The 70247-nt window shown below is 28.4% G+C and overlaps 3 protein-coding genes and 1 pseudogene across 3 annotated transcripts; 3 read left to right on the forward strand and 1 right to left on the reverse strand.

The window, feature by feature from the left end:
* The window catches only part of LOC112533707, a 3830-nt pseudogene extending 3098 nt beyond the window's left edge, over nt 1–732 (forward strand).
* Nucleotides 733–4059: 3327 nt separating this feature from the next.
* On the forward strand, nt 4060–11786 carry LOC8278139 (glucan 1,3-beta-glucosidase). The gene is made up of 8 exons (XM_025159936.2): nt 4060–4243; nt 4368–4487; nt 7899–8096; nt 9727–9900; nt 9981–10150; nt 10616–10765; nt 10902–11257; nt 11367–11786. The coding sequence occupies exons 1-8, from the start codon at nt 4082–4084 to the stop codon at nt 11558–11560; spliced, it is 1524 nt and encodes a 507-aa protein (XP_025015704.2). The 5' UTR covers nt 4060–4081; the 3' UTR covers nt 11561–11786.
* A 16622-nt stretch (nt 11787–28408) lies between these two features.
* On the forward strand, nt 28409–29669 carry LOC8278141 (FCS-Like Zinc finger 5). The gene is made up of 2 exons (XM_002534042.4): nt 28409–28866; nt 29174–29669. Exons 1-2 carry the CDS (start codon nt 28526–28528, stop codon nt 29364–29366), a joined length of 534 nt encoding a protein of 177 aa, XP_002534088.3. The 5' UTR covers nt 28409–28525; the 3' UTR covers nt 29367–29669.
* An 18313-nt stretch (nt 29670–47982) lies between these two features.
* LOC8273270 (inositol-3-phosphate synthase) lies at nt 47983–50879 on the reverse strand. The gene is given in 10 exon segments (NM_001323738.1): nt 47983–48111; nt 48397–48459; nt 48550–48738; nt 48831–49007; nt 49133–49248; nt 49339–49565; nt 49682–49929; nt 50040–50175; nt 50361–50429; nt 50585–50879. Coding segments are annotated over 10 exon segments (1533 nt in total). The 5' UTR covers nt 50773–50879; the 3' UTR covers nt 47983–47991.
* Nucleotides 50880–70247: the final 19368 nt, after the last annotated feature.

Raw genomic sequence — 70247 nt, forward strand, 5'->3', positions numbered from 1 at the left:
TTCTTGATTTTATTCAATATATAAAAAAGTTATACTCTGAATTCTAATATAGACACTATTACGAAGCAGACATGCAAGTAATTCAAGTTTTACAGCAATTGAATTATTGAATGAGCCTTTAGCCCCTATAGTCAGCCTAGAGACCTTTTGAAGTATTATCAAGCAAGTTATAATGCTATAAGGAAGTATACCCAAAATGCTTACGTGATCCTCTCAAACAGATTGGGACCTGCTGATTCAAAAGAATTGCTCTCTTTCACAAGTAACCTCAATCGTGTAGTTATCGATGTCCATTTCTATAATATGTTCTATGATCAATTGTTTAAGGGTAATAATGCAGAATGGAACATCAATAACATTTGGAATGACCGAGCTTATCAACTCAGTGGACTAAATACTGCAAATGGCCTTCTCACTTTTGTTGGTATATTAAAAATATTTTATGCATTTATTAATACACATATGCATACATATATACACACACACATATTTTTTGAAATACCTTATGAAAGTTATGTAAATTAATTTAATTTATAGGGGAATGGATTGGAGAATGGAAAGTATAGGGTGTATCAGTCTAAGACTATCAGAATTTTGTTAATGCACAACAAGAAGTCTATCAAAAAGCTACATTTGGATAGGCATATTGGTCATACAAGCTTAAAAATCTTACAAAAATTTCACTGGAGCCTTAAATGGATGATTCAGAAAAACTATCTTAAAGTTTTATAAGCCCTTAATGGACATAACAGACATCACCCAAACAAGCATGCAATACAAGAACGTAATGCAATATGTCAATAAATAACTCTTCACTAGTTATAATAAAGGCCAAACATAGAAGCAATGTGTAGCATATGATGTTCCTATGCAGTAGTTATATCTTGCATTTACTTCTTAACAAATAAACGTGTACATGTAGTACCTTTACTTGGGCTGCTCCATAATATAAAAACATTTGGCAACTTATTTAGATTGTCTGGTTTCTTATTATGCATCAATTAATTCAATTGTTGGACAGAGTACCCTGTAATATATGATTGCGCTTCCTCCTTCCTCTCTTTAAGCAAGCCTCTCTCTTCTTTCTACAGCTCATCACAGAGAAACAACTAGTGCAATTTTAATAAGTCAAACTGGGAAAGGATTTCTCCTCAGGTTTTCAAAACTACATCCATTTGTTCATAAATCCATAGTCATTAAAATAAAATAGATATAGGTAATTAAAATCTAATATATATACTTATATATCTTATTAATATATAGTAATTTGGGAAATAAAGGCATTTTACATAGTACTTAAAATATTAATCTTTATTATATGCTTGTAGACAAATATTTTCGAAAGATGATGATCCAATAAACATCCTCAAAATCTAATAAATAAGGATAGTTATCTCAAAAATAATACAATATCTTTTAACAGCCAACAACCGTAGGTGATATCGCATAGGCTGCAAAATTAATGTGTACTTGTATAACTAAATTATCCTTGTAAGTGAAAGGACGTTGTTAAAATAAAGCAAATCTAATAAGAGAATTGACTATATACAGCTTCTCCAGCAATCGGTGCTTTTATGGCTTTTGAGGATATTGATGCTTTCTTCGTTCCAAATCTATAATTGTTGATGATTATATATTTTAACTTTTGAAAATATTAATTGATCCACTTAAGCTTAGGCTTTCTTTAATGTTATAATTATGATCCATTTAAGCTTATTAGTAGCGAAAAATGGCATGTAGGCTAATGGAAATGTTAGCTCAGTGCCACATCGTCATTCATAACAATATGCTTAAAAATGCTTAGTGAAATGACTACTAGAACTATTATAAAAAGAATTGAGATAATAATATAAATGATTATTAATTTTGCATTTAGTTTTATTTTGATTATAAAATTTTAATTTATTTTATTTCAGTCATTCAATTTTAAATTTTAATTGCAATTTAGTCATTTTATTCATAAAAAATTGACATGTTATATTTTTCTTTCTTAATTATTTTTTTTTTGTTGGTTGTTTTTATCCTATGTCGATATTTTATTTACTAAATAACTAAATTGAAATAAGATTAAAGTCGAATGACGGAAACAAAATAAATTTAATTTTTTTGGCTAAAATGAAACTATATGCAAAATTCAATATCCATTTATATCATTATTTCAAAAGAATTAAAAAAAATTATCAAACTGAAAAGCTATAATATATTTTTTTTTGTACTTTTTCATAAAATATAGCGTGTTTTTAAGTTGGAAAAATAATTTATTTTTATTCCTTAAGATAATATTTATTATTATAATTTCATTTAAAATATTTACACATTTAGTTAATTTCAGGAGAGATGCGTTGATTGAAAATTTAGAATTTAAGAATTTAATCCTCACAAAAATTCATTTTTAACTTTCTTTAGTCTTATAACATAATTAAATTTGGAGTTAAAAGGAACCTTTGTTCATTTTCTTTTTTCAACTAAGGATGAGCTAGTGTCCATAGTCTCTATATCAACTTTAAAAGGAAGTGCTCTCATCTAATGCACATGTCCATGTTTGCATGACATATATAATTTGTGACATAAGCCTGCATTACCACCAAATGCCTTCTGGCTTCTCTAGACTCCCATTGCCAAAATCCTTAGGGTGTGTTTGTTAGTGGAGTAAAATAAAAGTGCAAAACTACATGCGTCTTCTACCCCTCGATCTTTCCTTAACTAGACTCAGTCTCTCATATATCAAGACACATAATGGTAGGTTCTAGGTTCAATTTATATATGGAGTTCACCTCACTTCTCTTGGTCCATGAGATAGACTTGGTTCAGGTAAGAATCACCCTCTTTTCAAAATGTTACTTATGTAACTTTTAACTTCCATTTTCTTTTTTTCTCTTTTAATGTACCAAATGCATCCTTACTAATAGTGAAAGCACTACTACCATAGTGGTAAGCATTTAATTGTTTGAAGTTGTTCATTGGTAGCACTATCATAGTGATCAAGTGTTGTATTATTTTCAAGAACATATTATTAATATTGTTTCCATTCTACACTTCTATATATACTAATATTTTCAGTCAAAATATCACTAGATAAGTTGGGTTATTCAAACCATTTGTAATTCTATTATTGAAAAAGAGACTTACATTAGGTGAACTAAAAATCACTATGCCTAATTTTTAAAATATTTTTACATTTACCACTAAACCAACAAATTAATATTTAGAAATTAAATTTAACCCTCAATTTTTAGTAGCCTGAATGCCAAATAATTGTTTGAAATTGCCAAGCAGTTGAACCGATTGAATTGAACAACGATTGTGGTACCTGATGACTATACTTAACTTTCAAATTCAAGAAGATAGTAAAAGTTTAAGATATTGATGAAATAGGAAACCACTGATCTTGAAGAAAAGGAAGCTGCCAAAGAAATGAGTAATCTAATTAAACAATTCTTATAATTTGATCGGAAAACTGCAAAATATTAAATTTATTAGAGCATATATATGATCAATAGAAAGGTTGAAGTATATCTTTTCTGAAAATAATAGTTGGACGATTACAATCAAGGATCTATTTTTGGGGTGTAACCTCGACTGGAGGTTAGAAAATTGGACTGGAATATAGTGAGCTTTACAAATACATTTCAAACCCCCAAAAAGAAATTAATTAGAAGGGCTTTCCTCAAAGTAGATAAAAACAATAATTAAATTTAGTTAATTTAACTTAGAATAACTATATAAAAGAATTCATAAAGACATTGAATAGTATTAAATAGAGATTTGTTTGCAATAATAAATAAATATAGGAACTGAGGGTTGTTAAGGAAAAAGAAATACTTACGCAAGACCAGATTTTTCAGTGTTTACTATTAAGATGATAAATATAGGTGGTGGTGATAGCATTTGAAGTTGTTGAAATAGAAGTAGCCATTGCCCTATCAGATGAAAGTTTAATTAATGATCAGACTTGCACAAAATTCTTATAGTTAATGGAGGGCGCATTCAGATAATGCTTCCTTTTGACGAAGCTCACGTCATTAATTTGCCTCTTTATATTCTTAAATATTTCCATTTTCTCATCGAGCAAGTGTCCTAAATGGCTTACCATTTCTTTCTCTTCGCTTTTTACTTGTGTTTTTATGTTCTCTCTTTGTCCCTGGCACAACCATTTAGAGCTGTGAATTTAGGTAACTGGCTGGTCACAGAAGGATGGATGAAACCTTCTCTGTTTGATGGTATCCCTAACAAAGATCTTTTGGTACGTAATCCGCACTACTTTCATGCGTAAACTTTTCACCTTAACTATGACGCATATTAATTGGATATTTCTTTCATATATGAACTTAAGAAGTCTTTCCTGTGTGATTTTGGGCAATTGGTAGGATGGGACTCGAGTGCAATTCTTCTCTATAAAGCTGCAGAGGTATCTCTGCGCCGAAAATGCAGGCGGAACGAATCTTGTAGCCAACCGCATCAACGCAGACACCTGGGAAACTTTTGCAGTAATTGAAACTCATTTGTAGACTTAATTATGTCCACTATATAGTTTCTTAATCAAGTTACATAATGGGTCTTACTGTGGGATATCTGAATTTAAGAGGCTTAAAAATTATATTTTTAAAGGAAAAATTATCTAATATAACGTTAACTTTGCCATTTTTTACCCTCACCTTCACATTTTAACATTTTGATTTATTATTTTTATAACTTTTAGCAAATCTATTCAAGCTCATTTAGAGTTATGTCTTTAATGATGTGACATGTAAAAATATTTTATTTTATGCTAATATGGAATCCAGCCTTAACTATAATTATTCCATCTACCATAACCTTTGACCATTTTTTTAATATATCCTCATCCATCTAAAACATACAGTTTTCTAATCATATATATATTTATATATATAGAAATAACAATATTTCTATCTTTTCTTCTTTATCAAAATTTTTTAGGTCAAGTGGTATGTTTATAGAAAAATAGATTTTAGAGAGAGAAAGCAAAGAGAGATTTGTATTTATAAAAACTACAAAATAAAATACAAATTCAATCAAGACATCTATATAATCCAATACTATATCAATAAGAAACAAATATATAAAATTAATCTATATCACAAAAAAGAAAAAACAACAATAAACCTAACATTATTCTAAAATATATCAATCAAACAATTAAAGAAAATTAAAAAAAAATTACTATAAGATTAGTAGAATTCAAAAAACATAATTAAAGAAAAATAAATACTCACAAAGAAACAAACAAAATTAAAGAAACCAACAAAAAGCTAAAATATCAAGATATTAAAAGACATGTATCTTTATTATACCTCTAAGTTGTTGATGAGGAAAAATAACTTTTAATACCATTTGATATTCTTGTGTTTCTTGTTCTTGTTGTTATACTTTATCAAATAGTAATGAGAAAAACTCTTGGAAAAGACTGCTTTATGTCTTTTTGTCTTCTGTATTTATAATAGTCGCCACCCTCTTTCTTTTCATTTCTCTCTCTATAATCACAAACATTCTTTTGCATTCTTTTTCTAAAATCTTATAAAAAAACATCGATATCATTTCTACCTTTCTTTTCTTTCATGAGGGTATATTTATTAAAATGATTACAAATCAGGATAGATTGGACAACTTTTGGTATGGATTTCATGTTGGCAAAAAATAGAACACATATATATGCCACATCATCAAAAGCATATGTCTAAGGAGGGTGTATTCAATTAAGACTTTTAAAGACTTTAATGGAGTTTAAAAGTCAGGATGTATTCAATAATAACTTTAAAAAACTTTCTATAAGTCATGAGATATTCAATATAGACTTTTAAAAACTTCAAAAAGTATAGAAATTAGTGATTATTCAATTATAACTTTTATTAAGTCTTTAAAAGTAAGCTAGTATTCAAAAAGTCATTGACTTTTATATATTTTTAATGACTTTTTATGCATAGTTATGAATAAAAATTCTCAAGATTTCTCTTTCACTTTTTTTCAAAATTTCAATAGACTTTCTTTTTCGAAAACTCATCTTTTTTCTTTTCAAATTGTCCTGCATTATCATCTTCATTTCTCTTTACCATATTCTCCATCTTAAAAAATATAAGAAATTGGATGAAACTGAGAAGTTAAGAATTATTTACTAATAATATTTTCTTGTACTCATACATACAAAAAATTTAATTAAAGTTTTTAATTTAATTTTAAAATGGCCCTCATAAAAAATATGAATTTTAAATAAAGCATTTAGTGACTTTTTTTGAGCAAACAACCCCATCATATGTAGACTTTAGGTTTTATTAGAAAGATTATTTGGATAATTTTATCTGTTGGTAAACGTGATTGTCATTATAGTATTTATCAATTAATTAGTAATTGTGATTATTATTAGTTTAAGTATTTATCAAATAAGTAATAAATAAAATGTAATGAGCATAATATAAATTTAGTAGTTTAATTGGAAATAAATTGTAATATAATAATTTCTTTTGAAAGAATTATTTTCTTGGCAAAAAAATAGTGTTCATGTTATAAGGTAGAAATTTTAATAATAATATGAATTTAATATAATAATAAAATTAAGTCCATTACTTATATATAAAGTTGCATATAACATTATGTGGAATCATTTTTAAAGTAAACGCAGAAAAAAAAGAAAAATATGAAGAAAATAATAAAAAATGATTAAATTTATTTTTAAATAATTAAATAATAGATAAATAATAGTTTATGAAAAGCAATAAAGTCTATTAATATCTATAAAAGTATTTTTAAGTAAAATCTATGAAAGTCATTCATAAAATTATGAATTCCGTAAAAGTAATATTCCATATTTTTAAGTAATATGGGTTATAGTAATTATAATCGAATGTAGGCATCATAGTAATTTTTTCTATAAAATTTGATAATATTTCAATGATAAAATATTTTTTTATATTATATTAATGGATTATTTTAAAGAATGGGTGAAATAATACATTAACTCAAACATTAAAAAAGTCACTGAAAAATAAAGGATTAACTTGTTTATTTCGCATAACTTCAAGAAGGTTATTGTAATTTACCTAAATATTCAGATACTGAGACTCTATTATAATTAATATATTTGATGGACAAAAAACTATTCAATATTAAAATATTAGTTTATTAAGTTCAGAAAAGATGAAACTATAAAATACTATAAGATATATTTAAATAAATTACATACATAAATTTAAAAATCAACAAAGTATTGTCTAAAATAATAATTTATTATTAAACTACAAACTAAATATTTAGTTTTCAATCCAAGAAGTAATTACCATAAAAAAGCTCATACTCTTAAATAACTTCATTTCACTTCTTGCTTTTGGTGGCAAATGTGTAAAAGAAACTTATTTTATTTAGTAGTTTCTAAATTTCTTTCCATTTGGTAACTACTAAAATTTTAATTTTTTTTGAGAATAATAAGCATCAACATAATAAATACTAATACTATATTTGGTTAAAAATCATTAAAAAATTGAATTTATTTATACATGAATTCATATATCTTATTTATTAAAGAATAACTAAGAATTCACTTCAAATAAAATTAAGATTATACCTGAAATGATTTATAATAAGATAAAAATTCGTGGAGATAGAAGATATAAGAGAAAATTAAATGAAATTGGTTTTATGAAATAACTTAGTTTATTAATATAAAATTTATTTAAAATTTTTACTTATTTTACTAGAATTTAATTTACTTATTCTAAATTTCATTGGAAAAGTTATCTAAATAAATAATTATACTCTTTTTCTTTCAAAATGATCTTTTTGATTATTTTTCTGGAGATAGTAATAAAAATATCTTGAAACTAGTGATGAAATTAAATTATCTTTTAAAATAATTCTAATTGTACTATTTTTTTTTTTTAAATATGCAGTTGTGGAGAATCAATGAGAACTTTTTCTATTTGAGATTAGTGATCAATGACAAGCAATTTGTAGGATTGGAAAGTCAAGGAAACAAAATAGTGGCAATTTCACATTCTGCTGGAGATCCCGAAAGATTTCAGATTATAAGAAATAGATGTGATCCTAATCGAGTTCGCCTTCAAGCATCTAATGGAAAATTCATTCAAGTAATTCATTCATCCTTTTTCTTTTTTGCCAAATGTAAATTTAAGCACTTGAATTTGATTCATCTAGTTATTTTAGCACATTAACTTTTTGATAAAATTTAATAAACACTTTAATTTATTTTTTTGTGATATTTAAACACTTTTAAAATATAACTTCGTTTAATACGTCTATGTATACTACTCATGAGTATTACTTATCATTGTTTACTTTTCATTCTCTTGGTTGTTCATTTATTTTTTTTAATGCTTTTCGGGGATTAAGTAAATATAGCTTTGAATACAAAATTGAAACATTATTGCATTTTAATTATTTACTAATCGTTTATCTGTGTGTTGCACGACCGTTATTATTATTTCGATTATAAAATCAAGTCTATAAGTACAATTTAATAAAAATAATTTATATTTAATACTAATTTATAATATTTTAAACAATAATAGCAAACTAACTATTTAATAACGTCCTTAATTTCTTTTTAAAAATTTATTAGTGCAATAATATAAAAATTATTTTTAAAATATTTATTTATTAATGTTAATATTATATAAATTAATACTATAATTTATATCATTGTCTTTTAAATTAGAAATTATTATAATAATTAAAAAATAATTTATTAGTTAACATAATATTTAAAAATATATTTTTTCTATAATTAGAATTATTATTAATTAGAAAACTAATTTATTAGTTAATATGATATTAAAATATAATTAATATGTTATTTTTTATAATAATCATTATCTAATTAGAAAATTAATCATTGTTTAATTAGAAAACTAAATTATTATTAAAATGTTATTTCTAATGAATGATTAATTAGGAATGTAACTTATTAATCAATAAATTAATAGAAAAATTATAAAATTACACATAAGTTTGAGTCCATGTGTCAAAAATAAGTACAAATCTCAAGACAACAATCTTATATGTCAAAACTAAATATACATGTCAAAAAATTTTAGGTCTCAAAATTTATATATATATATATATATATATATATATATATATGTATGTATAGATTTCAGAAATATAGAGCTATTATCATTTTAAAATTTTAGTTATTATTCAGTTGAAATTTTTTGATTTTTCAATTGATTAAAAACTTAGTTACATTTTCATCATAAATAAAATTTTTTAAAGTAGTTTTCTGACAGAATAGGTCTCAAAACATAATATTATTATAATTTGTTAGATTTTTTCTATAATTTGTTCAAATATATGCATATCATCCATTGTTTTGCATAAATTTATTTTCACAATTAATTTCTGATCTCAATATTTTATGATAGAGCATATATGATACTAGAATCATAATAATTTACATTGGCAATTTTTTTTAGTTTGAATTAGCGTATTAAGATTAGATGATAACTCTTATATTGATGGGTATTTATGCTCATTCATCTTGAGTATTTAATTCTATGTGGCCTTAACAATATTTTTAATTTGTTTATTGTTTATTTTGTTAGTTTCCTATTTTGAATTTATATACATGGGATTGAATAGCTCTTCATGTAAATTGTCGTTTTTGATACTCATAGGCGCTTGTAAAGACAATTTTAGTACAGCTAAGCAAAACTCTTTTGGTTAAATTTTTCTTTGTTGGTTAATTATATACTTATATAGGTACAGTCAGAGACGCTAGTAATTGCAAACTATGATAGATATGGCTGGGAAGATGATAATCCATCTGTGTTCAGAATGAATAATTTGAACGGCCAAGATAATATGCAACAACTGCAAGGCGAATACCAAATAACAAATGGTTATGGTCCAATTAAAGCCCCTATAGTCATGCAAGTAAGGCTTGAATAGAAACATACCAATTCATTTGACCATAAATAGATTCATGTGTACTGATTATGATTTATGCTTTATAGAGTCACTGGAAAGCTTGGATTACAGAAGAGGATTTCAGATTCATATCAAAGAGTGGTATAAATGCTGTGAGAATCCCAGTTGGATGGTGGATAGCATTTGATCCAACACCACCAAAACCTTTTGTTGGTGGCTCCTTGCAAGTCTTAGACAAAGCTTTCTACTGGGCAGGGTAAATTCACATTGAAGCTATGTTTTTTGATAAATTTGCATAGCAATTAATTGTTAATTGGTTTGCCATCACTCTCATCCAATTCTCTTGTTATCATTCCTATTGAAGGTAATATCATTGCTAAAAGGTAAGATTTATCTACACCATACTGAAAAACCTACACATAGATAGAGTGTTTCGTTTAGCTTGGATAATTGATGTATCTCAATTATTAAACATCAATAAATATATTTATCTATCGGCCCAGTGTATATATTGCAATATATGCTTGTACATAGGTGAGTATTTTACTTACTAAAGATTTGTCTTTCTCTACTAGTAATGAGATTCGACCTATATGGAACTAATTCGATTAATAGCTTAAGTGTATGATATCTCATATATTGGCATTTCATATGATTATGTGCGTTAAAAAAGAATTTTTATGTAAACTTAATTATGAACAGACTCTTATTATTTGTGCAGAAAATACGGAATGAAGGTGATTGTGGATTTGCATGCAGCTCGAGGCTCACAAAATGGAAATGATCATAGCAGCACAATAGATGGCTCTCTAGAATGGGGAGATTCAAAAATACAAGAAACAGTAAATGTCATAGACTTCCTGGCAAAAAGGTCGAACAAAATATTAAACTTTTAAGTAATCTTATTCATCAGATTTATTAAGTCATTTTATTGATTTAAATAGTTTATGGCATGTAAGAAGGTTATAATCTGAATTCTAATATAAACATTGTTTTATATGAAGCAGATATGCAAGCGATCCAAGTCTTGTAGCAATTGAATTGTTGAATGAGCCGTTGGCGCCTATGGTCAGCCTGGAAACCCTATTAAAGTATTACCAAGCAGGTTACAATGCTGTAAGGAAGTACACCCAAAATGCTTACGTGATCTTCTCAAACAGACTAGGACCTGCTGATTCAAAGGAACTGCTATCTTTTGCAACCAACCTTAATCGTGTTGTCATTGATGTCCATTTCTATAACCTATTTAATGATCAATTGTTCAAAGGTAAAAGTGCAGAATGGAACATCAATAACATTCGGAATGATCGAGCTTCTCAACTTAGTAGTTTGACTATTGCGAATGGCCCTCTCACTTTTGTTGGTATGCTTTAAATATTTATGCATTCGCTAATATATATAAACACTTACTAATTGAAATTTTTTTATAAAAATTATAAAAATTAGCTAATAATAAAAAAATATAATTGTAGGAGAATGGACTGGAGAATGGGAAGTAGTGGGTGCACTAATGCAGGATTACCAGAAGTTTGTTAATGTACAGCAAGAAGTATATCGAAGCGCCACATTTGGATGGGCATATTGGTCATATAAGCTTGAAAATCCTAAAAGGACCCATTGGAGCTTTAAATGTATGATTGAGTACAACTATCTCAAAGTTATATAGGCCTTAAATTAGCTTATTAGGCAAAATAACTCTTTATAATACAAAGGATAATTATAGTGCAAGTATGCAACTTGTCAATGAATAACTATTTATTATTTATAATAAATTTCGAAGAAAGAAGCAAACAATATTTAGGATATGATATTTTTAATATACAGTTGCTATATGTTACATTTGCTTCGAGTTACAATGGCAAATAAATGTGTATGTCTAGCAACTTTATTTATTTTGCCTTAGGATATCAAAAGATCTCGCTACTTGCTTGGAATATTTAATTTCTTATATGCATCAACTGGCAATATTATTAGACAGAGCACCCTCCTAATATGAGTCACAAAAGAATAATAATGACCAATTAAATAACTCATAATCTAAGTTGAGTTGTACTCATATAACTAAATTAATACAACAGGAAATAACTTATAAACGACCAAATTGTAAAGAAGGAGCATATTTGTTTATGTTAATCTATCATAAGAAATCAGCAAAATAATTATGTCTTTTAGCGACGAACTGCTTCCATCGTTATTTAGCAACAAACTTACATAGCAAGAGAAGTTAATAATCATCCCTAAAATTATTATGCTATAGCGATGAATTCGAAGTGGAGAACTTGCGATATATAAATTTCAGCATTATTTTGTTGTAAATGTGGCGCCAATTTTTTACACTAATTTTAGTTAAGAAATAGCGAGGGAAGTTAACAATCATTGCTAAAATTTGCCTCATAATAGGCATCAAAATTAGCGACGGATGTCAATTAGCAAGGATTAATGTTCTATTGGTAAATTCAATATAATTTGTGGTATATGTTGAATTTTAGTAATAAAAAATATATATCACTAAATTGTGATAGATTTCATTACCCATCACTAAATCCAACATTTTTTATTTTTTATTTGTTGGAATTAGTGACGGCTATCTAATTTCATCCCTAAATTTAACACCAAGTTTTTAGTATATATAGAATTTAATGACAAATAACAAAATCCATTTGTAATTAGTGAGAAATGTATAATCAATTGCTAAATTCAATATCTTCTTTTCTAGATTTTTTTCTCTTGTTATGTCTAATTTTCCCCCTTCCTTATTTTTCTCCTTGGCCAATAATTTTAAATTTTTTTCCATTTTTTTTCTCTTTCTCCATTTAAATACTAACTTATGAAAATAAATCTATTAAAAAAATTATTTGGATATTAAAAAAGATATAAAATATTAGATAATTAATTTAAAGAAAAATAATGTGAAATGAAAAATTTAGCATTAACAATAGACTTTATTCTAAAAAATATAATAATTTAATGATGAATTTTCTATTGCCGCTAAATTTAGCGATAAACCATTTGTTGCTAATTCATCGTGAAAGAGGAAAGTTCATCGCTAATAAAGGGGCTGTTGCACCTAATTTAGCAATAGACATGCTTGTCACTAAAGACAAAAGATCGATACTAAATTCATGACAAACAAAAGAAATACATTGCTAAAGAATTGGAGAGGATCATTTGAGCAAGAGATGTGTCCATTAAATTAGTGCTATATTACCCTTCTTCCTTTAAAATCCATCTTAATCATAATTGTTCTCAGGAAAGCCACTCCACTCTCTCATATACTTTACTCATGTCCAATTTTAGTGTTATATAACCCCTTCTTCCTTTAACTTTTTTCTTCATAGAGTGAAAAATTTCAAAGGCAAGCATTGCATTATCCATAATTATTTCACCTTGTAAAAAAGTACTTTGATAAGGAAAAATAACCCTAGTTAAGATTAATTTTAGACGATTAGCAATTGCCTTATTAATTATCCTAAAAATGACATTACAAAGACTGATTGGTTGGAGATCTTTTGTAGACTTTAGACTCTTGATTTTTGTAATAAAAACAATGAAAGTATATTTAAATAAGCAAGATCATGACCGTGATTCAGAATTTCAAAAGTAGTAATAACGACATCGGTATGAATAATATGTCAATATTTTTGAAAGAAAAGTGGAGACATATACCATCAGGACCAGGAGATTTTGAGAGGTGCATTTGCTTCAAGGCTTTGTGAATATCCTCAGCGGTGTATGACCTTGTTAAAATGCTATTTATATCATCATTTATCCTAATATCTGTTGTGTTTAGGACTCTATGCATATTAACAGGAGCACTAACTTAAAAAATATTAAGAAAGTATTGTCATCAACATTTTCTATTTCTTTCTCCTTACCATACCACACTCCACCCTCCCCTCTAATCCCCTCAATTATGTTCCTTTTCCTCCTTTGGTTTGCTTTACTAAGAAAGAAAAAAGTATCTTTATCGGCATCCTTTAACCAAAGAGCCCGAGATCTCTGGAACCACGTCGTCTCTTCCAACTTCTGCAATCTCTGGAGCTTGATCTCCGAAATTTTCCCTTCCCTAACATTTTGTTCATGCTGGGTACCACTATGAATTTTTTTCAGCTCGTTTCTGATGTCTTTAATCTGCCTTAAAATGTTTCTGAATTTTTTCCTATCCTATTTCACCAAGTCTCGTCCAAAATTTTCTATTTTACTCGCAAAATCAGCTGCTACACCTTCCTAGAACCAACCACTTTCCACCACCTTTTCACAATCATCATCTTCGGTCCACATCTTTTCAAATATGAATAATTTATTTTTCCTTCTATCTCCTAATTGCCCATTCTGTAATATAACGATTGAAAAAGAAAGATAATAGAGAGCGATTTGACCTTACTCTTGGAAGATGTTTGACCTCTACCCACCGGAATAAGCTAGACCAATTATCATTTGCCATTGCTCTATCCAAGCGCTCTTGCACATTCACTTACCCAACCTGTCTATTTGTCCAAGTAAAGCAATTTTTTTTATACCCTAGATCATTTAAATCCACCTCATCAACTACATCCCTAAAGCTTTCCATTGCATTCATTGACCTAATAGATGGACCAGCTTCTTCATGCACTCATTGACTTAATAGATCCACCAGCTTTTATAAAGCTCCACATCACTCAAACCTACCAAGATCACAAGTTTCAGTATATTCATGTGTCTTTCTAAGCTACAGTCCATCCCATAAAGGGTATAAATGCCTCAAATCTACAGGTAGAATGTATATCTCCAGACATGTCATCTTCAACAAAGAAGAATTTCCTTTCAAGTTTGGCTTCCTAAACATAAAAGCTCCTAAGTCACAAACTGTCATAACTACTCTAAAATGGTTGTTGATCTCTCCTAACTCATCCAAACCTCTCACGTCTCATACTCAATCTCCTCATATAGGAAGAATCATACCAGCTTCTCCTGCAGCATCATCAGCTCATGCTCCTCACACACACTAGTCATATTACTCATATATGTATCAGAATTTTTCATTTGAAGGGGGAATCAATATCACTATTGATGCTATTGATAATCATCAAGTCGCAAAAGCAAATGACAGAATTCATGATGAACAAGTTGCTCAAGAAGTCGTTGATTTCTAAAGTGCTGAAACTCCAGCAGTTAAAGATGCCATTACCACTACTACTATTTGCCATCAAATGATAATAAGGGTCAAGGCAGGATTGCACAAACCCAAGAAATTTCCTATTGACTACAAACTCTACTTGTCCAAAGGTCCTTCAACCATCTGTGAACTAGCCAGCATAAGTGAAGCACTGAACTCAAAGGAATGGAGGGTTGTTATGCTGGATGAAATAAATGCTGCCAAGAGGCACAGCACTTAGAACCTGGTCCTTCATGTTCCTACACAAAACCTAGTGGGAAAAAAATGGATTTTCAAGGTCAAGTACAACATAGATGGCTTATTCTAGAGATGCAAGGTCAAGCTAGTTGCTAAAGGGTTCATTAGACCCCTGGAATTAAATTCAGTGAAACCTTTAGCCTAACTGTCAGAGTTATATTGACTTTAGTTGTATCAAAGAATGGATTGTAAGGTAGTTAGATCTAAATAGAAATATTGAAAAAGCAATTTATTTGTATCAACCTGAAGGATTTAAAGACAATGAGAAGCCCAACTATGTCTGTAAACTCAACAAAGCCCTTTATAGGTTAAGCAGGCCCCTAGGGCCTGATTTGAGAAGTTAAGAACAATATTGCTTACTTGGAAGTTCAATAATTTTAAATCAAATTCCTCAATGTTCTTGTATGATGACAATAACAGACTCCTCTTGTACTAATCTATGTTGATGATATGATAGTTATAGGCAAAAGGTTGAAACTACAAATAAAAATGACAAACATAAATGGACATTGCAGAAGTTCATTGACAGACTCAACATGCTCTTTGCCTTGAAGGACTTGGGTGATCTACATCTGTTTTTAGGAATTGAGGTTGTGAGGGATAACATGGGAATGTATCTTACTCACACTAAGTATATTGAAGACCGAAGGAGAATCAATATGGAAAATGCCAAGCCCTTAACTACTCCTGCAATCGTAAGCAAGCAATTGAGAGCTAATGGTGGAGAACCCATGGAAAACCCTTCTCTATACAGAAGCATCAGGAGCTTTACAATATACAACTTACACTTTACCTAATCTTGCATACATCATAAACAAATTGAGCCAATTTCTTCAATATCCCATTGATAAGCATTGGCAGGCAACAAAAAGAGCATTAAGGTAATCAAATGCAATAAAAGATATAGGGTTGCACATCAAGCCTTGTGACAGACTCACCATCTTTTGATATTCAGATCCTGACTGGGCATGTTCTGCAAATGACAAAAGGTTTACTGCCAGCATTTGTGTTTATTTTGGTGACACTTTTCTATGTTAAAGTATGATGAATTGAATTCAGTTTAGTATGTAACCCATTATATTTTATATCCTTTATGCCATTTTGTAATTGCATGGGAAAATATTTATGCTTTGACTCAACCCTTATGTCCTTTATCAGCTTGTGAAGTTGTAGAATGACTAGCCTAAATAAGTAATCATAGTGTATCAATGTGTTTCCAATCCTGGTCTTTCTTTTAAACTTAATGCATATGGCTCCTAAAAAATTCTTAACGAGTTATTTGCAGCAGATATATATATATATATAGCGTTCTTATGTCTCTTTTGCAGTATTGTTATCAAAGATAAATAGTTTATAAATATTCTTCTAAAAAAGCTATTTGTTTATATTTTAAAATGCTCCTTTTCCAATTTATAGTACTTTTCCTTAAAAGTTTTTCAGTTTTATTCTATGTAACAACTACTTCCCCAACGCTAAGGGCAAAGTTGAGAAGTTTTGATAGATGAGACAATTTGGTTTAGTATCTATATTTAGACTTGCTTCCATGTGCATCTCCTATGTCCTAACATTTGATCCAGTCTGAAGCTTGGATTGTGATAAAAATGCGTAATTTAATTTTTATGGTTGCATATTGATTGTTGTTGTAATCTTGTGTTTGCCTCATGTCTTTATACTGATGCAAGCAAACATTAGAAAGACGTGAATAATACCCAATGAAACTGATCAGGTGGCAAGAGAGGAGACCCTCTCAATGTCCTAAGAGACTTGATTCTTGATGGATTTCTAGAGAGCATGCAAATCAGACTGTTAAAGAATTATGAAACTTGTTTATGATTAATAATTAGCAATATATATAATCGTGAATCAATCTATTTAAATTTAATTTTCTTATTATATCTTAGATGTATCGTTTCTTTTTAATTTATATATATTTATGTAAAAAGTCCTGTATTTTTTCATATTACCTCGGCTGACCGCACAGGTATTTTTGGGCCCTCCTGGATCCTTGACTCAGTGCCTCTATTCATGCCTCATGCTCACCCTTGCAGAAGCCACTTCAGATATTTACTGCATACAGATCTCCACTCTTTGTGTCTCACCACGGAGACATTGGCCGGTTTTTTGTTCTCTCTGTTTTACATATTCCTAAGTTGTCTATGAATTTCTTTTTCTGTTAGCCAGCTTACCGATCACCGATCATGACTGCACTGTCTCATTTTATGCTTCTTGCTCCGTGCAGGATCGTCATCCCAGCGCCCTAATTAGTCATGGTCATAAGCATTATATTAGTTACCTTTAATATTTAAAAATTATATTTTTTTCATCTTTTTTATTTTATGATTTTATACTAAAAACTCTTTTCTGCAGAATTTTCATTAAAAAATTATTAATTAGGTTTAGTTTTATATTATTCGTCTCTTGATTTTTTATGTAATATACAAATTGCCTTCTATATTTTTATTTATTGTATTAAAATTCCATTGTATTTTAAAAGTCAATACAATTAAAGAACTAAATTGATAATTAAACTTCTTATCAAAGTTACAATTCAAGTATAACAAAATTAATAATAAGAATAATATCGATTTTTTTTTTAATAATTTAAAGTTAAACTATATAAATTTTTAATATTATCATAAATATAAATATTTTTAAAAAATTTAAATTTTATTAAAATTTTAATTATAGTAGAAATTAAAGTGATTAAAGAACATTAGTTAATTATTTTTTCACAGACACTAAAATTGATTTTTGCATGAGAATTAGATGAGAATTTTAGTATAATAAATAAATTATAAAAAAATTATATATTACACTAAATATTACGGGACAAATAGTACAAAACCAAACTTAGTTAACGGTTATTTAATGAAACTTTTGATAGAAGAGATTTTTAGTATAAAATTATAAAATAAAAATAAAAAATATAATTTTTAAATATTAAAAAATAACTAATATAATTTAAAAATATAAAAAGTAAATAGTAATTATCTTTTTATGTAAAATATTAAATTTGTGTGGCATTAAAATTACCAGCCTAACTTTAAAATATGATTTCGCTTTCAAAGGTGTAGAATATAGACAGTGAAGGAGGTAGTGATATTTTTTCTTTTTCTTTTTCTTTTTGGGGCTTCCAATGATGTGAATGATGAGTGCATACATATACTCTATTTCACAAAAGAAGAAGAAAGAAAAGCACATAGTGGGTGGGACTAAATGGTCCTTTATGCAGCCATTATAGCACCTTTTATCTATATGGGTTGCTTTTAAAGTTGGTATGGTAGGAAACATCAATTATTACCTGTAAATTTATGTGGAGTTTCTTGGTCTTCAACCTCACACTTGTATGCCTCTGATTGTTTTTCTCCATTTCACTATTTTCAGCTATTAAGATACCAAAGGATAACTGTAAAGAAAAAGAAATAAATAATATGTAGCAATACCTGAGCGCATCCGCAGGTGATGATTTGTCTTCTGTTTCCCTTTCCCAGTACATCTTTATTAGTCCTAACAAAATGTATGTATAAATAAACAAAATCCTCAAATTTTTTTTTTGTTTTAATAATATGTTTTGGTAATAATAAATAAATGAACAAATTAGAGTTTAAGAATGAGAAGGGCAGCTGAGGAGTTACCACCTGGAAATATGAAGTTTGGGTATGGAGTCGGTTGCCCCATTACATGGCAACACTCACATGGCTTGTTTAGGTTTGCCAAAATGTTTTCCTTATTTGATTTTACTTTATTATGATTTGTGTATTTTGTATGTTTGGTCTTAGATACCATGGGTTACTGACTCACCCGGAAGCAATAATTGACAGAAAAGTGCTAATAGCTAATCCACGGGACATGACAAGAAATGAAAATGAAAGATCCAATAAATATCTTATATTTGAAACTTTAAGGGATAGGAAATGATTATGAATATTCAATATATGAAAATTTTATATTTAGAAAATATTTTATCACTGTAGATGTATTAAAATTTTTAAAGTAATATTTTATTATCTGTAAAATTTATAGATTAACTTTTAATACTAGATAAATGAAAAATAAAAAGAAAAATCTTATGAAACAGATATTATATACCCTCAATTTAGAAACATGGAGTTAATTCATTGAAGGTAGGAAAGAAAAAAAAAAAAACAAAGAAAAGAAAGGAAAAAGCTCACATCCTTTAATAAAAAATCTGAGAAATTAAAGTTGATCTACAATTTTCAATCCCTATCATGGACCCTGTGTGTGGCTCAGGGACTGACAGAGAATTCGTCCAGCAAAAAACTATCAGTATGCCATTACCTGGCCACAAACATAATTTTTGTCTAATTCTTATCCATTCTTGTCCTCTTAACTCATTTTAAAGAAAGAAAAAAATATATTATGAAATTATAGTCCTAGATGAAGGGTGTAAACCATCAATTGATTAAATTAACACTTGGATTGTTAAATTTGATTATTTGAACCATTTAAATGAAAATTTCAGTTGTTTATAGGATTTTAGGATTTCTTTTAGGAAAAATGAAAAGGAAAAAGTTGATTAGTGAATTTTTCTTTCTTATTTATTTATATATATTGAATAAAGAAAAGTAAGACATCATTGAATGACTAATAAAAACTCTATAAAATTTAAAAATCGCATATACAAAATCATGGCAACTTACAAGTCCGCAGTAACAAAATTATATCCGAAAAAAATTCAATAAAACTAAATATGAGTATAATTTAAGAAAAAAAAACATATTTATGATTAATAAGCTGTCCACCACAACTAAGATCGTTTTATTTTAAGAAAAAAAGAAAAAGAAAAATAGAGAGACTCAATTAATTAATGCAATTAAAAATTAAATAACGCTTTTTATGAGAAAATGCCTAATTAATCCCATAGAAAACTAACCCTAAAAAGAATGAAAGAAACGAAAAGAGAAAACTACAAAGAATATTCGTAGTTTAGTATGCGATATTGTCATTTATATTCAAAGAAACTATAAATAAAAGGTAAATATGTACTTACCGAATGATTAGACATTGTTATATTTTAATTTATGGGTTCCATCAATTTGCTAAATAATCAAAATATTTATCTTAAGAAAATAATGGTAAAGTTTATAATTCTGACAGCACCCAAGACATGGACAATTTTAATAAGTTTCTACCTAGTAATTGAGTTGATTACCAAAACTGAAACAAATGTCAAAATCTGAAATGTAAATTGATAAAATAAATAAGAATTAACTAAATTTGATGAGTCATGAAGAAATTTGGATTGCCTTGTAGAATATTCAGCATTTTGGAGTGGAAGGCACATGAAAAGATTCATAAAAAGTGAAAAGATGTTTCCACCCAAACCTCTCCCTGCTATATTATGCATGTGTGGTGTAGGTTAGGTTCACTTCACCCATTATTATATATGGATTCACTCTTCATGCTTCCTTGTCCTTTTTTCTCTTTTTTACCACACTTTTTCTCTCTATCACCACTGTTCAAATCCTTTTTCATGGGGAAACACACTTTTTCTTGTACATGTCATCCGTTTTCTTTTGCATATGAACACTGTTTTTACCCCCACCATTATCTATTCATTTCTTCAACTTTGCTGTTGCTTACACTTTGTTACTTTCAAACTGTTCAAAATCTCTAAGACTACCTACTTATTTCATCAATGCTATTTACAAATGTAATTAGAACACATCAAAGATTCAAAAAAAAAAAAAAAAGAAGAAAAGAAAGATAAGTAATGTATTAAAATTCAAGTTAGGCAAAAACATTTTTATCTACTTATAATAATGTTCTTCAATCTTTCATGGAAAATATACTGAAGGGAAACAACATTCTCCCATTAGTGTTTCAAAATAAGTCTAAGAAATAATGTGTAATTTTGTAATATTCAGTCTATGGTTACTAGTGAGCAAAAACCAACTGAATTAAATCTATAACCTATATATAAGAAAAGCCGTTTCTCTAATGAAACTTCACTTAAACAAAATTTCATAAAATATGTCATATATAACTCTAATAAAAAAAAAACATGTGGCTTTAGTGTGGCATGCTTATTATATCAAGTATTTACATAATATAGATATTAGCTTAGAAAAGTTATTGTAAGCATACAATTTATTTTAGTTACTACATGATAATAAATTATCTTATTTATTAAGAAAATGTATGTTTGTTTTATATATATATAATAAGAGAAAAATAAAAATTATGAATTCTAGATCATGAATACAATACGTGATAGTTCAATGAAATAAGTAATAAAAAAATATTAGGTTAATATATGTGTGTGAAAGCTAAAGTTCTTAAAAAAAGAAATAAAAATAATAAAATTTTGGATCAAAAAATTATTACTTGAAAAACTTACGGGATATGAAACATTTATTGATCTAATAGAATAAATAGAGAAATATCAACAAGTTCTTCAGATAAAAGATACACCTCTTTTTTTTCTTTTTTTTTTTTATGAAAGAATATACTAAAAAAGTAAATAATTTTAAATGTTTGAACCTAATAAGACAAAAGCAATAATTGTTTTAAATGTAAGAACTACTTAGTCCAGATATCAAAGAAGAGGTATATATTAATTCCAATTGCTTGCACATCGAACAAGATTGATGATGTTATTACAGTCTTATGTAGGGATGACAATGGATAAACTAGTGCTGTACGTACCTTTATTTATACTTAAAAAATATGTATGTTTCTCTATCCTAGTATGTTTATTTATTCGGAGTTTAAATATTAAACTGTTCTTTTATTTTTATAGACTTTGGATAATCTTGGATTATAATTATTTAAATAATTATTAAAATATAATAGAATTTCTATAAAATAATACTAATAGAACTAAAAATATTATTTGCATAAAAATAAAATTTATTAATTTATCAATATAAAAAAAGAGTTTTATAAGTATTTTTTATTTTGTATAGATTTTTATTATAATTTATGTTTATAAATAAAATAAATATAGCAAGACATATAGGATTCAAAAGTTATCATATAAATAATAAAAATATAATAAATGTTATATATATATATATATATAGTGACTAGAATTTTAAAAATGATAATGAATGTAGTGTAAACTACATAGACATAATAATGAACATAATTTGTAAATTTAATATCCTAGAAGATAAAGTATTATAAAATGCTTTAAGTAAATATAACATAAGGTTGATAAATATTAATTTCATTTTTAGATTCAAGTATTTTCAAAAATTTTCTCCTATAAGGATAGTCATTTGAAAGGTGAAAAAAATCCACATTGATTGATGGGATAAATCAATCAAAATAATAAAAAGCATCCCTCTTGAAGTCAAAATAATTTGTAATAATAGGTCTAGATAAACTCCTTTTTACCATTTGTTCTCTTATTAAATCAACAAATAAATTCTTAAATATTAGAATGAATAAATTGAGAAACTAGAAGTTGTCTATAAATGGATACCTTATTGTCATGATTTTACTATAGTATAAGAAACCTAAATATATTACAAAATTAGTTACATAATTCTTAGCTTATAATCTCATTTAATTAAAGTAATATATATTATATTCTATTAGGCTGTATTAAAATAACAAAAATAAAAAATTTAGAATATTAAAAGAAAAGTTAAGCAATTAAATTTTTTATCTAATTCTTCAAATATAACATATTAGGAAATTAAAATTATAAGATCTCTAATATTGTACATCTAATTTTAATAAGGTATGGATATGGATATAAGTGAAGTATTAAACTATCCATACTCTACCTATATCTAATGCAATTCTTTCGAATATGGAAGATGAATGATAGTAAGACTACATATTTTTCATGTCTAGTAGCATATTTAGGTTTATGCCAAACATTCTAAAGAATTTAGATTTCATTCTTTATTTCTGAAATTATAATATGTGTAACCATTGTTTTTTTATTATACTTTATATAGAACTTGAAACAAATTTTTTTTAACAAAGAGAGTATATTAGTAATATTAAAATAAAGAAATTACATATTGTGCCACTATATAAGTAGGAAGGTTGCAAGACCTAGGAGTAAAAGATCAGGAAATGCTAGAGAAAAGTGGCAACAATTCAAAAATGTCTCCAAAGATAGCAGAAGCCAGAGTTGGAATTCCCTTGATACTCAAAGCCACTTGAATAACTGAAAGAGCATCTCCTTCAAACATCACCGAAGGCCACCCTTTGCTAAGAGTCCAAATCATACTCTCTCTCGAAGCTGAGCTCTCCAATAAAAAGGAGTCACAAATACCAACATAAAGCTTGGAAAAAGAAGTAAGGTGATTGCCATTTGAATCAGAGGCAACAACACTAATAATACCTCTCTTAAATTGTTTCCTGTAAGCCGCCTTAAAGTTGCTTTTTATCCATCCAGGTCGAGTTGGCATTGCAAAAGGCATAAAGCAAAGTTAACTGAAATTCTTTAAAGAATCTATATAAGTTGTCATAGCTTAAAGATAATCATTAGAAGCACATTATGAACAGTAGAAATGACATCATCTTCAATGGATGGCTTGTGTTGAAAGATGAATAGGTTTCTAGTCTTCCAAATATGCTAAAGGACGAAACCAAATATCCAGATGGCCACATCATATGAGGAGTGCTAGACAAATCACTCTCGAGATTATCCCAAATTGAAAATTCATTTGACCCTATAAGAGAACTCGAGAGAAGACCTAAGCGAGAGAGCTAAGACTAGTACAACGTGACAAATTCGAGCCAACAGGAAGGGCATTCATAAGAAACTTCCATAAGGAGATATACAATTAATGAGGTATCCTTAGTGTCCATAGATGCTTCCAATGAGGATGGGATTCTATGGAGTTCAAGAAATAAACAAATCGCAGTGTAGCAAAGGAATTTTGCCATATATAATAGCCTGACCCTACTATAAATTTTCCAGAAGAGTGAAAATGCCAAATAAAGGAATCAGATTTTCCTTTGAAACTAATGGGAATGCTCAAGATTTCCTTAACAGTTTCAAGATAAAACACTTAATAAAGCTTTGAACCCTTCCAACATTTAAAATTAGATCAATAAACATAGTTGTTTTTTATGACAGTAGATATTGAGTTCAATAGTCTGGCCTAGAAAGGATAAGAGAAAGGAATTCAGGAATCTGATCCTGCTTGTACTAATTCGCCATTACATATTTGCCATTGCATACTATGAATAAGTAATTCTTTACCAACACAGAGACTACGCCAAGCCTAAGATGGGTTCAATCCAATGTGACTATGCATAATGTCAGATCGAGCATAATACTTTCCCATTAAAGCACGAGCTAAAAGAGATTTAGAGTTGGAGAAGATACGCCACACTTGCTTGGCTAATAAAGCCAAGTTGAACCTATGTAAGCCCTTAAAATCCATACTCTCTTTGGACTTACTTGTACATAAGGATTTCCAAGAAACCCAATGAATCCTTCTTTCATTTTTGGTCTGTCCCTACCAAAAACTAGCTAGAATATGATTAAACTCTTGACATAAACCTACTGGCAACTAAAAACAACTCATAATGAGCATTGGGATCGCACAAGCCACTACCTTAATAAGCACTTCTTTTCCAATAGGAGACAATAATAATCCTTTCCAACCGAGTACTTTCTTTCTAATCTTTGTAATGATTTCTACAAAGTTTTCTTTTTTGATTTCTTAATTAGATCTGGTAGCCCTAAATAATGATCTAAAAAATCCACTTTGCTGATTTGAAAACTTCGAGCAATATTTGCTCAAAGATTCAAAGGAACATTTGTACTAAAATACAATGTTGATCTTGAAGGATTGATTTCCTACCTGCTTGCTCTACCATAAGATCTTAGTATAGATTTGAGTAATGAGGCAGAAGATGATAAAGCTTCAAAGGAAAACATAAAATCATCGACAAATAGAAGATGATTGATAAATAGACTTGGCCTAGCCACTCTAATGCCTTTAAGTTTACCTTGACGTTGTGCTTGTTGAACATATGTGATAAACCCTCAGCACACAGAAAAAAGATCAACAAGGAGATGGGATCCCCCTATTGAATGCTCCGAGCTAACTGAAAGTAACCTTCCAACGTTCTGTTAATATTAACGGAGTAGAAGTTTGAAGTTATGAACTCCATGGTCCACAATATCCATATTAGAGAAAAACCTAAGACATGTAATATGTGTTTGATATATTCCCACTCTAATTTATCGTAGGCATTTGTCAGATCCATTTTAAGTGTCGTCCCTCTAACTTTCCCTCTTTTAATGCCTTTGAGATGATGAAAAGTTTCATGACAAATAAGAATATTGTATAAGATAAACCTAATAATACTTCCCATAATACTTCGACAATTTTTTATATGTTAAGTGTTTTTCAGTTGTTTATACTCTGATGATAATTATTTTATATATTCTTAAGAAAAATCTCTTAAACAAATTGGAAAAGATATACAAAAGGAGATTGATATTAAGATTTCTCTCTTGAAATTTTCTAAATGCCATTTCCCAAATTGATGCATTCTTTAGTATAGTAACTAGAGACAACACTTGTTTTCCTCTAAACGGAAATACTGTGACGATTCTTCTTCATTTTATCTAATTAAAAAGTCTTTCATCCATAGTTGATAAGTAAAACTTGTGAGAGACAAGTAAACTTAACTACAGTGAAAAAATACATATTATTCTTGTTATAAGGATGAGTTTTTTCTCTGAGCTTCATTGACCGTATTGATTGAATAATTGTACGCAGCATCTTGGTTGTGTTTGACATTGATAAAAAAACATATTCCAATTGATTGCTATACTAAATGACAAATCAACTTTATTATCATTTGGCAAGTTTTTAAACAAGTCCAATTTTTGAATATCATACTCAAATCAATATTAACTCCCATAAAGGAAAACAAACAAACTTCATTAAGAAAGGCAAACAGTAACTCCCATGCAGGAAAACTAACAAACTTCATTAAGAAAGACAAACAGACTCTCATAAGGGTATGTTCTTTTCGTAAAAAATTAAATCTTAAGAATTTAAAGTCCCGAGACTCATAATTTTCAAGCTTTACAATTTATTGTTCTTAATAGGTGAATTTTAAAATTCTATTTTTCATATTTAAAATTTCATTATTCCTTTTATATTAGAAATTACATAGAAGTTTCATAATAAATTCAAATGTTTTACGTATTTTAATATTATAAAATATGCTAATATGATCTTAACTTCTGCTTATTAATTTTTGAATATTAGATATTTATATTAAAATTACAATTGAAATAAAATTTAATATAGAAAAATAACAAAATTAATTTTTTAAATAACAATATTTTAATATTATTAAAGATTATAACTAAAAATTTGAATTTAAATATATAGCTTTAAATCTTTATCTTTTGGATTTAGAGTATTTAAAAAGTCTAAGGCTAAAAATACTTTAGAAATTATCTTTCTTATATATCTAAATTTATTTTTTACAAATTTAAATTCTTACGAATTTAAATTTTAATCTTCAATTATATAAAAAACAGTTGAATTTTGTAAATTTCTTACAACTCTAATTTCTATCATTATTTTCTTATTAAAGAACAAACCCTAAAGGAAAAAAGAAACAAACTCCTATAAAGGGAGAAAAAACGAAAGACTTATGATATTTCATCAACAAAACTAACAAATAACTAAAAAAGAAAAAGTAAGTCTAACATAAAATTCTAAATAAATTCTCAACCAAATAAATTTATCTTTATTGAGAGGTCTTGATCATTTTCAAAAGTTGAAATCTCAATAATTATTAAATGTTTTCATATGTTTTTAATTTGCCACCTATTTTTCAAATTCTCTACTAAAAAAATATAGGAGTTTCTATCAAAATCGATACATTCTAACCAATTATACAAATAAAATAAAAATATAATTTGTTTGTTTATTATAATTAAAAAAATTATTAGAAGAAAAAGAAAAAAAAAACTAATGAAGAATTAAAATTAGCTATTATTAACAGTAAAGAAAAGCCGCTGACAACAGTAAAAGAAAAGTGTAGAATTGGAGTTAGACGATTTTTCTTGTTACTTATACTATTATCTAATTAATTAAGTTATTACTCAATTTAATTGAATAGAATTCAGATAAATACCGACAAATTGAATGTAAATTGCCACCCCAACCATTTTAATTTCCAAATATTCTATTAAGTCTTTATATTTCGGCTATTTTATATTTAATTTCCAAATACATATATTTTAGCTTCTATAAAAAATTTTATAAAATAATATCTTCTATACTTCAAATAATTGAAAAATTAAACATATATTTATTTTAAACTGCTATAATACTCATTACCGGCAATCACCACCGTCGTTATCATTCCTTTCATCACCCAAATCGCTGTCATTAAGCTCCAAGTTTTGATAGACTTTATTTCTTTTATTAATGTAATTTTAAAAGTATATTAGGAATGACTCAATTGGATTTATTTTTAGATATCGTCTCCAAAAGTTTATTTCTAGAGCTAGAAAATATTTCTATTTAAATTTAAATACAGTGAGTACTATTTCACTTAAATAGAAAATTAAACTGGATCATTTTAATTTAGAAATTTAATATTTTTTTAGTTTGATTTTATTTTAAATGGTTTCAAAATAAATATCTTTTATATTATTAAATTATAAATTTTTCATAAATACTATAATTAAAAAATTTTAAGGATTGAATATTTTGCTATATTATAATTTTATTTTTAAATGAAGTCAAATTTATAACACTTATGAGAACTCACAAGATTATTTATCAGGTTAAATATATATCCACTTGCTGATTGACTGAAAATGTATGCATGCAGGCCATTTATATCTGATAAAAATAAGGCCATTTACGTGTTTAAATGGTAACAAGAATACGGTTTCAAGTGCTTAAATGCTAAAATAATAAGTTGAAGGGTCTAAAAGAATTAAACTGTTAACTCTGAATGTCTATATATGCATTAATCCAAAAAAAATAAATGAGTAAGCAAATAAAAAATAATTTAAAGAGCATTAAAGCAAAGGAGAGAGAGAGATGGAATGACGTGGAGTTCATAGGACCCAGTGCCCGCAAGCAACGGCCAAGATTCTATCCGAGTCTCCTTCTTCCATTCCTCCATTTTATCTTCTCTGCTTACCCTTCTCATTCTCTCCAACTCTACAACTCTCAAACCACACTCTCTCTCTCTCTCTCTCTCTATCTTTGCTGTACTTTCTTTCTTTATAGAAAGAAAAAGAAAAAAGAAAAGATGTTGCTGGGGAAGCGTCCACGGCCACCTATCAGAAGAACAACAAGCATGTCAGGCATTAACGTTGATCTTCCTAACATCGATGCTCTAGAGGCCTCTGATTATCAAAATCATCATCCGAATAACAATAATAATCATAGTAATAGCAGTAACAATCATAACAGCCAGCAATATGGTTCATACGAATACGATCAACGTTTTTTGGCTGCCACCATGTTATCACCAAGAAACGTCCCAACAAGAAGAAATTCTGCTGATTACTTGGAAACTGCTAATTTCTTGAGGACTTGTGGCCTCTGTCAACGCCGTTTGGCTCCTGGGAAAGATATTTACATGTACAGGTATATTTGGTTTCTTTTACTTCAACTTCTTTGATGGGTTTCCTCTTTTCCTTTTCCTTTTCCTTTTGGCTTTTCTTTTTCTTCTTTTCTTGAATGATTTTAGTTTTGAAGATTGGCCAATATATATTTAAAAGGTCAATATATTATTAGCTAGAGTTTGTTTTACTTGTGGTTTATGAATATATGCAAACTTGAATCGTAATCAAAGTTCGTTGCAGTATTTATTTTTTGTTTATACAAATAATTTGATTTATATATGTTAATTTGTTGTTGATAATTTTGTTAAAAATTATTTGTTATATGGCAGGGGGGATACAGCCTTTTGTAGTCTAGAGTGCAGAGAAAAACAGATGAAGCATGATGAGAGAAAAGAAAAGTGTATTAATGCTATTATGGGATCAAAGAAGGAAGATCGCCATGCATCACCATCCACAACTAATTCAGCTTCCAAATCTTCTTCTTCTTCTTCTAGGAAAACTGAGACTGTGGCTGCTGCTTGACTTGGAAGACTGTAGACAGATATAATAGGCATGGAGGGAGGGAGAGAGAGAGAGAGAGAGAGTGTCCATTGGCCCATCAAGCTCCATTAATTCACTGAACCCATCAACAAAAATCATTTTACATGATGAGTTATAATGATGAAAGATATTATGATTAATTAATAATTACTTTTAATTGGGTTAAATTATGTAAGAAAAAAGAAAAGAAAATGGCAGGGGGTGCTGTTATGTATGGATGCTTCTTAATGGAGATGGTATGCTAGGCTCTTTGAATCTGAAAGTTTCTTGTTTTTATTTTGCCTATACTCTTCTTATGCCTTCTCTTTCTAATTAGGACCGGCTTAAAATTTAAACTCCACAATGTTGAAATAATCTCTCTCTCTCTCTCAGTACATTAACAAAAAAGAAAAATCAACATGAATATTCATGATTCTTAAACAAAATCACAATGAATATTCATGATTCTTAATTATTTACAAGTATCTATATCAATTAATTACTTTTAATTTTTTGAAGTAATCATTTCAATTATTAAATATAATAAATGATATATACTTTTGATCTTGAGTAACAAAATGATGGGTGTAGTTGTCGTGTATTATTATTATTATTATTATTATTATTATTATTATTATTATTATTATTATTACTCCAACATAATATGCCCAGAGTGAGATATGAATAATAAAATGAAGTCCGGGATTGCGATGGGTTTACTTCATTAATGCCATCATTTTATTGTGTAATAGCCTGCTTAATTAAGAATGATTTAAATAAATTAATTAAGTGTGATGTGTGGAACCTTCGCAAATGCCATAAAAGTAAATTATGGGAATAGTAACTAATCCTCGGATTAAATAAGCAAGAGATTGCCAATAAAAAGAATAAAAAAAAGAAAAACAAGATTTGATAGAGTCAGCTCAACTTTTCTTTCTTTTCTTTTTCTTTTACATACCTACGCACTTAGATTTTATCTCCAACCTTCCATGTCTAATAATGGAGATTTTTCCTTCCTTTATATTTTCTTGGAATTTTGTCTTTTAAATTATTAAAGATAACATCAACATTTTCATCTCTATTTTATATTGGTGTTTTCCAAATATTTGGCCTTAGGGATCTTTCTTTTCGAGCATAATAGAAACTGACTACTTTAATAAATTAAAATAAGCATAGAATTGTCTGATTTTGAATAAAATATTATATAAATTATTTAGAGACTTATGTAATTTTAAAATTTTAATTCTATTAATATAGTTTCATTAAGTCTAACCGGAAGGGTAAAATTGATTGCATGATGATATTATTAGTCAATAAAGAACAAAGAAAATCTTAAAAATTCTTTTTAATAAATGTGAAAAGAATATTAAATAAATTACTACAGTAACAATTTTAATCTAGCTGTATATTTAAAATTTAAAATTCAATTATAAATTTTACATTCTTTTAATCTAGAAATTTATCACATAATTCAATTGGGCGAAAACCTATTTTGAGCGTAGCCGTAGCTTATTATTTTCTCCTTAGCGATTTCCACTGAACGAAGCATGCAATGGGTACATATATCTATGATAACTAGTCAAATGTAATAAGAATCCATTAACAAACACCCCAGCAATACAAATCTAAACAAAATGTCTATGAAGCCATCCATAGAAAAAAAAATAAAAAATAATTTGCATGTAATTTCATTTTGATCATAAAATTTTAATTTATTTTATTTCAAACAATATCATTAATTATATTTTAATTTAATAATTTCGTAAATAAAAATTAAAAAAATACTAAAAATAGCCGATGAAAAAAATATAATATATCAATAGTTTATTAAATGGAGACTAAATTATAACAAAAATTAAAATTAAATAATTAAAGTAAAATATATTAAAATTCTATGACTAAGATGAATTAAAATAGAAAATTGAACGATCATCTATATTATTAATTTTAAGGAAAGAAAGAAACAAATTAAGGAAAAGAAAATAAATGGTGCAGGTAAAAAAGAAATATATGAAGGCCTTAAAATCATGGCATAAGCCAAAAGAGATCCACTTTATATTTAGTGATGTATGGCAAGTGGAGAAGCACCACTCTTCGTTTCAACCATGAAAGTGCCGTTTACGTTTGCAGTGGTCCCTAAACAACAAAAGTTTTTATTTCTTTCCTTATACCTTTCACATTTTTTTGTCAATTTTTGGTGATGTAATCGCCACTTGGGGTATTTTAATTACTAGATTCTGCTTTAATTTTTTCCCTTTTCAAACTTTGAGGATGCCAATTCTTTTTGACGGTCCATGAATTTTGAAACTTTTAGACAAATAATGATGCAAACTAGAAAAGGGTAAATCAAATTGGTTCCCTTGTTGAATTATGCTCCCCATTTGTAATTCTTCCTTTTCTTTACTTTCCCTCATCTCTAGCTAATTCGATGCCCTAACAATCTTTAACTATTCCTCTTTTCTAAATATTTATTTGTCATTACAATTAATATGTATTGTGAAAGATGCCTGTAATTAAGGGTGTATAGCCATGATTGATGAGTCATATTCATGTTGTTTATTCCCTTAATTTAAAAGAGTTGTTTTAAACGAAACAAGAAGTAACCCAAGAATTTAATTAGAAAGAAGAAAAAGGAAAACGAAAGAAAATGAAAAGGAAAAGAAGCCAAAGAAGCAGAGGCACCGTCAGCTGGGTATAATCTTTCCCATTAAAATTGAAAGAGATTCATTTGGTGTTTTATGTTGATTGATTGAAACTAGTTGTTATGTAATTTGTAAATCGTTTAAATCAAAGTTAACTAAATTAAATGTATTTTATATTATGATATTTATTAGTCGCGATTTAATTTGATATATATATATATATATATATATATATATATATATATATATATATATATATATATAGTTTATAATTTTAGCTTTAAAATTATTAAATTTTGAATTGAATTATTTTTTATAATAGTTAATTCAATTTAAATGTATTTTTCAAATCGAATCAAATTAACCAATGTACACTCCGATGAGTTGGTATGTTGCTTTGGGGCCCTAGACAATTCTTCATAAAGTCCCATACTCTTTTGTCCCCTTAAGGGACCACCCACTTGTGTTTTCATCATCTAGCTATTTTCTAATAATAATAATAATAATAATAATAATAATAATAATAATAATATAAGATTATTATTATTATTATTATATGACAAACTAGTTATCCTATTTTCTAAATTTTCATTTTAGAATTAGAATAAAGAAAAATAATATGTGCTGCCATCAAGAACTTATGATAAAGAGATTAAGAGAAATGCATTAACATTTAATAACATATTTTAGCTGGTTAAAACTATTTTTTGTTCGTCCGCTATAGCAAATTACACCTATAGATATCCAAGAGTGCGTAGATAAGATAGTAAAGATCTCCTCTAACTTAACTAAGGTATTAAATTCAAATATTAGATATGTAATTGTCTTAAGATTTTTAAAATATTATTTTATCAACTATAAAAATTCTACTCGGCGTTCTCTAATTTAACTCTAAAAGAATAAAAAACAACCCTCAAAGTTTGAGTTACTAAAAGTTGTGAATTCAACCAATCCCAAATAAGAGATGATGGCATTAAGATGCAGACACTGCAAAAATAATTTAAATTAATAATTCAGTGGGTGGTTGGTCATTGTTCATGCGATTATCTAAGACAGAATTGTGAGACAAAAATAAATGACACTGTTTTTATGTGGATCCTGAATTCTGTATCAATGTAAAAATATGTAAAACACATAGTTAAATAGTCGGCAGTGGTTGCCTTTGCTCTCCAATTTATTATTTTGAATAAAATCAACTCACACTGATAGTACATATATATTTTAATTTAAATAAATATTTACAAAAAGTTTTTTTTTTCTTCTTTGTATAGAAAATTAAATAAATAAATTTCACAGGAAAGAAAAAGAAACTCCTTATTAATTATTAGAAGTGTGGACAACGGAGAGACTTATTGTTTGGTCCCCTCCGGTTGAAAATGGGTGAACGGAGACTTATTGGTTTTGGGAGGAGGTTTTAGACGTACTAATCTTGGTTTTTGCAATCACAACGTTATGATGGCTGAGCTGTGAAGAGTTTATGACGGTCTGCGTACGACATGGCACAAGAATTTCAAGCAAAAGTTATTGTTGAGTCAGTCAGGATATTACAACTCTGTTTGTGGAGTTGCTCATGGGAAAAGTTCAAAGTGATCTTAGGAATAGGAATATACAACTTGTGAATAAGAATATGGCCATGGCCCAATAGAATTTCAGTAAATTCTCTCTACAAATTATACTCTGTATAGAAATAAGGAGTAAAAACTTTCAGCTTCAAACTTTTTATTGTAATAAGTCATATATTTTTTAAAAAAATTAAATAGTATATCTATTTTTTTATATTTTTTACTTTTGTACCTCATGTTTGAAATTTTATATTTTTGTTAATCTAATTTCTTCATTTTTTTTTTACATTTTTAAACATCTGTTTTACTTATATATATTTTTAGATAATATTTTTCTATACTTTTATATGCTAAGCTATACTATATATTGTTAAATATATAATATACTTAAAATATATTAATAATATACTTTGATGATACTCTCTATATACTCGAAATAACTTGAAATAAATTTTATACTTATGATATATTCAAAATATATTATATACTGTTTAACTATGAAATTTGAAAAATTATAATCCCTCGGTATGAGAATGCATGTTTAATCAAAGTTTATATACCTTTATGGTTTTTTTCCAATGTCTAATATGGTGAAGAAAATAGGTATTGTATTCATCTTTATGTGGAAAAAATTAAACAAAAATAATTTAAAAATTTGAATAAAAATTAAACTTGAACCATAATATCATATACTTGAAATAAACTCATTATATATTTATTATTTTTTTTAAAAGTTTTTAATTTTTTCAGATTAATAGTTTGTTTCCAAAATTTGAAAAAGTCGGAATATGTGTTAACTTTTTCTTGGTAATATCATCCACTTTAGGACAATAGTAAGTAACTACTTAAAATGACATGTTGGGAATGAAAGTAAGTAATTAAATCTTGATAGCAACCAAATTCAACAATTTTATAGCATTCCCCATTTTTAGTTCAGTTTCAAAAATAAGTTCATTCAAAGCTAGTTCAATCTTTGTATCATTGGAAGCACGACTCGGATATGGTCTCACTGGTATGTATAATCTTGACTTGGCCACCCTAGCAATATCTATGAAGTTAAAAAGAGATTGTAAGTTTTCATACTACTTTATTAATACTTATAACTATTAAGAAAATATACAAAGCAAATAGGCTCTTAATCCATCAATTTTCAATTGTTTCTACGACATAATAGCATATCTACTGCTCAAATTGCTATACAAATCCAACTTTAAATAGATAGCCTTTTTCGATGATTAAAAAAAAAAACAGCGTCTTCACTCCAATAGATACCATAATCTATATTGGATTAATGCTGTTAAAAGAAAATTACTTTTCTTTCCCTCTACAGAAAATAAACAGTTGTAATGATGCCCAATCTTCTGATACAACATATTGATTTTGTACTCACCAAAGTGACATCATCGGCTCTTTTGATTCTTAACAAACACCACTTTTCTACCTCAACCACCTCCATAAATTTATATATTCAGACATCTTCATCTTTCCGAAAGATCTTAGACGTTGTCCACTATGGTGGCAGCTCCCGCTATTGCCACCATCGCAACGACTTGGCATCCACCACCACAAGACAAGAAGAATGAAAAATCAAAAAATCAAAAAAATTATCGGATCTGTTGAATATAGTAAAAGTAGAGAATGAGATAGAAATGAAAATTAAAGTAGAAAAATAGAGAAGTTAGAAAGTAGAAGAAAGTAGAAGAATTTCGTGAAACGTATAATAGTTGACGTAAATTTATGAGTTTTTAGAACTTGATGTACAAATATTAGTTGGTTTAATTTTTTAGGCATTTGTGTAGAAATTTCATTTTAAAGCCTCATCTTAAGAAAATAATTTTATACATAGTAATATTTGTATATCTAATTTAAAAAAAAATATATAATATGTTATATTTTATCTTATTGTAATATTGTTTTCTCTTATCAATCTTATTTGTATAATATAATAAGATATTAGCGCATTTTATCTTTAGTTTCTATCATCTCACTAAGAAATGAAATATTAAATTTAAAGAAAAAAATTTAATACTCAAACCTCCATTAAATTATAACCTCCTCATAGTTATAAATTTTATTTGGTCCCAAGTGTATGACTATAAATAGGTTTTACTATATTCTCTAAATTTCTTTTTAGGTTATTAGAAATGTTCCATATATACCTTTTTTTATGAAATTATAAATAAATAATTTTTATTTAATTTATCTTGAAATACATGTACTCTAGTAACATTCTCTATTTTACTTTTTAAATAATTTTTATTAATAAAAAAATGAATTAATATGAAATAAAATATGACTCTTAAAAAAAAAAAGAGAAAGTAAAAAAGAGAGACAATAACATATTCTTAAGAGCATCCCAACAAGCTCTTACATTATACTCCTTCTCTATTTTAAGAATATATCCAAAAATGACTTAAGAGCTTTCAAAATACTTCTTAATTTATTCTTTTTTTTTTTAAAAATAACTTAAGAACTATATTCTTTCTTAAATTTAAAGAGAAATTATGCAATTTAAATTATTTTAAGAAAGAATGATAAATTAGAGAATCTCTTAGAATCAAATTTTTGACTATCCTCTCTGTAATAGAGAATGAGCATGCTTTAAGAGCTTGTTGAGATACCGGTAGAACATTCTATTAGTACTTTTTATATGGCTCCTTATTAAATTAACTTTTTATTTTAGTTAATCTTGAAATATGTGTATATTTCAATAACTTTTTATTTTACACCTTAATTAACTTTTTTTAATAAAAAAAGAAAAGAGGAAATATAACTCTTAAAGAAAAATGAGAGAAAAAAAGTAAAGGAAATAGATAATGAAATATTTTTAAGAGTAGTATTTTTTTTCTTAGTAATTTTAAAGAGAGAAAATATGGCTCTTAAAATTTTTTAGAAAAAGAGAATGAATTAGAAATACCTTAGAATCCTAAATTTTAAATATAAAAGGAATATAATTTAAGATATTATTGAGATGCTATTACACTTTGTCTCATTAAAAAAGTAAATAAAATAAGAAAATCAAACGTAAAAGGGCTTAAGTTCACAATCAAAACATCTAGAAGAAAAGAAAGAATATATCAATGTTCTTCAATGTTTTAGAAAGAGACATTTATGTATACGAAATCTGCCCATTTTCTTTTAGCAGTTTAGTGTCCTTTTAAAATCTTTTTTAAAATACTCTTAAAATACTCTTTAATCTTTGAATAATCTGATTATATAAACTATCATTAATAATTCTTATATTATTTCTAAAATCTAAAGACTGAAAAAGCCCCAAACATAAATATGAAGAAAATAATATAACTTTATAAAGAAAAACTCATAGATTCCACATAGAATGATATATTTTCTTTTAAAAAAATTGAACATAAGAAATTATAAAAATAATAGATCTATATTCCTATTTGACTAAAATAATAAACTAAAACTATAAAATATAAAATATAAAAAATGTAAAAAGATGATTAAAGAAAAATATAGAATACAATATATATATAAAATAATTCTTTTTATATAATAGCAAGTAAACATATTTTACAAATTTTATAAATCAAATATGAAAATGAAAAAAAATTTCTAAAATAAAAAAATTCTCTATAAATAAACAGATCCCTAAAAATGCACTAGTCCTACTATCTTTTTACCTTAATTACCCTTTAGCTCCAACATAAATAAAATGTTTCTAACAAAAATAATTTTTTTTATTATTTATTAAAAGATAAAAATTATTTTACCTAAGAGGTTTTGTCAGTTGGTAAGAGAAGTGTTCTCTTTTCTTGTCAGCCAGTTTCGATTCTTTTAAAAAATCCTTAAAAAATTATTTTTGAATTCCAAATATAGGAGAAATATGACTTTAAAATTGCAGATATGGGCAAAATGTAGCTTTAAAATCGCACAGAAAAAACATTAAATTCTGAATATTATAATAAAAAAAGGAATAATAATCGTTTCAATTTGAATATTTGATCATATATATGTATATATAAATATTGAAAAAGATGGCTCCTATTTTCATTACTTTGACAAACAATGTGAAAACTAGTTCAATATCATGAAGCTTGTGTACCGTGCGATTTCAGGTGTCTTCTTCATTAATTAGTTTATATATGTCACTTCAGCCTCAATAATGTGTGGCCCCTAACATTCGACCTGTAATTAATCCTTAAATTATAATATTGATTGTAGATAAGTATACATCACAGACATAAGCTAATAACATAAAACAATGATCAAAGAACAACTATACCCTAGCTTATAATAATAATTAACCAATTAAATTATCATTATTCTAAAGCCCGATCAATGTACCCATTCAATTTCTATTTCAACTTTCAATTGTCTCATAATTAATCAACCAGGCAATTATTATTATTATTTTTTAATTATTTTATTATTTAACATCCCCATCTCAATTCTCATGATTGGTCATTCATATTCCAAAATTCATAAATTATTTATTAATTTCCCTTTCGGCTATTATAATAATTGCAACCAAATCCTTAACAGGAGCTGGAAAGATTTGTTATGATTCTTTTTTTCTTTTACTAAAGAGTCAATGCCTCTCTCTAATTGGGCCACTAGCTACCCAATTATGCAAACTATGAAAATAAGTTTCCTCTTTGTCAAATAATTATGCTGCCTTGCCTAGCTTAGTTCCACTATTTCTTTATTTATTATTTTATATCCAGAAAAAAATGAAGCAAACTAGAAAATTAGAAATTTTCAAGTTTTTGAATCTCTTTTCTTAAAAAACTTTCCAAGATTGAATTTTTTATATGTTGGGGATTAGGGTGGCAACCCATTTGCATGCTTCCTGCCTAGAAATGGGAGATCGTACCACTAACAATAATTGATGATTAATTAATTAGCTACGTAGTAATTGAGTAGCTATCTTCAGACAAACTTTTAGTGTTTTAGTTACTTTGTTCCTCAATTGCCCCCATTTTTTATCTGAGTATTGGTGTTGTTCCACCGCGAGAAGTGGATTTCACTGGCCGGATGGTGGTGTTGCAGATAAGTGTTTGGATATTTATTTATTCATTTTTAAAGAGATAGTGAAACAAACGGTATCAATCTAACTGGGAATAGTTAATAATAATAAAGTGAAAAAACAAGAGTAAAAAAAAATTTATCTCTTTAATTTTGTAATTTTGTTTTTCAAATAATTATGTCTATTTTTCTTTTTGTTCGTTGTTGTTTTGCAGGTAAATGTAAAAAGTGTATAAATCAAATAATACACTGATAAAAAGAAAGCAATGCTTGGGTCTATTATTCTCTTATTGCCTCATTATTCATTCTGTATTATGATTTTGTTTGATTACATGAATATTAAAACTCTTTAAACAAGAAGTTGAATAATTCTTTATTGTCTGGCTACGAATAATTAGATTTAGTATTGTTACTATTATACTTTTACTTAGGTGATATCTAAAAAGTAAACTTGGCAAAAGCTTTTTATTGAACTGTTTTTTTGCTATTATTCCAGTATTTACTTTTTAACTTTAATAGAAATAAAAAAGGATGTTAATATATTAGGCTCAAGAAAGGTCCTATTCTCCTAAACAACTCAAGAGCATGTAAAAAGACCCCAAATCTTCAAGAGTACATAGTAAAAAACTAAATGCCAAACTCCATTTAAACTTTTCAATTTTGTTTTATTGAGCTCTTCTATTTTTTTATATTGGTCTGTTTGATTCAATTTGTAGTATAATTGATAGCTAACATTGGTAATGTTTAATTCGACTTATAGTGAATAATTAATAGCTAATGGCAGATAGCTAATATATATATATATATATATATATATTTTAAAATATATTTTATTTTATAGTGCTATTTTCAACTGTGCATATTAATAAATATAGCTTATAATAGCTAAAAATATTATAATTAATTTTGTTTAATTTAATTATATTTATTATTAAATATATTTATAAAAAATTTACAAGTAGGGTTAATATTTAAATTCTACTAACAAAAATATTTATAATTTTAAATATAAAATTAAAAATATCATAATTATTTAACTACTGAGTATAATTTCACAATAATAATTATTTATTATAAATTAAAAAAACTAATTATATAAAATCAAATTAAAATAAATTATTATTAATAATTCTTAATAATGATAGTGAGAAAGCTCTAAAATAGATCTAATAGAACTAACAACTAACTGAAATTAAATCATAACTAACAGCTAATTGAGATTAAATTATCTATCTTATGCTGATTTTTATAATCTCATCAAATGAGTTTAATACAACTAATACCAACTAATATTTTCATCAACATGAAAAGTATAGAGCATCCTGCCAAGGTTTTGCAAGACAAAAGCCCAAGCCACAAGGAGCTAATTGATGGAGCTTATTTCTCAGAGGAAAATTACATTACATATCTTTTTATTTTTATATTGTTTATTTTTGTATGCCGTGCTTTAAAATTTTAATTTTTGCTAAACTAATTAATATTTAAGCTTTCTGGATTTTTTTTTTGTTTTTTTTTACTTTTATATGTGGTTTGATGATTTTTTCTAAAATTTTTATACACTTTTTAGATTTTTTTTTATAACTTTTATATGCTTTTTAGGCTTCTTATTTTTATTTTTATGCGCCTTTTGAACTCTTTTCTTCTTTCTGTATGTTTTTTGTGCTATTTTATAAATATTATTGAGTACAAAATAATTTAAAATATACTCATTTTATACCCATAATATATATATAGCCTTTGTATACTTGAAATAAGCTTAGTGTATACTATATACTCGGAGTATATTATATACTGTTAACCATAAAGTTTGAAAAGTTGTTATTCTTCGATATGGAAATACTTGTTACATCAAATTTTACATACCTCGTGTTTTCTTTTTAATATCTATTGTGATTAAAAAGAATAGGTATATAAAATGTTCTCAAAATTTGAATGAAAAAAATTCAGTAAGAATCAGAGTATCATAAATGATGTCTTTAAAGTAAGTACTCGCAAGTGCACGAACCATATTAAAGTAAAAGCAGTAAATATCCCGAGATTGATCTCTCAAGAAACGTGTTGCAAGCTTATTATAAAAACTAACTATCAAACAAATAATACCAAAAAGTAAATCTAAACACTCTAAAACAAGATTTTGAGAAAATAGAGTTCATAAAGAAGATAATAAAACAATAAAAGTAAATATGTAAATGTTTATGTTTTAAGAAAACTATGTAATGGAGAATAATATTTAGTCTTGTCAACTACTTAGTATTACCTGTTTTAATAATAACCACAAATCTAATAAATGAGAGGTGATATTTCTTCAAGTTAATGATATAACTGAAGTCTCTTAATTCAATATAGGATGAAGCACAAATGATGTTTCTCATACAACAAACTAAAGATATTTACAACCATCATAAATACTAATATGATATATTTATAACTGAAACTAATAAATATACTGAATATGAAATCATTAGTTAAATATAAAGTAACAAAGTTCATACATAAGTAGAAAAGTTTAACTAAATACTAACAAAATTTAGCCTAACATATTCAATTCCATGATCATAGTAATTAAATAGTTAAATATAAAATAAAACAAGAAAATAAAAACTCCTAGATCTAGAATATCTTCAAGGAAAAAAGATGATTGATCTTTACTCTTTACTATCCAAAAGCTTTTTTGATATTCAAAGCAGAAATAATAATGAAACTAAAGTATTTATGACAAAGAACTATAAAGAGAAAACTGCAGAGACAATGATGGTGGAACAGACCAATGGAATAAGTGTTGTTGATATCTGGTACTGATCCTAATTTATAGAGATTCATTTTTACAAGGTCATCCTCTAAGAATAAGTCTTCCAAAGAAACTTCTTATCACAACTTTTAATTCTTATCTATAAATAAATAACTAATAAAAATTCTTAAATAAAAAAGGCTAATTTGCCCCGAGGTCATGTAACTTTTTGCTAGCCCTTTAAATAATAGCTTCACGTGTCTGAATTTTGAGTCTTGACACCAATAAGTTCTATTAAGTTTAAGTATTTTGCTTCATGATTCCCTTTTGGCTAATATTACCTGTAAATAGAAAATTAAACTTAAGTGAGGAACAAACACATATTTCCTCCATATATATATATATATATATATATATATATATATATATATAATTTGGACCTATCAAATACTTAAATCTTTATTTGTCCTCAAGTAAATAACAACTTAAAAATTAACATTTGCAAAAATTATGAAGAACAATCATACTCAGCTTCAAGATTTTACTTAAAAGAATCTCATTAATGCGGACATTATGCTAACCTAAGAACAACTTGAATCATATAGTTAAAATATAACGTGGAACTATTGGCATGCTACTTGGACAACCGGTTGCCACATAAGCTGAAATTGACTGGATTCATATTTGGCATCGTCAGATGAGATAAAAATAACAAGTGTGGTACCAAAAAAGAAATAAATTGAAAGTTTGGTACCAATTGGAAGCAATTGACAAAGAATTGGTACTAACGGGGCAATTTTTTTCAAAATTTCTTTAAAATATAAACTCAATCATTATTAATAAAAGATTCGAGTATACCACCCTACATATATGTTTTACAATAAATAGATTAACTTATCTTTAAAGGATACAACTATGATGCATAATCTATATCATCATAACCCTATTCAAAATGCAAGCTTTCATTAATAATAAGAGACCAATAAATATTTTTCACATAACTTGCTTTAAAGCTCTTTTTTATTTTTTTCTATCTCTTTTCTTTATACCCCTTAAATTTAATCTTGATACTTAGAGGATTTCTATCTTTCTTGAGATTTTATGACTTTTTACGCAAATATAAATATGGATAATGAATGCGCATGGTTACTCAACATAATATTCAATCAAGGTACTTTGCATACTCATAATTCTCATTGCTATTTTATGCGAAAATCAACATTGGCCATGAAGATTTTCGATTATTAAGCAACTAAAATTAACAGAGTAAACTTATTAAACTTAGAGCTTCTTGTTTACTCATATCATATCTCACTAAATTTAGGCAAGCCAATTTAACAATAATGAAATAATAATCTAAACCATACAATTCTAATTATACCCAACTCAAACTTGTCAAACTACTCATTATTTTCATATCAAAGGATACTTTATCAATTAGGCACAACTATAGCTCATGAGTCCACGCATATATGTTAAATACTAACTCAAGAATTGAAAAATATTGGCATAATAGCATTCTTTCATTGATTCTTATGTAGGATAATAAATAAAAAGGTGAGCATAAAAATAAAAAAATTGTAAAAATCAATCAAAGTTGCTAATTCACATGGCATATTAAATTAATTAAAGGAATATCTTATTTTTGTTAAAAATTCCACATCATTAAGAAATAAGAGATATCAACAATTTATAAGGGTGAAAGCCCAATCAACCAAGTAGCTAGTCTAGTCATTTTTTGGTATTGGTTAGACCTAAGCCCAGAATCTATTTGTTGGATTCTAACATTCTCTCATTCATTTAATTCTCATGTAATCAAATTAATCAAAACCATAATATGGTATCAAAGCAAGTCTGACTCAGTTTTTTAATTTTTCGGCTTTCTTTCTAGATGTCTAGTCCCAGCGGCCCGTTCCGATGTTGCCTAGTCAAATTAAATTCCAGTTGCACTTGAGGGGGAGTGTTAGAGATCCCACATCATTAAAAAAAGAGAGATACTAACAACTTATAAGGGTGAATGTCCAACAAACCAAATGGCTAGTTCTAGTCATTTTGGTATTGGTTGGATCCAAGCTCAAAATCTATTTATTGTGCTCTAACATTTTATCAGTTATTTTACTCCCATTTAATTTCTTTTCCACACTTAAATTTGACATTGTCCTCAATGTCATTAGCATATATGGAAATAAATAATAAGAAAGGAGGCAAAAAAATAGAATATTCCTCTGAATTTCTTGTAATGCACAGTAAGCCATGAACTTAAATTCCAACCTTCATCATCCAAGTCTTAGAAACACACTTAAACATACATTATTGATAATTATAAAAGAAAAAAATAAATAAATAATTGAAAATAATAAACAATCCTAAAAAAACTAGAAAAATTAAGTCCTAAGATAATTAAAAGCTAGGTCCTATTAATAAATAAACATAAATCCTAGAATAAAATCTAAAATAAAATTCTAAATCAATGACATTAGTGATGTATGTGTAGGAGATGGACATATATTTAGGATAAAGATAGTGTTTCAACTTAAAAATAACTATTTTACTTCAAATTACTTCCCCTAATTTTTATTTAATTATTTTATTAATTTAATTTTTGCCAAATATTAACCAGAACCCTAAAATTTTCTCCCTTACTGCAACTACGCGGCCGTCTCGTGAGCTAGCGGGCTACTGTTAGGCAACAACATTTGCCCACCTCACTGCACGCTCTGCACCTCCTAGAGTCGCTTAGCCTAAGCCCACGCGGATAGCATTGTTTGCTACTATGTCAAGTGAGTCACGCCCTCATCTCGAGTGCTCCCGGCCTGAATGATGCTCCTGGACTTATGCTACGCACGGATAGTCTCCATGGTCTGTGGAGCTATATATGAGCCCATGTGATTTTTGCAGTGTCACTGCTACGAGTCCCTACGATTTTGATGCTGCCACAACTTGGCTCACGCGAAACTTTATGTTATTTTTTTTTTCAAGAAATTTTGTTAGCACTTGTGATTAAATTTAAGATACACTAAATAATAAATGAAAAAATGAACTTTAAAGGAGAATTAAAAATTAAAAATACTAAAATAACTAAGAATCAAAGAAATTGATAATTTTAACTAAAAATAACTAATATTTGCTAAACAAAATTTAACTATTTCCTAATTAATGACAAGCATATTATATAAGAACTAAGTCCTAATCCTACAAGGAAATGAGACATACCTAGAGTCAAATAATCCCTAATTTAATATTTTTCCAATAATGAATCAAACATTTAGTGCATATTAAACATACAATATCCACATAATAACATAAGATCAATGAAACATGAAAGTATAAGATTAAAAAATAAATTGACTTGTTACCGCATATGAAAAGATTATGTGTTTTGGAAATCTCAAAGCAGGTAGGAATGCTGATATTTTCTTCATAGGCTTACAAAATAAATATAAGACACTTAAATTAAAGATTATAAATTAAAATTAAATAACTAAAATGTAATGGCAACTGCAGCTACATCAACACCTATACAGAAATAAAAACCTAGATTTTTGAAATGCAACACATTGTCCTTTAATATCCTTCAGCTGATTTTTCACATTCTTCATTTCCATCGTGAATAAACCTTGTTCTTACCAAGAAACTGAATGTCCCCTTTCATTTCCTTATGTGCTGCCCTCAACAACTAGTTCTCATTAGGCATTAAACTCAGCGCTTCCCTCATTGCCTTAATTTGTGCCTGTGCTTCACCTGCTTCAACCAAAGCTTGGTTTCGCTTACTCGTCAGGTCAATTAACTCCCTCCTCAACGCATTGATGTACATCAATTAGTAATCGCTATACTCTCGGTCATACCACCTAAAAGAATCAAATTTTTGTTCATCTTTGCAAGGACAGGTATAAAACGTCCTCTCTTGGTTATGATTGCTATTTGAGATCTCAACAACAGCTCCATACCCACAACCACATATAGGTACTTCTCTTTCTCCATCCATATTTTGCAGCTATGAACTAACCTTAATGCTTTACTTTTATAGAGAAGAGAAGACATGAAACAAACCCTAATGCTTTACTTATATAGCTTTTATATACATTCTTTTATAATTAAAATGACGTGGACATGATGTTGCACATCAACAAGGAGCATGGCAAATCACTTCACGAAAATTAATTCTATTTTACTCACTGTAATAGAAGGACTAACATTTTAAGGTTTCAATTTCACTAAGTAAAAGTGCAAGTTCCGAAAGCCCAAAAAAAAATAAAAATACAAAAATTAAACAATGCATTTTTCCTTCTATTTAGGCATTCTTTAGTCCGGTGACCTTGTCTTAAATGAAGCAATCATCTTTTGGGTTTCTTTTTGTAAGAATACATTTTTTTTTATATAAAAAATATTGTGTAAATTAGTGAAAATATTAAGAATATTATTTTTTATTTTTTCTAAAAATACGTTTTTGATTTTTTAATTGGTTGTTTTTTAACATATATTTTTAAAAGAAAAGTTAAAAATAATATTTAAATTGAAATAAAAAATTTGCACAATATTTTTTATTGATTTTAGAATATTTCTGAAAAGTTATATTTCTTTTTGACAAAGTAAACACTTCAAACACAATTTTTTCAGCAAGAGCAGAGAATATAGAGCCAAATCGCCCAACAAAATATTACAAACAGAGTCGGAAGTTCAAGTAACCCAAATAGATCAACTATACACACCCAATTGGATTCATAAAATCATCGAATCAAAAAGAGATTTAACAGAAATGAACCTAAAATTCATCCAAAAGTTACAAGACATCCGTCAAGCCATTTCCACCGCTAAGCATATTAACACATAATTTGGAGGTTCATAGCCTCCCAAACCTGTAATATAAAGAATAAAATAGGATCATGCCCAAAGCTTAACTATTAATCTATAGGAAAGTTTCTAAAAATATCTTAAAATCAACAAAGAAAATAAATATCGTTTCTACTGTGTAAATTTTTTTTTTAAATTACTGTTTTTCTAATATTATTTTTTTCATATTTACGGTGTGTTTGTTTTTAATTATTTTTATTATTCTTTAATTATTTTTCTGATTGTTTGACCCAAAAACGACCAAAGAAAAACAGAAAACAACCGAACCCGTAACTTTAATAAAAAAGTTAAAATACTATGTTGTTGATATTTTAACACGGTTATAGAAAAAAATATATTTTTATTATTTTTCCTATTTTATACATCAAAGTGAGCCCAATGTACAAGCAAAGAGAAATTAGCCCAAAAGCCCAACTAAAATCTTGAAACCTAGAAACTGACTAGGCTTATATATATCAACTTTCAAGAGTAGTAACACAAATTATTATTACTATTATCTTCTCTTTTCTTTCTTTTTCTTTTTCTGTGTTGTATTGGTTTTGTTAGCTGCTTTGAGCAGTTACTTTCGGACCAAACTAGCAGTAAACTTCGCAATTAAACCACGAGAAAAGAACGTTGAAAACATGTAAGATTGACTAACATGATGGCACCTTCTCGATTAAATAAGTGACAGAACGAGTCTAAATTGGTTGCTGTGTTAGAAACATATTGGCCGTTAAGCAAGTCAATATTCGAGCCTATCCATTTACTATCACAGTAAGAACACCAAAGAAAATGACAGACTTTTCCTAAGCTAATTGCTTGGGATTTAATCAATCATACGGGAGTCACGTCTCGCTTGTACTCGATGCAAAAGGCACATACAACTGAAGCCACTAACACCGAAAAATTTAATGTTGCTGCTAATATAACAGCTTAGTGGCTACATCCCCTATGTGACTGGCTTCTAAGTGGTGACCCAAGAGAGCTTATCAACTTGAAACCTGCCCAACGGTGCCCGTTAGCTTTTTGTATGATTGCAGGGACTCTACACAACAGTTAAGTTTAGGACATAAACATGGGCTCCCAAAAAAAGGAACTTGATGCACATGTGAGAGGACCACCAACACCACCATCGTCCTTCATCATATATCAATCAGGAATTAAATGTCCTCGGATTGTTGTATCAATTGTGTTTCTGGACCTTTGCGTGTGGACCTTTCCTAGCTACGTCAAGCCCCAGCAGTAACAAGAGTTCCACATGTATGGTACTGAAGGAAGGCAGACCAGGGACCATTTAGTATGCTTTACCCTTTCTGTGATACTGGACATTAACGCTTTCAATGACGAAATAAATTATTACATTGATCAATAATAGAATCTCAATCACATGGAACTACAAGCCCACATCGTACAGTAATGTCTTAAAATTCTTTGTCAAGTTCATTACTTCCACAAGGAGGCCAAGCATTAGTTCACTTTCAAGGGCCTGGTTTTGCATTCATCCAGAGAGAAATGAGGAGTTGCTTTCATGCAAATTAGATGAGAAGCAAACACACAGCTCAGTTAAACCAGAAAAGAAAACAAGTTGCACATTTCCATCTATTTCAAGATAAAAGAGTTGATAAAGGACCAGTCAAAGCAAACGGAGCTATACATGGAGCACCATTCAATAACGATAAATTAATAGAAAATCCATACTATAGTAAAGGGTAATGGCATATGATACGAATATTACATTTAGGAAGCACATTGACCACATACTCGGTGAAAGAAAGAGACAAAAGAAAGATAAACATTCTTTTGGCAACCCCTGGATGGGTCTACCAATCTTCTTCTTCTTCCACTTTTTTTTTTTTACTTCTTCATTGTATGTTTCACTTGTATTCCAAAATCATGTTGTTCTCAGGAGCCAAACCAACACAAGCTCTCAATATGTTCTCCAGCATTGCACGCTGCTTTGACAGTGCATTCACCACTGGGGTGCCTGGTGGAACCTGCATACCATTTTACATCCCATTTAGTAATAATGAACACAACCCAGCATTAAAACAAGTATACAAGCAAAAGGGTTCCTTATAAGATAGTCATGATTCCCATAATTTTCATATACTTTCTTGCAAGTAGCTACTTGAGTTACCTGTCTGAACCGATTGGCAGCAAGATATAAATGCAACAGCAGAATAAAGGTGGCATTAAACAATTAAACTTTCCTGCCGTTTCACTTTTTATTTAAAAGCACAGCTATCAAATCCAAAGCTGTAGAAGGTGTGGGAACTTACAAGAGGAGCCTTGGTGAGGTAGCTGAGAATGGTAGCCACAGGATGGAAGGAATGGAACTTTCCCTGCACAAAAAGTAAATTCAAGTTGCAAGTCGGGCTCTAAATTATACAAAAGCTAGAACAGTAAACATAAAATATGAATGAAAAACACACCTCTCCTTCAGCTTTAAGCTGGATCCTGGTGCTGAGTTCAGCAAGTAGGACCAAATCCAAAATAATGGGTGCAGCCAAGAGGGAATCCTCGCAAGTGTTGTGCAGGACTATGGTGCTTTTGCCACCCATGAAAATCTCTGAAGTGTACTCATCCATAGCTCTCTTGCTATCCCCCACATATGGCACGTACTACAAGGAACCACCAATAAAGTCATCAAGAGTGTTATTGAGACTTAAATCAACGAAAGAGACAACGATGGAACAGGAAAGGGTAAAATTACCTTGATGACCACAACATGGTCAGGATGTTCACCAGGTTCATAGAGGATACCATTGCTAGAGACCATGTCATCAACAACATTGCTTTTGGATATTTCTTTGGAACGGAAAGTTTGCGGTGCTGAAAGGTTCATGCCATCATTGTTTCCTAAATGGTTGTAACTCACTATTGATGTTGGCTGTAACATCCACCATTTCAAGCACCCATCAATATCATCTCAATGTTTGACAATAGAGTATAATTAAATGATCATTCTAAATTTTGTTTGACGATTAAAAGAGTAAGCACAGGCTTTGTATATACCTTAATACCAGCCCCAACAAGGAAATCAACCAGTACGGATTTCATCTTGGTCTGACCACTCTTGAAGTCATCCCCGCCGATCAAACTGTTCCCCTTAATAGCCAAATCAATAACCCCTGTGTATCAATTTCACTTAGTTTTAGAAACGACGGTGACTATAGCTTCAAGCAAGCAAAAGGGAAAAAACTTGAAGAGGTCAAAATTACCAGGAACAAAAGTGTTCTGTGGGCTTCCATTAATGAAAGGAACATTTTCAAAGATACAAGCCAAAGCATACAAGGTTGAGGGAGATATCTCAGCTTCATTTCTCTCCAAAGAAGCCAAGAGGCTCTCCATAGTGTCATTTAGCCCCACAACAACATTACTGTACCTCTCAGTGTTGGCAGTCCAAAGCACAACGACTTTATCCACTTTGGTTTTCTCCTTAAACTCCCTGATTTAATCATATTATCGCACCATATATATTAATTACTTTCACATAAAGGGAACAAAAGAGAACCTTTTTGTAACTAGTCCATACTTTAAACGCAAAAGTAAAGGTAATTATACCTAATATCCTTGACAATTTGTTCCATCTGTTCTTTTTTAGTGCCTTTAATCACGTTGTTGGCACGCGATCCTTGATTAGCAGCAATAAAATCAGGGTCATAGATTCCAGGGAGTGGAACCATAGATTCCATGTAGGGCCGCAATTGTTTCTGAAGATCAATATCCAGAACCTTAGCCCTGGCCATAGCATCAGCCAAGTTCATGTCACTTATGTCCCACCCACCAAACACAATGTCATCTGGATTCACCTGTTTTCATTTAAAAAAATAAAAAAGAAACAAATTTTACCATTAATTACAAACTAATATGCAGAAATACTAAATTAAATTAAACACAACAGAAATAGTTAAGAAATTACCATGGGGAGAAGGCTCTTGAATGGAGCATAAATCTCTTCTCCATTAAAAGACCCAACTCGAATTGATGAAGCTTGAGTGAGCGAGCCAAAGTAATTTGCTTGCTGCACTTTGTCTTTGGTAGCCCAGGAGATTCCTCTGAAGTGCAAAAGAAATAAATAAATAAATAAAAAAGTCATGACCCACATCTTGGAATCGATTTAAGAATTCGAATAAAAACAATTTTGCATGCAATATCTACCAAACTAATTAAAATAACAATTAAATTCTACCAAACCCAAAAGGCAACAATTTGTATATTTTCAGTTAAAGCAGATGCTCACTCTCTGTTCGCTATAACACCACCGGTGAGAGTAGAACCATTGTTTCCACCCCAACCCACAAGCATAACCCTGTATAACAACAAAATGATCACATTTCAAAATGTTAAGATAGACCCACAAAAAGGAACATTAAATCAATGGAAATGAACAATTAAAGAATGAAACTGGGATTTAAAAAATATATATTAAAAATTCAAAAAACATGAGGGAAATGAGGTGCAAACCCTAATTTAGGAACATGGACATCAGTCTTGAATTCATATTGGACTGTTTTGGGTTTTACAATCCATTGATAGGTACCATTTCTGTTCTCATGAACAAGCTCAGTTGTTTCATAGTTATACACAGAGTGAATCTCATCCTCTGAGTACTTAACATTAGGACTCTCAACCTTAAATTTCTCAATAAACATTTTCAAAAGAATTTGAATACAAAGATTGAGATTGCAAGCTCACAAAACAAAAACAAGAACGAAAAGCAAAGAAGAACCGGAATTTGCTTCCAATCTCAACCCTATGTGCTCTTCCAGGGCCACGAAAGCGGTGTATAAATAGAGGAAATGAAGCCATGATCCGCCACGTGGTGATCTGTTAATGGCGGTGGCCCTACTTTTGGTGGTATTATTGGGCTCTCATGGGTCCATATCAAAGCTTGGCCATGCAAAAATTCATGTACAGCGACACTAGAGCCTAGAGTCTCAGTCCATTGGATCGGCACGTATTAGTTGACACATGCGAGTGTAAGCGCCAAAGAGAGACAAGTGGCTGCACTTTACGCGTGGCGTAATCCTGTGAGGCCTGGTTATTTCTCTCAATTCCATTTTTTATTTAAAAAAGAAAATATATGTGGTTGTGGGGTCCAATAAATATTTATAAGAAGATACTGGAATTTGTTGGCGAAGGTGACTCGTGAAGTTTTTGAAGAGAGCGAAATGATTGACCCAGAAACGGCTTAGAGTGAGGCTGATTTGTTTAAAATGGGAGAGCGTATGATGAACGCGCCATGTGAGCGAGTAGGGTCGGAATTCAGTTAACTGCCATCATTCCTTTAGAGGTGACCGTTTTCACTATTTCTAGAGGAGTGCATAGACTAGACTAGAAAGTGGTCTTCAAGTTCAATTTTAATTTTAATTTTGATTTTGTCTGTTTGAATTTGTGTTAGCTGTTGCTGGTGGGGCATATGTAACCGTTAAACCATCAAGAAGTAGGACGTAATTTTTTTCCTTTTTTGACGGGATGTAGTAGGACGTAACTGTTCATATAATAAAGTGGTTATTATATTCGAAAAAGTTATATTATTTAGAAGGTGACTTAATTGGATACTAATTTCTAAGAGCACTTTTAACTATGCTTTTTAGCCTATTATTTATAATAAAAATATTTTTAAAATATTTCAATATAAAAAATAAAATATCTTATCTAAGTTTAATATGTTTTTTATTTTTTATATTTTATTTTATTTTTTTATTTATATAATTATCAAAAATTTAATTTTTAAAAATTTTACAATAGAAAAATAAGAATTATAAATATATATTAGTTAGCATGTACAGAAATTTATAGTGTATTTATTAAATATAAAGTAGAGAATAAAATTAAATTTTTTTATATGTAGAGAAGCAAATTAACTCTTTACTTTATATTTAAATAATAAAATATATTAAAATATAATAAAAAATATATAAATTTTTAAAATAAAAAGTTTGACATATATAAGAATGCATTAAAGATGCTCTAATAGTTTAGATTAAATTTTTAATTTATAACTACATTGTTAATCTTTATTTAATTAACAATAACTATTTTTTTAATATATTTGAATGAGATGGAATTTGAGGATAAATCACCATGTAATTCATTGTCACTTTTTTATGGTCGTAACTATTTCTTTTATAGATAAAAATTGTTATTTTTTAAATAAGAGACTGAAGTGCGTGAGTTAGTATATTAAGTCTATACATTTTTTGAGTGCTTATACATGTGAGCATATCAATTTAATAAAATGCATGAGCACTCTATTAAAGTATATGAAGTGAGACATTGTAGATTGAGATTCCTATATATTTACCCACATTTGATATCATGTCAGATGATGCATCTAAAATTTTTACAGTTTTGAGCATCCGTTGATTACTGGTTTTATGAGAATTCTGCATCTTGTGAAGGATTGGTATAGTTTTACAAAGCTATAATTGGAAAGAAAGCTATAGTTGGAAAAGAGTTGGTGCAGTATTATAAAGCTATAGTTGGTCAGATTTTCTAAAACAAAAGCTGGCATTAACTCACCTTATTTTTTGGAATTAAAATTTTCACCTTTTATGGTTATAATTATTTTTTTTTTCGATGTAAGCACATGCTTTTTTCAAATAAAGAATTCAAGTGTGCAAGTCGAGCGTAGTTGGTATCGCGCTTTCTTTCTTTATACATTTTTTGAATGTTTTTACGGATTAATATATCAATTTAATAAAAGATGTGAGCACTCCAAGTATGTGAAAGTGGAACATCGCAAATTGAGATGCCTCTATATTAAATAATCAAATTCAAATATTTAAATATGTATTGTGTCTAATTTAAATATAATTATATAGTTTAATTTTTCTTATTTCCTCAATACTTTATTCTATAAATTTATAAATAATTTATTAAATATAAAAATTCATCAATTAATTTTTACATCTAGGCAGAGCCAGCTCAACACCCTTTGTAGCCTAGACAGTATTTTAAATATGGTTCTATTAATATAAATATATTTTAAAAATTATTTTTTTGGCTTTTGAGATATAAAATCACTAATTAATTTTTTATATTTAATTTTAAAAGTAATATTTTTCCAATTGATGATATAGGTAAATTATTTGGTCTTTCTTATGATATGGTTGGATGCAAATAAGATTTATTAATTTTAATTGTAAAAACTTTTTCTGTTGAAGTTATAGTGATAAAAATAGTTAATAAATTCTATAAATTATCCATACATTTGGAAAAAATTTATCTTTCTTCATAAAATCTAAAATATCAACTTGTGTTTTTATTTTTTGTTTATAATTTCTTTTATAATTTTAAATTTTAAAGATATATATAAACCGCCAATTTCAGAAAATATATCATGTTTTAGAAATATTTCCAAATTTAGATAAGTTATTTCTAAATTATCATCATTAAGCAATTTTAATTTAGATATATAAAATAAATAATGATTAATTTTTTAGTTTAATAACAAATTATCAAGTAGATTATTAATGTTAATTATTACTTTATAAGTTTAACTTATTTATGATTTTAATAAAATCAGAAGTCGATAAAACTAATAACTTTTTTGAGGTCTCTGTGAGTGCGGCTTTTCAGGACCAGCCCCAAGCGATTGCAGCCTCGTCACCATATCAAGGAATCGTTCTTTGTACTAGGCTTGTTTCAAAATGAGTCGTTTGGTTGAAGGTCCTAAAGGATTACAATGATCTTAAGACTATCGGAAAAAAGGAACCGCCACCCAGAAGATCGGGACAAGTGTGGGAGCGAGGATGACGGCTTTGTACCTCTTGCAAAGAGCCTAAGATTTTCCCTCCTAAATCTAGAGATTCTTGGTTCAGAAAGTTAGGTACGACTAGGAAAGGTTTAAGAAGTACATATATCCGCCTAGGCAGTGACACCTAGCCTCCACTAAAGTAAACAAGTCCTTGCCTAGCCTAATAACATTATCTTAACCTAGTCCGCCTACATATTTTAAACATAAACCTTTATTAACTTATTAACATGTGAGGTGAGCAAAGCAAAACTAGCCTAAGGATAAGGTACATTGGTACCTCAACTAGTCCTAGAAAGGAGACATATTAGTGCTTTTACTAGTTTTAATTGAGAGCATATTGGTATCTTAGATTTTATCTTTACATGTTAAGGCAATCAAATCAAATATCCGGTTTTATTTTTCTGAGTCTAAGTGTCGAGTTTATTTTATCTTTAGCATTTGAGGTGAACACATGCATTAAGATACTAAAAACTCACATTGGTAAGCTTGATTATTATTTTGCATATGAATTAAGGATAACAAGAAGAAGGTCCACCTGTGCGAGTTCAAGGTCCACTTGTGCGAGTTCAAACACTGAAAAACACAGAAATGTGAAAATGGTGTCACCTAAGCCTGAAACAAGGTCGTTAGCTTCAATTGACCTCTAGACACACTCACGCGAGGTGAATTTGTGCTTGCTCAATGGTCCAGAGCATGAAACTCATCAAAAGGGTCTATGGTCTAGCAAGCGCGTAGTGAACCGTGCGAGCTCGATGACTCAAAGCTTGAACACGTCAAAATGACACCATTTATAAGCAAAAGACAACTGAATATGAACAAAATGACATAAACTAAGGCAAAACGAGCATGAACCTGCACAAGTACAGGTCTACTCGCATGAGTTTAGCTACCTAAAAACCATAGACTTTGCATTGTTGAATAAAAAACATAAAAACACCATAAAATAAATAAATAAATAAATCAATGCAGCATATGCAATAGAGATGAAAACGAGATAAAGATTAAATTTTAGCCCTCAAGTAGCAATCCTTTTAAAAATTGAACAAAAGTAAATGGATAAGTAGAAGAAACAATTTCTAACCTTAGGACACTCTTAACCTCTTAAGACCTAGGAAAAAACTTCATTCTTCTCTTTTCTTTTCTAAGTTAAATTGACAAGGGTTTGACTTCTCTTTTTTTTCTTTTTTTCGTTTCTCCTATTTTTCCTCTCTTGTACTCTCTTTAAAAAAAAACAATTAGTAATCTTTGATTTAGAGGAGAAGTCCTCTATTTATTAGGAATATTTTTTTGCTTAAAAATTGGATGGCTCATAATTTTTCTCTAGTTTTCCCAATTGTTAAATGAGTAACACCTCATTAATGAGGTCTATATAGACACTCAGCTCGCACAAGCTTAGATCAAGTAAGAGCTTCACACACGCGGGGTTAACTTGAGTGTGCGCAAGCTTAGCTTGAACTTGCGTGAGCTTAGGTCTAGGACCCATGATGGTGCTATAAGCTAGCCTCGCGTGAGATCAGGGTGAAGTCGCCAAGGTTTACTTTGAACCAATGTGGATTCAGGCTTAGGGTTTAGTCCAGTGTGCTCTTTTGACCTTGTTTTTCATGTTTTTAGTTTTCAAAGTTCTTTTGGACCAAAATTATACCTTCTTTCCTTTTAACCATTAGCCAACTAAAAATCCTGATCATTAGGTTTATCCAAATAGTAATCTCGATTTTCATTGATAATAGTTTGCCCCCCTAATTTAGAGGATAATTTTTTTGAAACAAAATCTTGGATTTTGTGGAAAAAGCATTTTGAAAAAGAAGAGTCTTATCAAAGCAAAGATTTGTTTTATGAGTATAGGGTTGTACCTTGTCTAGCATTTGTGTGTGGTGCACTGTGTCTTTTGAGTTCACTGATGTTTAAGCATATGATGCATAGGGTATCCTACGTCTTATGTGTGAAGTGTTTTTCACATATTTTGCATAATATCTTGATGATCTAGATTTTATTTTTGTTGTGCTAGTGTGATCCTAATGTCTTTTATGTAAGCTTGCCCCCTACGTTTTTGAAAACTGAGACAGTGATTATTGATGCATTTTTGTCTCTTGGTAAGGCGTCTTTGATTAGTGCGTCTCTGATTGAGGCATCTTTGATTGGTGCATTTCTTGCTAAAACGTCTTCGAAGGTATGTCTCTAGATGAGGCGTCTTTCTTACACAAGTGATTTTGTGGCTTATTTTTCAAAACCAACTAGGTCTTGCAAAACCATTCTCCGTACTAGCCTCATTTCAAAATGTATCATTCAATTGAAGGTCCTAAGGGATCATAGTGATCTTAAGACCACTGAAATAGATGAGTCGCCACCTGAAAGATCGAGACAAGTGAGAAGTACATATGTATTGAGATGCGGGAAGCTTGCTTTAATCATATGAAGTGTAATCCTAGTGCACAAAATAAACATACATGGTAGGAGGTGAAGAAAATAGAATAATCGGAAAGGGAATAAGGATAACGGGAACAATTAGGGGGGGTGGGGGGGGAGGCGGGGGTTGTGTGCTAATTCAAATATGGGATTAAGAGCCTTAACACAAATAATATACAAATAATAAGGCTTCCACCAAACAATAAGTCCTGCATCTAAGGTTAGCACATTAACAAATCACAAATAATAAATAAAAGCAATAAAGACAATTAATAAACAAAATATAATTAAATTAAAGCTAAATAAAGTGTAGGAAAATAAAGGCAGAATATAAAAACTAAATAGAAAGTATATAAATAAAATAGCAAGAATGGAAAATAATTAAGAATAAATTATTTAGTTGATTATTAGAGTGAATTCGCATGAGCCATGGGTGAACCTGTGCGAGGTCAGGTTCCTCAGTTACACTAGAGGTATAAAATGGCATCATTTTGAATCAAGCAATCTATTTAGACAAAATCAAGCTGAACTCGCAAGAGTACAAGGTCCACTGGCACGAGTTCAGAACTCAAAAGGAACAAAAATGTGCAAACGATGTCGCTTTAACCTGAAAACATGGTTGTTAGGTTTAGTTAGCCTCTAAACATGTGCACGCGATGTGAACCCGTGCGAGCTTAAGTATCTAGAGCCTAGAACTCGGCAAACGATGTTGTTTAAGCTTAAACGATGTCATTTTGGGTCCAATGGGGCTCTAGTCTAGAAAGCACAAGGTGAACCCACACGAGCTCAATGAATCAAAGCCTGAACACATTAAAACAACATTGTTTATAAGCAAAAAAAAAACAACTGAATATAAACAAAACAACATCAAATAAGGCAAAACGAGCATGCATCCGAGCAAGTGTAGGGTCCTCTCATGCGAGTTCAGCTATCCAATAACTATAAAGTTGTTGAATCAGAATGCAAAAACACCAATAAATAAATCTAAACAACAAATGTAATAGAGATGAAAACATAATAACTATTAAATTTTAGCCCTCAAGTCGATACCCTTTTCAAAATTGAGCAAAAGTAAATGGGTAAGAAGTAGAAGAAACATTTTCTGGCCCTAGGACACTCTTAACCCCTCAAGAACTAGGAAAAACTCTTCTTTTTTCTAAAATGAATCGACAAGGGTTTGACTTTTTTTCTTTTTCTTTCTCTTTTCTCTTCTTTTTCCTCTATTGTACTCTTTTTCTTTTAAAAATTGGTAACATTTGGCTTAGAGGAGAAGTCTTCTATTTATAGGCAATTTTTGGCCTAAAATTGGATGGCTCATAATTCCCCCCACCCCCCACACACACACACTCTTTTCCATCGCTATATGAGCAACACCTCATTAATAAAGTCTATAAAGACACTGACCTCGCGCGAGCTTAGGTCGAGCTCGAGCTCCACGAGTGGAGGGTTAGCCTGAGCATGCGCAGGATCAGCTTGAACTTGTGCGAGCTTAGGTCTAGGACCCATGCTAGTAGTGTAAGCTAGCCTCGTGTGAGCTCAAGCTGAACCCGCCCAAGCTCACCTTGGAGCAGCGCAGGTTCAGGCCTAGGTTTCTATTACGCTTTTTTGACCTTGTTTTTCCTATTTTTAAACGTTTTTTAATGTTATTTTGAACCGAAATCATTCTTTCTTTCCTTTTGACCATTAGTCAGCTAAAAATTTTCATCATCGAACTTATAGAATTTTTTTTTTGATTTTTAATGATAACAGTCTCCTATTTTCTTAAGCCCTATTCATAGGCCTTAGTATCCTATGCTATGAGTCAACACTGATCTATATATTGACAAAAATTTCATCGAATCAATGAAATTTACTTTGTTAATTTTTTATACTTTATTTTATCTAAAAGTAGATATTTATTATCTAATATCATTTTTTTATTTTCTTATGTCATTAGGATTGGATAAAGAAAATGTAACAATATAAGTATTATCATAGATAGAATAAATTGTTATTCAGTAAAAGTTTAGTGACTAATTTATTCTTTTACAATTTAAGAGATAGCATCTGACATTGACAATTATTTTAAGAATATTTCTTCACTAATATCACATTATTTATATATAGTTAAAAACTGACCAATGTTAATTACATTAAAGTTATATAGCTAAATAGTTATAAAATATTTTAACCAAATAGTTACAAATTAAAAATTTGGTACAAATTATTAAAAATAGTTAATCAGTTCGGTCATAATTTATCTTATTTATATCATTATTTTTATTTAATAATATAAATACATGTTGTATTTATTACTATTTATTTGATGTGATACTTAATAAACAAAAAATAAATACAATCATTACTTTATATTTATATTGATATTATTCTTATATCAATATAATTCTAACACTTGCAATCATTACAGTTTGCTACCACTGTTATCTAAAACTTAAGCCATCACGATTCCGGGCTTTTTACTTGAATATGTTAAAAAAAGAAATAATTAATAAAGGTAGTTTCTTATATATGCTTTTTGTTGCCAGGTGGAATGCTCGAGGCAAAGTTCGTTAAGGATAGGATTTGGGCTTCTTTATCCTTTACTTGAAATGGGATTTAGTATATAAGCTCAAAACACCAGAAAAAGAAAAAAAAAGTTGAAAACCCATATAAAGATTCTTTCTTTTGTGATGTGCTAATTATCATTATTATTAATGGCTTTTATTTACTAATTACTACTATAAATACTTCAAATTTTTCAAAAAAAAAATATTTTTAATTATGTTATTTTCATTGTCTAAAATTTTTAAACATTATTAATATTTGTAGAAATAAAACTAAAAATAACGAGTAAATTATAAAAAGTCTATTGGACATGCATAATTTTTTTTTTTTTTTTACTATAAAAATTATAGTCTTTAGAATAAAGAGGATGCTATAAGAAGGTACCAAATTATAAAGAGTTTCAACTTTATAAAGAGGGATCACAGAGATCAAAACTGAAGCTAATTATGGACTGTATAGCGATCAGGGCCATACAACATGCAAAGGACAATGACTCCATCCATCAAGAGCCAATGACCACAAAATTGATTTGTGGTTCGTGTAAGCTACGGGCATATGAGCAGCATTTCTCAGCAGAATAGTACACATTCACACACAAATATACACTAAAAAAATACAAAAAATAAAAAGACATCCCTAATGCCATTACATTTTCTTAAAGGGAATTAGAGGTATTTCACTACCCTTTTGCTTTCTGTGTATTTCTTTTGTTCTTGGTAATGAAAGAAAAGAAAATTCTTTGTGGGTGGTCCATGGCAATATATATCACTTTCAGCTTGTTGATAAGGTCTCCACATCCTGTTAAAGGACAGAGTAAAAAATTTAGGACCATGATCACATGAAAGGTTCTGCAGTTTTCACTTTCCTGGAAAACAAGAAAAAAGTACTTACGAGCTTTAGTTATCTAATAACTTTATCTGCTGTTTTCTTTGCTTCATTATTGATGTTTCTCGTCCAGAATCTTCTTTCTTTGTAAATTGTTTCCAGTGACTGCTATTTTATCCTTTTCAGCATTCACGCATGTCAAGATATCTTTGTATGCAACTTCTTCTGAAACTTTCTATTTTTTATACCATAATGAAAAATTTACATCAGTAATAACATGGGAGTGCTTCACCAAATAAAACTGTATTTATGCATTGCATCCATGATCAAAAACTGACACTAGATTGGTTATTTTTTAATGTAATAATCTAGAATAATCTAGAGCTTGACATTAAATTGTTTGTTTTGATGGTCCTATATCTATTTCCTTATATATATAAATTAGGTTTCAATTTAGATATTTAGTTAAAATTTTCAATTAAAATGCAAGTTTGAGAATAAGGATTCAAACTTGCTCTTTTTATTGTAAATTTTTATCCTATAGAAAATTCCAATTCATTAAATAAAACAGTCCTTTTATCCAAAAAAAAAATAGTTCTCTTTTTCTTTAATTTCAAACAGACAATACATGGATAAACAATTAGTTATTTATTAAATTTATTAATTTAATTTATTAGCTCAAACAGACACCGATGAAAGACATTATTCTCTTCCTTTCAAGAAAGACATTGTTCTCTTGCGTGTTAGGTTATAAGTGTTGTAAATACTTGTTTAATTTGGTTGATCCATGCAGTTAGTAGTTGGTGGCTGATAGTTTATACTTGATAGCTGATGTTTGATAAATGAAACCATTTCATAAAATTTTATTAGCAGGTGTTGTTAATATGTTAAATAACTATTGAAGATAAATTTATCCTTAAATATATTTTATTTTATTTTATTATACTATTTTTAATAGTGCAAATTAATAAATAGCTTAGTTATAGTTAATTTTGTTTAGCTCAATTAGATTTACTATTGAAAATATTTATAATTTTTATTAGAAATATGGATTAAAATTTAAATTTCACTAATAAAAGTTTCTAATTTTAAATACCATAAATATAAATATTATAATTACTTTAGTACTGATTGAAATTAAATTAGCTATCAGATATTGATTTTTTTAAAATTTTATTAAACAATTTAATATAACTATTTAATAAGAAATACCTAACAACTGCATAAAATTACTTAACTATAAAATAAAATAAAAAACACTGTAAAAGAAAATGAATCATCAATCATATTTTACCATATTATTACATAATTAGAATGATTTTAATATCTTTACTTTGGGAAATAACTATATGATTTATATTCTTATTATATATTTCTTTTATATAGTGAAACAAATCCATATGAGTTTTTTTTATTATCTGAACGAAACATATACAGCAGATAATACATTTTTCATCCAACTTTAATAGATTATTTTTAATTTATATAAAAATTAAAAAATTTAATTTTTAATTAATATAATTATTTTTAACTATTTCTTACAAAAATACTTTTAGTAGATTTTTTAATATTGCGCAAAAATTTAAATATTGATGGAATTGCAAACTCATTCATAATTTTTGAGACTTACATAACAATAAATTTGCGTTGAAACATTAAAAAAATATCTAGTAATTTCAATCATAAAATTAAGTAAAAGTTAAGTACAGATATTGATTTTTATATATTAATATTTATGGACAGGCTCATTTTTTTCTTAGCTTTCGTTGTCTTTCATTAATGATATAACAAATTATAATGATTTTAATTAATTCCGAGTAACTCCATCAACCATAATTCACCACATGGCAGTACCATAATCGAAAATAGCATGAAAATGCACAATCAATTCAATGATGCAAGTTTTAATCACCAAAACTTTTGTAAGCTAGGTGCCCTTAAATGACAGGAGTCTAACGGAAGCATCCCAAAAGTATTTTTATGTTTTAACGACAATTTGATTCCAAAGTTCATGCTGATCGATCACTCCTCAATGCTTCAGCAGATAGCGCCTACTAGAAAACCACTGCCCTAATCAACTGCTTTATAGCCGGTCATAGTTATAGAAAAAGAAAATCTATACGTATGAGTTTTACGGAGTCGGATTAATGATTATAGAATGTGAAAAGAAATGCTCTAATCGGGATAGCCTTCATAGATCAAAATATTTAGACATTTGACCAATTTAAGATATTCTTCATAGATCAAAATATTTATAGTATTATCGTATTTTTATAAAATAAAGAATTAGCTTGATAAGAGATTTTTGTGAGCTTGTGTTTTTCGAGATATAAAGCTTATTAATTTTGTAAGATTTTTAAATTGCTGTTGAGAAAATAAAAAGGCATATTTTTGCAACAATCTTTATATACAAAGGAGACTTTTGTAAGGTTTTTATTCGTTAGGTAAAAATGTAATAGTTGTTGCAAATAAAAGTATTTCTGTAAATAATTTTTTCTTTATAAATAAAAGCAGTGACTTTCACTTTAGAAATATAGAATAAAAGACTTTTTGAAATACAAGTCATATATCCAACATATATCACTTATCTAATAAACCTGTATTATTAATATAATTTAGCGATTGATTATATCTGTTATTAAATTATTTTATTAAAATGTTAATGACATTGTTGCCGTCCATTGTAAAATTAACGACCGACAAGGACATTGTTAAGAGAAATTACGTTATTGCTAAAACCTTTGCTAAATAATTATTAACAAATTTGTCTATTGCTAAATGCAGTAAATTATCTTCTAATTGTTAAATTAATTAGATAACTCGTTGATAAATACGGAAAATTACTTTTAATAATTTAATTATTCTATCATCAAAATTATCTTTAATTAATTAATAATTATTATTTATATCGTTAATCCATCACTACAAATAGGAAAATATATTTTTTAAATAAAAATATTTTAATTTTATTAGTATTATAAGTAAGTCTATTTTTATTATATTTTAAAGGTTGAGTAGAAATAAATTTGAAAACAAATGCTTGAAAATAATAAAAGAATATATAAAATAAATGTACCAAAAGTTATAAAGACATATAACAATAATAGTTATCAAGTACATAAATGTCTAGTAATCCTCCTTAGTCATGAAGGCGCCATCATCCTCACAACGAGTAGCAGCAGCACCAGAAGAACCGGCTGGTAGAGATACTGGACCAGTCAGTCCCGGTAGAGGCATGATATGAAGTTGGCAGAGAAACATCTGCACCATCTGCTCCATTGTCCTCTCCAAATTGGCTATCCGTGTGTCATATTCCTGGTCTACGTTACCTTGAAGCTTACAGGCCTCTCTTTCAGCAGTAGATGCGTATATATATATATATATACTTAGCAGTTTGACAATTGATTGTGATATAGAGAAAATAAATTGTTAATTTTGTAGTATCAGGAAATTTATTACGAAAATTAATCATTTATGCTAAAAGTAGTAAATTAATGGTTGTGGAGCTATTTTAGCAATTTGTCATGAATAGCAAGGACAAAGTTTGGATACACGCACAAGTCCCAAAAAGAAGGCAAAATGCCAATGAGTTTAACGAATGTACCTTTCAATTTTAACAAAGATACGAAGTTGAATCTCCAATCCTTTTTCCGTAAAGAAACAAAGAATAATAAAATAGTAACATTTGTGATTTAGAATTTAATTAAATGTTAGTCCATGAAAGCAACAACTATATTAAGAAAACCTCATTTTGATCACGCAACATGTCAAAGGTCACTGACTTAATTTTTCAACCAATGGAAAGGAAATTAAAGAAAATGACAACTTATGGAAATCAATGCATGATATCGACCCAAGATTTAGAAAATATAACTCTAAGAAAACAAGCATTGAATTATTGCATTGATATAGAAAATGATAGGTTGAAATTATATATAGTTATTTATGGTATTTTAGAATTTTAATAATATATTTTATATGTAATATAATAAAAGTATATGTTTTTATCTTATTTAAATTTTATTATCTAATTCCAGGTAATATTATGAAGAAAAATATTCAAAAGGAGTTTAATGGGACATATCAATGTCCAAGATTAAGACGTGTGTACTGCTATTTGCTAGGCTAGTCAATTCTACTATTTATCTAAGGGGGGCATTTTAGTCATTTTATATTATTATTAAGATTATATTAAGAGTTATTATATGATAATATTTGGTGGAGATAAGGATATATTGAGTATATATATCTTTAAGAAGACTTACTTAGAGGATGACTCTTCTCTATATATATCTCTACAAACTTAGCTCTAAAAGGATAGGAGAGGTTTTTCATATCTGCTCTCTACTACATCTCCCATCTACATTTGTCCACCATTCTTGCCTTTACAATTCTCTATAGTTCATCTTCCATAAATACTTTAGTTTTAGTTTCCATTGTTCTATTTAGATCTAAGAAGCTTTTCAAGAAGTGGAGAGTGAAGACCAATCATCTTACTACTTGAAGGATTCTCAATTTCAAGGGAGCTTTAATTTTCAGTCTTGTTTTATATCATTCTATTTAATATCGTATGATCATTGGGTTAAATATGTAAGACTAGTTTTTATAAGTGTTTAGTTTAGTCTTTTTACTTTTGTATGACTCTTGTTATTTATTTATTTAATGAGTGATTTCTTTACCTTCATATCTTTATTAGTCTCAGTTATTATTGTTAGTTAATCATCATATTAATTTAATGATAATAATTGTTAAAAAAATATTTAGGTTGAATGTATTAGAGACACCATTTTTGCTTCAATCTATGTTAGTAGAAGAAATTTTAGTTGCATCATTAGCTTGAGTAATTAAAGAAAAAAAGCACATCACCATCTCATTCATTAGATCTAGACTTAAAGTAAAACAAGGGGATTACTAAGTAAATGGCTAGGCTAAATACTGTCTTTAGCATATAGTTTTCATACATCATATCATTGCATATTTACTTTATAGTTTATTATACTTTACTTTATGAATATTATTGTCTTGAATATTGATTTAGAGTATTTAGATTTACTTTTATTGTTTTGTGTTGATAATTAATCTTTATAATAAGTGGCCTCATAGTTCCTTGAAAGATCAACCTTGGGGTGTTTTACTATTTTTACTATAAGAACGGTTCGTGCACTTGCGAGTACTAACTTAGACACATTAAGTTTTTGGTGCCGTTGCCAGGTAACTATGTCCAAATTTTATTATATTGATTGATTGTCAAAAGTGTCTTGTGTTTTTTTTTATGATTTATTTTTCTAGATGTTTTTATTTTATTTTTAAATCTTGAAATCTGAATTTTTTGTTTGTTTTGTATGCAAAAAAGGAAAACTGAATCATGTGATTCAACAACTCAAGAGATTGAAGAGAAATTAAAAGAATAAGTGAGATCATGGAAAACCCACCAAGAGAAGTAGCAGCTGAAAGACGAATGACTATGAAAGATTATGCATGGCCTATAATTGGTAACACTACTTCATGCATTGTTCTAAATTATGCATCTAAAAATTACGAACTTAAGAACATATATTTTAATATGCTTCCTTCATTTTATGGTATGTTTAGTGAGGATGCATTAATATTCATTAGAGAGTTTTATGTTATAGTTCATACTTTTCTATTATCTGGACTTAATGTGGATCAACTAAGAATGAGGCGTTTCCCTTGTTCATTAAAAGAAATAACAAAGGCTTGGTTAATGACCTTGCCTCCTAATTCTTTGAGAACTTGGGATTAAGTTTAGCAAAAGTTTATGAGTAGATTTTACTCACATCAAAAGACCAAAGAGTTAAGAGCTGAAATTTCTAATTTTTATCAAAAGGATACTGAGTCCTTTCATGAACATGAGATCACTTCAAATCACTTCTATTGCAATGTTCACACCATGGTTATCCACTTCTAATAACTAACCAATCATTTTATGACGGTTGACACAACAATATCAATGTATGGTTGATAATGCAGCTGGGGGTGCTATGTTAGAAAGGACAACCAATGAGGTTTATGACATTTTTAAAATATTAGGAGCCAATTCTCAACAAAAAAGTGTGAGGACAAAAAGAATATGAGTGAATATAGTAGTAGCTAGTAGTGAGATGGCCATGCAATTGGCTAAATTGACAAAGCAAGTTAAAATGCTTGCTTCAACCAAAAATATACTAAGCAATAAGGTACGTGATATTTGTGGTATTTATGGTCATAGTACTAATATTTTGTTCATCTTTTGATAATTATAGAGGAAATATATATAACCGAGCAAATTTGATAGATTCTTATCGATCTAGGCAGCCTATGAATGACCCTTATTCTAACACATAACTTATGTTGTAAAAATCATCCAAATTTTTCTTAGAGATACAATGACCAAAATCCACCACAAATATTAAAAAATTCAAATCTACCTCATTACTAAGACCAATATTTTCAATTTCAAAGGAGCTCTGATAATTTCTTTCAAGATGAAGAAGAAACTTTTCAATTTAATGAGCAAAGAAAGTCAAGTTTTGAAGAAATACTTTAATAATTTATGATGGCTTCTCATGATAGGATGGAGAGGAATGAGAAAAAGACAGATTTCATTGAGGTTTCAATGAAACGTTTAGAAGCTCAAATAAGACAAAAATTGTTGAAGTTATTCAAGAGCTCAAGAAAGAGAAACTATCAAGTCAACCTGAACAAGTCAATTCTATTACTACTTTTAAAAAATGTGAGGTTATTAATAATAAGATTGATATGGAAATTGAAGAGCATTCTTCTTCTTATGCTGATATACTTAAAGATGATGAATTAGTAGAAATACAAATCAATGAGGAGAGCATGCAAAAGAAAGAAAAAGTAGAGCCTAATCTCAGGCTTGAGAAGAAAGAAAAGGAAACATTTTATGGACTTGAATTTCATAAGGTAGCTCAGCCTTATAGGCCACCTATTCATTTTCTAAACCACCTCAAAGAGAGCAAAAAGAGCACATAATTTCTTAAAAATATTAAGATGCTTTCTAAAGTCAATACTAATTTACCTTTGTTGGATGTTATTAGGAATAAGCCAGCTTATGCAAAGTTTTTTAAAGATTTGAACACCAACAAAAAATAATATGCTAATAATGAAAAAGTACAAGTCACAAGTATAGTGTTTCAACATCAACTGCCCCTAAGATGAAGGATCCTGGTAGCTTCACCGTTGATATTATAATAGGTGAAAAAAAGATTATAAAAGCCATGTTAGGTTTGAGACAAGCATCAACTTTATGCCTTATTCAATTTATGAACAAGTCGACTAGGGAGAGTTGAAGCCAACCGCCATGTCTCTACGACTAGTAGATAAATCAATAAAATATCCTAGAGGTATAGTAGAAGACTTGCTAGTTCAAGTAGGTAAATTAATAATTCATGTTGATTTTATAGTGCTTGATATGGGAAATACGCCAGCAAGAGATAATAAGCAAACAATACTCCTTGGTAGACCTTTCATTGCAACTACTAGAACTGTAATTGATGTACATAATGAAAGACTTACCATGACAGTTTTTGGAGAAATTGTAGAATTTAAAGTGTTTGATTCTCTAATTTTATCTCCTAAATCAACTATTGATAATTTTTCATATAATTATTTAGATTCTCTTATTTATAAACAATTATATGATGATATTCCATTCTTAATTGATAAGAGCTTACGTGACACTTTAGATGTTCGAATTAAAAGTATAAAGCCATACTTGAAAGGAATGGCTTATGACCAAGAGGTGGAGTACATGGATGAACATCCACCATGAATATAATCAGATAATATCGAGCTACAGACAATAAACTTAGCAATTATATTTTATTTTTATGCATTTTTTTTTTATTTTTAGTGTTTTATATTTACTTTGTAGCATACTTACCATTTTTCATTCTCAAAGAGTAACATTTTTCCATATGGTAATATAGCAATATTTTTTTAATATTATGCTTTCATGTCTAATTGATCTTATGTTATTATGTGGATATTGTGTGCTTAATGTGAAGATATTAATTGGGAGTTATTCGAATCTCGACATGTCTCATTTCCTTATAGGATTAGGAATTAGTTTTTCTTTTAATATGCTTGTCATTAGTTAGGAATTAGTTAATTTTTTATATTAGTTATTTTTAATTTTAGTGATTTTCTTAATTTAAATTTTTGATATGTTCAATTTTTAGTTTAAATTGTTAATTTCTTGATTTTTAGATATTTAAGTATTTATAATTTTTAAATTTTTACATTTGTCCAAATTCATACTTTTCATTAATTATTTGCCCTTAGAGTTCATAAAAGTTAATTAAAAGCATTAAAATAAATCACAAAAGAAAATCATGCAAGCCAAGTTGCGGCAGTGCAAAGTTGCACGAGCCTGTACCAGCAGCAACACACAAGCAGATGGGGCAGCAGTAGGCAGCCATTCATCGAGCGCAGAGAATGCCATGTGCATAGTAGCAGCTAAGGAGCACCACGAGCTATATCGCAAGGTGGAAAGTGCAATTGTTTTGCAAAAATGGGTGACTTTTAAGCAAAAGTGAGTTAATTAAAATAAATAAAAATTAGAGGGATTAATCTTAGGAATAATAGAGTTTTATTTAAGTTAAAATACATTATCTTTAACCCTCAATACATCCAAATATAGTATTTATTTTCCTCTTTGCCTCTCTATCAGCACCTCTTTTTCGGATCTAGATATCGAGGAAAGAACATAAAATCCTATGATGAAAGTTACTATCTTCTCGAGCCTCGAGAGGTGAAGGTCAGGTGAATCCGAGGTTAGGGTCGAGTATAATCCAGCTGGAATTACCTTTCTAGACTCTGTGGCGTAAGCTTTCTTATGTAGTATGAGAAACGTCATTCATTAGTAAAAGTGTCCTGGTGATTATCCGAGTGGCAACTCCCATCTTCATGCTAGTCTTAGTGACTAGTTAGCGTATTCTCGATTAGGTTAAAAAGCCTTACGACCATATTCGCTAAAGACACTTGGGTAGGCGCCTGAACTGTTGCCCACACTCACAAAAAACACACATCTTTTTAATATTACATAGCCATTTTATTGATCTAGGACTTTATTTTAGGATTTATTCTAAGATTTATTTTTAGAGTTTCTTATTTCTTTATAATTATAAATGATGTAGGTTCAACTGTGCTTCTAAGTTACAGAAGATGGAGATTGGAATTCAAATTCATTGCTTTCTATGCATCACTAAAACTTCAGAGGAGTGTTCTATCTTTCTCCTCCTTTCTTATTTTTTATTTTCATATATGCTAATGACATTAAGGATAATGTCAAATTTAAGTGTGGAACATAAAAATAGAATATTTCTTCAATTTCTTTTTCTATGCCATGAAAGTTAGCAACTTTAGTTAATTTTTATAAAATTTTAAATTTTTCTACTTAAATTTTTATTATTACTCTATTTAAAGAGCTAATCAAAGAATATTATTATGTCAAGGTTTTTGAACTCTTGAGTTAGTTTTTAACATGTATATGAACTCATGATTTTATTTGCACTTAAATGATCAAGTATGCATTCCTTTCCATATGGGCATATGATGAATAGTTTGGTAAATTTGAGTTGGGTATCATTAGAAGTGTATGATTTAGAATCTGATTTTTTTATTATTAAATTGACTTATCTAAGTTTCTGAGATGTGATATGGGAAAATAAAAGCAACAATTTTAATAATTCTATTATGTTAATTTTAGTTGCTTAGTAACCGGAGATCTTCATGACCAGTGTCGATCTTCATGTAAAAAGGCAATTAAGATTATGAGTATGCGAAGCATCTTGATGAATGTTTTGTTGAGTAACTAGGTGCATTCGTTACCCATATTTATATTTGTGTAAAAAGGCATAACATCTTAAGAAAGAAAGAAACTCCAAGTATCAAAGATTAAATTCAAGGGGTATAAAGAAAAGAAAAAGAAAAGTAAAAGAGCTTGAAAAGAAAGTTATGAAAACTAAATGACTATTGATCTCTTGTTATGAATGAAGGTTTACCTTTTTTAATAAAGTTATGATAATTTGAATTATGCATCATATTTGTATTCTTTTAAAATGAGTTAGACTGTTTCAAGGTGTGAAGGATTGGATGCTTGAATCTTTTGTTAACAATGATTGAGTTTACATTTTTTTTTAAATTTGATGATTCAAGTTGTTCTTGGATTGACATGGTCTTTGCATTAATGAGATTATTTTGAATAATATCTTGAAGCTGAGTATAATTTTCCTTATAATTTTTGTAAAAGTTAATTTTTAAGTTACTATTTACTTAATGACAAGTAAGGATTTAAGTGTCAAGGTATTTGATAGGTTCAAATTATATATAGTTATTTACGGTATTTTAGAGCTTTAATGATATCTTTTTATATATATTATGGTGAAAATATGTGTTTTTACCTCACTTAAACTTTATTGTCTAATTCTAGGTAATATTAGCTAAGAGAGGAAATTGTAGAGAAAAATATTAAAAAATAAGCTTGATCGTATCAAGATCTAAGATTAAAATGCGTGGACTGCTATTTATTGGGCTAGTCCAATTCTACTATTTACTCAAAGGGACATT

This window comes from Ricinus communis, chromosome 7, assembly GCF_019578655.1.
Source record: "Ricinus communis isolate WT05 ecotype wild-type chromosome 7, ASM1957865v1, whole genome shotgun sequence".
Taxonomy (NCBI): domain Eukaryota; kingdom Viridiplantae; phylum Streptophyta; class Magnoliopsida; order Malpighiales; family Euphorbiaceae; genus Ricinus; species Ricinus communis.

Coding starts and splice junctions, on each gene's coding strand:
- LOC8278139 (XM_025159936.2), top strand. CDS start 4,082: ATGGCTTACCATTTCTTTCTCTTCGCTTTTTACTTGTGTTTTTATGTT. Junction 9,901..9,980: donor AAGCCCCTATAGTCATGCAA/GTAAGGCTTGAA, acceptor TATGCTTTATAG/AGTCACTGGAAAGCTTGGAT. Junction 10,766..10,901: donor ATAGACTTCCTGGCAAAAAG/GTCGAACAAAAT, acceptor TATATGAAGCAG/ATATGCAAGCGATCCAAGTC.
- LOC8278141 (XM_002534042.4), top strand. CDS start 28,526: ATGTTGCTGGGGAAGCGTCCACGGCCACCTATCAGAAGAACAACAAGC. Junction 28,867..29,173: donor AAAGATATTTACATGTACAG/GTATATTTGGTT, acceptor GTTATATGGCAG/GGGGGATACAGCCTTTTGTA.